General features: G+C 35.2%; 1 protein-coding gene across 1 annotated transcript; it reads left to right on the plus strand.

Moving 5' to 3' along the window:
• The first annotated feature begins 47,226 nt into the window (after positions 1-47,226).
• LOC103500163 (transcription factor TCP1) lies at positions 47,227-48,366 on the plus strand. The gene has a single exon (XM_008463377.2). It carries the CDS (start codon positions 47,227-47,229, stop codon positions 48,364-48,366), a length of 1,140 nt encoding a protein of 379 aa, XP_008461599.2.
• Positions 48,367-60,948: the final 12,582 nt, after the last annotated feature.

The raw sequence follows: 60,948 nt of genomic DNA on the forward strand, positions 1-60,948 counted from the left end.
GGACACACATAAAAAAATCAATTAATTTGAATAGATCTTATTCAACTCTCTATTACTGCCGTATATACCAATTCTTTAGAAAAAATCATAACACCATCTCCATCTTTGAAAGAGAGAAAATTAAATTACTCTTCATTGGCTATAGTCACTGATTTGAATGTCTCAAATATATGTACTAGTTTCCTTCAGCTTAGAGTTACAAATCTTTTTAACTCATCAGGTTAAAAATTACTTTTCGTCCGTATAAACTTCAATAAAACTAACGATTTAGTTCATGAATTTTGATTTATAACGATTTTGTCTTTGTATTTTCAACTTTTTGTCAATTTAATTCATTAATTTTTTTACCTAACGACTTAGTTCTTATACTTTCAGATTTGTAACAATTTAGTCTCCAACGTAAACAAAATTTATCAAAATTTGATTTCAATTTTAGTATTTTATGATACAGCTAGATGTTGTATATATTTTATATAAAATTGCTGTGTCTAGCTCTAAGTAGCCTATTGATTTATTTATTCAAAAAATCTTATTGAATTTTCACACATAGTTCTATAGTAAGGATTAATTGTTACAAGGTAAAATATAGAAAGTAAATTGAAAGTTCAAGACTAAACAGTTACAAACTAAAGTTGATGAAATAAATAGTTATTTTCATATAAAAAAAGAAGAATTAGGGATTAAAGTTTTCATGTATAAAATAGCCATTAGATCAATTTAACTTATTATTTGAACATTTTATTTTATTTTTAGCTTTATGGTTTTGAACATTATGCTCCTATCTAAACTGTATATATTAGTATGTTTTCACTTTTTTAAAAGGTTGAAATCCTAACTAAATTAAATTCTATAAACAAAACCTATATATATTTTTTTAATTTCCAAAATTTTGACTTAATAAATTAGCTAACAAAAATGAAGAAAGTCATAAGTGAGTAATACTTATATAATTTCAAATACAAGAATTCCAATTATTATCAAATGGATGAGATTATCAAATAAATTTTAAAAATAAGAGAAGATAAGAAAAAAAAAAAAATCACACGCAAATGTAGAAGTTGGTGTAAAATCATGAATTTAGTTGAGAGAACTTTTGTAACGACCCAACTCTTTATACTAAGCTGAGGTCATTACTAAAAAGAAAAAATAACAAGAGACACTTTTTTTTAAAGGAGGGAAACTATATTTTCATTTTTTTTTAAGAGATACGACGTAAGTTGGAGATTTAGAACTTCCAATAGAAGCCTAAGACCGAACAAAGCGCTAAAATATTATTGATAGCAGGGGCTAGAGAAAAGTTCGAGAAAAGCTAATTACAAATAGCGTTAAGATTTAAGGCTATAATTGCAGTCGAATAATTTTTAAAATAAGGATCTCTACTGCACCAACAACCTATGAAATTTCTACACTCTTCCCACATGCTTAACTGAGATTTTTGATAGAGGAAACTACCAAAAATTCTATTGTTTCTCTCAATCCAAATGCTCTAGAGGATTGCAACAATACCAGAAAGAATAACCTTATGTTTGGTGATGAAGCTCTTTAAAGAGAAGATGAAGAAAAAGAGGGAATCCAAGTTGTCCGGTGCGAAGGAAAAAGTAAGCTCCTGTTGAAGAAAATTCCAGAGGGTCATCGCAGTGCTGCAGAGAAGGAATATGTGAGGGCCATTTTCATTGTTTTGGTTGCAAAAAGCACACCAATTTGGCTGAAAGAGAAAATTCGGAAGCCTTCGTTGGAGGACCTCCATTGTATTAACCCCTCTATGAATTAGGGATCCCAGGAAGAACTTGATCTTCATTGGGATGCTAGTTTTCCAAATAGTGAGCAGAAGTTTGGCATATGGATCTATAGGAACTTGTCCGTGATGATTCGAAATGACCCTTTTTGCAGAGGCGAAGGAGAAGAGCTTATTGGTGTCTGGAACCCAGATAGGCTTGCTAGAACCTCTATTCTCTCTAGGAATGGGAAGATTCTCAGTAATTTTTTGACCAAATGATGGTCTCTCTCTCAATCAACGGTCTTCTGAAATTAATAAACCACGATCTCTTAATTGTGTTCCAAGCTTCCTTAACTGAAATATCTTTATCAAGGGTGAGAGCAAATAGTGTAGGAAAACCGATAGAGAGACAACCTTCTTGGCTCCAATTTGAATGCTAAAAGGAAATTTGGTCTCCATTATTTATTTCTCATTTTTATTATTTTTGAACCACCTGAGATTTTTGATAATGGATCTCCATGGAGCTTTGGGAGAGCTAAAAATTCCACTTGAAGGAATGTCTCCAATGTGCTTTCCTTTGTATTTTGATAGAATTAATTTCCTCTAAAGAGCAGAAGGTTCCATATAGAATCTCCAAAACCATTTTGTAAGGAAGGCTTGATTAGTCTCATGAAGCTTTGGAATACCCAGACCTCTTTCGTCTTTCGGCTTAGTCACTTTTGACCAATTTACTAAGTGAGATTCTTTTTTTCCGTTATTGTCTTTCCAGAGGAATTTTCTCCAAAACTTTTCTATATTGTTGCACGTAGTAGAGGGAGCTTGAAATTCAGAGAGCTGATAAATGGGCAAACTACTGAGGATTGATTTGATAAGGGTGAGTTTGCCTCCTTTCGAAATGTGCGCATATTTCCAATTATTGAGTTTCTTTTGAATCTTGTCTTCAATATTTCTCCAAAAAGGCTTAAAGTTAGGAATGCCACCAAGGGGCACTCTAAGATAGGAGAGAGGAATAGTTTGACAAGAAATGTCTGGATCTATAGCAATTTCTTTGGCTCTATTCAGGTGGACATTTACGGGACAAAGGATTGATTTAGCTAGATTGATCCTTAGCCTTGAAGCTTTTTCAAAGAGGGATAAGGTCATTTGAAGGTTTTTGATATAGCAGTCTTTGTCTTCAACAAAGAGAAGTATGTCGTCTGCAAATAGGATGTGAGATAGACTGCAAGTAGAGGGAAACTATATTTTCATTAAAAACGGAATACTAAAACACTGATACATATACACAGAAGCAAAATTGAGTCCCCATATGGCATGTTACTGATCCTTCTCTGCCGCTTGCCAGCTTTCCTCTATATTTACCTTCGCCTGAAATATTAAACATAGAAAGAGTGAGTAAAAACATATACTCAGTAAGGGACCCACTGCTAGTCCCGCTAGGTGTCTGTTAACATCCCATTAGAGTCCTATAGAGTGGTACCCCTAAACTGGCACGTACCCGAACACACGCAATCTGAAATCTCGTAGAAACATCTGTAGCCTTCGGTGAATCCAAAGGAATACCTAGGACAAACTGGTCTTTAGTGGACCCGAAGGAAACACTAAGACAAACGGGCTGTGAGTGACCCCGTCGAGTCACTCATAAACATATCATCTCATACTAGACTGGTGCTTCCGTTGGACTATGCAGTCATAAAAAAGTGGTGATCTGGAGGGACACCCATGTAGGTACAACTCTAATAGGCAAAGTTAACAGAGGGTAGCATGCAACGCATCATAACATCATAAACATGGCATGAGTATTAATCTTAACATCCTTAATCATGTGATTAATATATCATCATCAACGTAAATCAGTCATCATCATCCATATAATATTAGTCATAAACATAATATTAGTCATCATCATCAATCATCAATATCAACACATTATGCATCTTAGCTACATCAATATATAATGAAAAATTACATGCAAGCTCTTAACTTCAGTTCGAATGTCTAGTAGGAGAATCTCTTATCTGGAGATTTTAACCAAACAAAGTACTCCCTAGCTGACAGTAAAAAATCCTCCAATTAACTTGATCTTAATCATAAAAGAAAGATTCAGTATCTTAATTAATAAAATTAGCAATTAGCTATCATCCAAAAGTTCTCCCAAATTAATTAACTCCCAAAAAATGGGGTTGAAATCAATTCAACCTTGATCCTGATAGAGATTAAACAAGTGGGGTGGAAGAAAGACCGAAAGATTACTCTAATTGTAATTAATTAACAAAAAAAAACTCTAAACCGAAAAAAGATTAAAAATAGGATTTTCAAGAAAAACTTACATTCGAAGCTCCGACTATTGCTCGAACCACCACTAGGGCTGACCTACTATCCTCCGACTTAGAATCGAGTTGTGGGACCCATTGGATAAAGGAAACTAGAAGAGAGAAAAAATGGAAAATAAATATGGAAACAAAATTGGGTTTAATGTCTAACATATAAACTGAATCCCTCTCGGACCAATGAGAGGGTGGGGCCCCTTTGTTCAAGACTTGGATTCAGTCATGAAGGGAACAACCTATGTACTAACCCTAAAGCGGGTAGAAGTGAATTTTGTCTTGCACCTTATGTTCCCATCTATCCACTGGATCTTACCCCAGTTGAAATGGGAGGCTTATTGGGCCAACGCTAATGAGTTGTCCTCACCTATGCAGATCTAAGGATAATCTCATGTGAACAGGAGTTCACAGTTCACTCAAGATCAAGATTAAGTTACCTAGGTTATCAATAATCGAGATAATCAGTTTTGAACAGTAAACGACGTTATAACGTAGAAGTGACTATTTCATGGTTCTATCTTATGTAAACTCATTACATAGGATGTCTCTACTTTCATGTCTCTACATGAACGATTTAGGATTACCTTGTTTGTACTAACTACAAAGCCGACCATATCTATAGTATCTCTAAATAAGGCGTCCAACCTTTATTCATATAGTATAGACTATTTGGGCTATTTACTCGAACTTAATCCATTTTTATGTCTCTACATAAAGTTCAAGTTTACTCAAAATAACCTTGGGATCGTAGTTTATTGGATTTAAGAATATAATATTTAATTTCTCAATAACGACTTTATTGAATAGAATATGATTGCAAACTACGAGTTTTAGGACATAAATTCCAACAGATCCAAGATCTAAATCTTAAAAAATTAGCCAATTGAACTTTTAAAGAAACCCCAATTAGATCCAAAATTAAATTAACAAATTATTAATTTAATTACTTTAGCTTATCAAACTTAACCAAATGGAGGTTGAAAAATTCTCCTATCCTTGATGGAAAAATTCATCACTTTGAATCTTCAAACTTTGTCAAAGAGGCCAATCACAACTAAAAATAGTAAAGCAACGGCAACAAAGGGTTATCTTAATGAATAACACAAAGATTTTTTTTCTTTTTCTTATTCTTTTCAATTTAAGCATTCTAATGCTATTTATAGACTCAAATAATAACAATAATATTTATTATTATTATTATATTATTTCCTTTTCTTTTTATGATACATATAAACCAAAATATACATACATCTTTATTCTCATTATCTTTCCTCAATAAATTCTTTAAATGCACAAAATCTTAGGCATTTATAACCATTAATAATAATAATAATAATACTTCTTTATTATTATTATTAAACCATCATTCTCTTTTCTAAATAAATATATATTTTGTCGTTCAATCAAATCAATCATCTCCCTCCTCATGGATTATTTTTTTTTCAAATAATTAGATTATATTCCGTCATATAATTAACTTTACTTTTCCATATTAATTATTTACACAAAACCAAATAATTAATATCATATTTCACACAAAATCCAAATTATTAATGAAATATATATATATACTCAATTAAATCCAATTCCACCAAAACCAACTTTCACCTCCAAAATCTCAAATTAACATAAATATACAATTCTTCTAATCAATCAAATCTTTTCCAATAAACCACTCATAAAATTCCAACATGAATTATCTTAACCCAACCATTAAATTTTAGCTCAAATTCTTAATATAACACCCAAATAATTTAACATAATTAATAAAAACTCCTTAAAGATTTGGAATTTTACATTCCTTTTCCCAATGATTATCAATTTTTCTTTTAAATAAATCTAATTCGTTCTATTTACTTATTTACCCAATCATAACAACTTCTCTCTCCATAACCAACATATCTTTATTCAAAATAATTAATTATCTTCCACAATAATTAATTATTATTTATCTTTATCCAAAATAATTAATTATCTTCTACAATAATTAATTATTATTTATCTTTCTCCAAAATAATTATCATTTTACAAATAATTATACTTTCTCGAAATATAATCATTGTCTTTTTTCTCCCTTAATAAATATTCTTTTTCCAAAATACAATTATCTTTTTTTTAAATAATTATATTTCAACAAATATAATTATCTTTTCCTTTCACATAATAATTATATATATATATTTCCACATATACATATAATTATTAAATCTCAAACAAGTTTTCCACTCTGCAATTTAATTAAATAACATCCATAATTATTTAATTTAATTCAACTTCAATAACACTAAAATCCACAACTTTACTTAATCCTCTTAACCTACTATTTAATTAAAATTTCAACAAACACCACATGCCAAAACCTCTAATTAACTAAATATTTATCCAACAAATATTTAATTAATTTTAATTTCTACAAAATCAAATAATTTTCATTAAATGAATTTAAAATAACGTTCAATAAATTAAATCTAATTAAAAAAATTAAGATAGTTAACTCTAAAATTATCTTTAATTTTTGGAGTGTTACAACTTTTTTATTTAAAATTACCTAAAACTATGATTCCTCGATTAAAAGAAAAAGGAGTAAAAAGCAATGATTTGAAGGGAGTAAAATTTGGCATTTATATAAAGCAATGTTGTAGTTCGGGAGGAAATCTTAGATCGAATTTGTTTCCACGTATAAAAGGGGGGGAAAATAATTGTCCATATAGTATAGAATAGAAGTTTGGGATATAAACATAGGGCATTTACAAAAATAATAAAATATTATGATAATATGGATCATAAAATTTATAATAATATGGTCCATAAAAAAGATAATGTATCTGATATAATGTCTTATATTGAATTTGAAGATATAAAAAATAAATGGTCAGAAGAAAAAAAAAAAAAAAAAAAAAGAAGAAGAAAAGCATTAAAAGAAAGTTTGAAGTATGAACACTCTCGCACGTGCAATGAGTACGCAATAATTGGCAATCCATCTCTGTCCTACAGCGTCCGTGGACCTTCCCATTTCCTCTTTTACCCTTCAAAATAAAAATTAAAAGTTAAAAAATTATGATTTTAACTTGTTACGTGTCTCAATTTTCTACCCAAACATTACCTTTTATTTTTTTTTTCTTTTACTTTTAATTTGTCTTCCCCTAATTAAATTTGCAAACTTATTTTAATGATGAAACTAAAAAATTTTCTCTAAACTTATTAATTTTAATGAAATTTCGAAAACTAAACTCCTTAAAGGCACAAAATCGAGTATTAAAATAAATATCCAACTATTCACCTATTTTTTAAGATAATTTACATAAATATAACAAAAAAACAAAAAATATTTACGGTTTGTGTAACAAAAAACAAAAAATATTTTTATAATTTCCAAAATTTCTCTTGAATATTGCAAACGATTCGTCAATTCTCTTTCTTCATCTTTACGATTTATTCATTTTCTCTTCTACATTTCTTTATCTTTTATTTCAAATTTTCATTCTTGTATTTTTAAACGATTTATTTTCTGTTAAATCTCCTATTTTATTTTCACCATTTTCGGCAAGATTTTTTGAAGCTACTTTGTCTTTCCTCATATTCGAGAATATGAAGATCGTTTAAATGTCATTTTAACATGAGCATCTAAACAATCATTTGCCATGACAACCACAGTCGTTTAAATTTGAAGTCTTTTTTTCATCGTTTAAAACAAACTATAAGATCACGTTGACATTGTTGGAACTTATGTTCTAAACCTTGTAGTTTGTAGTTAAATTATATTCTATTCAATAGAGTGGTTATTGAAAACTTATTAATGAAATTAAAATACTATAATCTTGAATTCAATAAACTAAGGTCCAGAAGCTATCTAGTGTAAATTTGAACTTTATGTAGAGGCATAAACATGTATCAAGTTATAAACATGTCTCAAGTTCAAGTATATAGCCTAAACGGTCTATAGTGTATGAATAAGGTTGGGCGTCTTATTCTAGGAACACTATGGATGTGACTCACTTTATAGTTAGTACAAACGAGGTGATCCTAAATCGTTCGTGTAGAGACATGGAAGTGGGGGCATTATATATAAAGAGTTTACATAAGACTAGAACCATGAAATAGTCACTTTTAAGTTATAACACCGTTGACTCTATAAAACTGATTATTTCGATTATGATGACTTAGATAATTTAATCTTAATCTTGAACTAACTATGAATTTCTGTTCATACAGAATTATTCTTAGATCTGCATAGGTGAGGGCAGCTCAACGACGATGGCGCAATAAGCCTCCCATTTCAAGGGTAAGACCGGATGGATAGCTAGGGACATAGGGTGCAAGATGGAATTAACTCATACCCACTTTGAGGTTAGAAAAAAGGTTGTTCCTTTAAGAACTGAATCCAAGTCTTGAACAAAGGGCCCCACCTTCTCATTGGCCCGAGAGAGATTCGATTTATAAGTTGGACCTTAAACCAATTGTTGAATAGTGGATCAGTGAGACTTAAGGAACAATATATAATCTCAAGAGTAAAACGGTATTTTGACCCAACCAAGATTACGAACAACCTGTGAATGATTAACTTATTGATCATGGTTATATCAGATGGACAGAAATACATCTATAGTGAGGGGAGTGCAACTACGAGACTTTAGTAGAATGACCCATCAGTTAACGAATGTTGATTAGCTTGGTCTAAAAGGGTTTAGCTAGTTAATCTCGGATCGTTGGAGTCCATGATCTATAGGTCTATTAGGTTCCTCTGCTAGCTTGTAAGGAATTAACTTAGAACAACATGTTGGAATGATTCGAATTGTTCGAATTAGGTAAAGAGAGATAAACGACGAATATATGTTATATAGCCATCGGATATCAGTTTTAGATAGATGTTTAAATGTGATTGGAATATTAAGAATATGAATACAAATTCATATTCGAAAGCTCGAAATTGATGGAAATAATCAAAGTTGTAAAAAGACAAAATGTTGACTTTTTACCTTTAAAAGTCAAACTTTGACTAGATTCATGCTCGGAAGGTCAAAATTTGTCAAGTCGAACAAAATGGTAAAAATTCAAAATGTTGACTTTGACTTCGGTTTTAAAGGTCAAATGATCAAAATGTCATTGGACTAAGTTAGTGGGAAAATCTAACATTTTGTTGGATAATACCATTAACACTTGGTGGGATAAGTGGCTACATGAGATGTTGAGATTTAATAAGTTAATATTTGGATAATCCCACTAGCCCACTAAGCTCCACTAATGGTTAGTGGATCATTAGGTGTTGAGATTTAATAAACTAATATTGCATGTAATTAGTCTAATTAAAGGGCTATTTTCAAATTTTGAAGATTGTTTTTGTAACGACCCAACTTTCCGGACTAAGCTAAGGTCACTATTCAGTGCTAAGACTCGACCCCAAAACACAAAATTCAAAACGGACCAGTTACGATTCATTAAAAACGTTAGAAACATTACAAAAAAAAAAACAGTTTCGGGCCCTATTTTAAATCACAGTCACAAAAGTTTCAAATAAAAACTCAAGTCATCAGTTCAAAATCACAAACCAAATATTCTAACAAAATACATAGCGGAAGCAATAAGAAAACCAGACGCGTCCATATGGCCTTCACGCGTCCTTCCTGCCTCTCGTCGGTCTGCCCATCGCTGTGCCCTTACCTGAAAAGTTTAAGAAGAGAAAAGGGGTGAGTATAAACATACCCAGTAAGGGACCCACTACTGGGCCCGTTAGGGAACAACAGTTAACTTCCTATTCAGGGGTACCCTACATAACAGTCTAGTGGTTCCATAGAACGCACACATCAGTCTCGTGATCCCGAAGGATACACCTATCAGTCTAGTGATCCCGAAGGATGCACATATCAGTCTAGTGCTCCCGAAGGATGCACATATCAGTCTAGTGCTCCCGAAGGATGCACATATCAGTCTAGTGCTCCCGCAGGATGCACATATCCGTAAGGTACACTACCCCATAGATGAAGCTAACCGTCACCCCTCAGTCCATACTAAACCGTCTACCACAGTCATACCCCATCAACACTCATATTACAATTTCGCCATAGGCTTTGCCAGTCAGATAGTATAGGTTTAAACAACTACACCCTCAGTTGCTATACGCGTTTCCAATTCGCACACCATTATGGTAACCCTTAGACCCAATCAACTAATCAATCAGAATCGGACTCACTGTCCTTCCCCGTCCAAACTCCATGATCAATGTCCAGACCAATGACTACCACGTACCTAACCGTAACTTCAAGGTCCATCGACATACAATTCCAATCTACAACGTAGCCCATTAACATAACCACACTATACCGAACATCCAGCATCGGGGTCTACTAGCAAGTAACTCCTTATACCCGATAGCACACAAGCTACAACTAGCGGTCGCGATACCTTTACATCAGACAAGAGTATAATAACAATGCTTAAAAGTCAAACACACATATATTTATTCGGTACAGTTACTAACGTGTAATCCCCTGTGGACTACTACGTTTCCAGCCTCGCTCCGAGGTCCAGTAGTAGAAAAACCCTTACCTGATTCTCGGTTATGCCCCTCGATCGAGTCCACGCTCAACGGATCCACCTAAACGAAAACACGAAGGTTTTAATCGATGATACTAGTAGGAGTCATTTTAAATGGTCCTAAGCAACATCCGTTGACTTACCCAAGGAAGGGAGAGCTATCTCCGAACAAGCCTGCCGCGGAATCCGAGAACTTAAACGTTAACTCCTTAATACCTTCAAGGGATGGAAGATAGGACCAAAGCTTATTCCAATATTCAACTCGAATCGGATATAGCAACATTATGGAAAATCATCAAAACAATCCTTACCGAAAACTCACCGTGACCCGGAGTGGAGGAAGGAAGGCTTAGGTGGCTCGGTGAACAGGGAGCTCGACTTGGCTTGGAGGCGTTCGGCTCGGCTCGACTCGGCTCACCCTCGGCTCGGCTCGGCTTGGCCTCGGCTCACAGCTCGGCTTGGCCTCGGCTCACAGCTCGGCTCGGCTTGGCCTCGGCTTACAGCTCGGCTCGACTCACCCTTGGCTCAGCTCGGCTTGGCCTCGGCTCACAGCTCGGCTTGTGGCTCGGCTCAACTCGGCTCGCGGCTCGGCTCACCCTTGGCTCGGCTCGGCTTGGCCTGGGCTCACAGCTCGGCTTGTGGCTCGGCTCAACTCGGCTCGCGGCTCAGCTCAACTCGGCTCGCGGCTCGGCTCAACTCGGCTTGCGGCTCGCAGCTTGAAACACGGGTCGGACTGGAAATGGGTTCTCGGGTCGGGTCGACTTGAAATCGGGCAACCACAACGATAAACCTTCGGGCGTTCGACGACGGAGATGCGTCGCGGCTGGGTGGAGTCCGACGACTGGCTCTGCTTCAACGCGGCGGAGGGCGACGGTTTGACGGCGGACACGGTCGGACGAAGGTCGCACAGCGGCGTCCGAGTGTTTGAAACAGAGAGGATACCCGAAATGGTAGGAAGCCGCGGCAGACGAACACGATGAAGTTGACGACGTTGCCGACGCTGGAGACGGAAATGGAGACGGAACGTGACGGAGGAGATGGGGACGGAGGCGACGGCGTGTGCGGAAGAGATGGTGGGCGGCGGCGCTGAAACGAAAAGGAAAGGATAATAGGCTGCGACGACGCGAGGGAGAGAAAACGAAAACGGACGAGGGGGGGGTGTGCCACGCGCGCTTAGGGTTTTTTAAAAAAAATTATTTTTATATATATATATACATATATATATATTAACTTATAATTTTTTTTTTATAAATAATAATAATAATAATAAAACTAATAATAATAATAAGAAAAACTAATATTAATATTAAATTATATATAAAGATTAAAATAAATAATAATAATAATAATATTAATATAATTAATATTATATTATTATTATATAAATTTACAAATATTAATTTAGGAATTTCAGAAATTACTCAAAAATTTAAAATTTCTGAAAAAAATTTACGCAAAACGATAAAAGTTTACCTCGAAAATTCGGGGCGTTACAGTTTTTGACAAAATTAGTCCTAAATTTTATTTTTTCAATATATCTCAACCCTAAATTTTACGTCCATTTTTTCATCACTCTCTCTTTATTTCCTTCATTGAACGGATTATACAACCCGGTTCTAAGTCCGAAGAATAGCGGATCAACACTAGTGGTTGTCCCAACTCGAGTTTGGAGGAGATTGCAAGGATCGGGAGGCTCCGAATGTAAGTTTTTTCTTCAACCCTAATTTAGTTTAATTATGGTAATTGCAATGCATGTTAATCACTAAATTTAGTTTAGTTGCAATTAGGGTAAAAATCTAATCTTAATTTCCTTGCTCATACTCGTTTTCCATCAAACATGATCTAAATAATTGCTTACCATAGTTAACACGATTATTTGATTTGAAATTTTTAACGATAATTTACATTGGACTATATGATCGCTTACGATAATCAACACAATTGTTTTCCAGGATCAACACACAATCGTTTAAATTTGAAGCCTTTTTTTCCATCATTAAAAAGAACTACATGATCGTATATCATGACCTAAACAATAGTAAAAAGAACTACACGATCGTGTAGCCAATTAATCGCTGTTGATTAGGGCATTTTTGGTATTTTTCATTGTGGGCCTCTGAGATTTTTTTGTTTCCAGAATTATTCTATACAGTGTAAATATTTTACTGGTTGTTATATTTTTTAAAAAATTGCAATTTTTGAATTATTTTTCTCTTTTATTTTTGGTACATTTTTTTAAATCCAAACCATTTTCTAATTTAAAATTTTATTAGAAGTTATGCTTTTTTTTCAAAGAAAAAATGTTAAATTATATATTTTAGTTCTTATTAAATTCTACCACATCATTGCAACGAAGATTAAGGCCATTGTGAAAAATTATAATTTGAAAAGATTTGGATAAATAAAATTTAGGATTTTAACTACTATAGCCTAAATAGGGTGCCTTATTACAAGTTGACCCAATATTGCCAATTTTTTTATAAATGTCCTAATGGACTTCAATTTTACACAAATATAGAGCACAAATGACTAAACTACTCACATTTATTATCACTCAGTCTTTTGATGATTTATTTAAAGTTCTCTCTATTCTTTCTTTCTGCCCACTTGCATTTTTATCCCTTTTAGTTTCCTTATTTTATTTATTTTCTTCTTTTCTTGTTCTATCTTCATTCAGCCTCTTTCTTTTCCTCGATACTTACATTTTAATATAGATTTGTACTTTCACATAATGCAAAAATTGTTATAAAATTTAAATATAATGTAAAATATGCATATATACATTGTTATCTAATATTATGTTAAATATATAGGGATATATAATAATCTATTTAAATCGAAAACTATTTCAGTCACGGTAAGACTTTACAAATTAACTTCCAGTATATGAAAATCAATGCAAAATTGATGAAATATAATAAGTATATCTTATAATATTCTACATATGAAATAGTATATATTGTCGACGACACATTTAAGAAAGAAAATTAATAACATGAAAAAAAATACTGAAACATGAAAAAATTATTTGAAGAAGATGATCGGAATATGCATTCACTATACATTTTGTTCACAAGGCAATTCAAATGAAAATTAAAGATGAATTATATATAGGAAAATTTACATAAATAAGGAGAAAGAAATATGAACGAAAAAAATTCTACACTTATTGGATATACTTGAAGGAGATGGAAAATTGGAATAATAAGATCGGAAAGACCAAACAGCAAAACTGATCGATGGAAAGGTGTAAAATATTTTGATTTTCTGTTGCGTATAAAATTGAATAAAATCAATTTTTAAAAATCATTTAATATACTATTACCATATTAGATTCAACTTTATATTACATTAAATTAAATCTCAAATAAATAAAATACTACTATTAAATGTAAATATAAATTTGGATTATTCATTACATTAATTTGGTAAGTTATAAGGAAAAATTCTATAAATATAATAAATCAATAAACTATTTACGGCTTGTGTAGCCCATGAAGTTAGCTATTTTTTAAATATTCCAGGCTTGCCCTTCCGTTTTTCTTCTCTTTTTTGCTGCGATTTCTTTCTATCATCTTTCTTCTTTTCCACTATTTTTTTGCCACAATTTCTTTCTATCATATTTCTTTTTTTTCTCTTTCTTTTTTTACGTCTTTTCCTCTTCTGTTTTTACATCGGTACCAAATCTAAACGATCATGTACAAAAAAACAGTCAAATATAAAGAATTGTCTATAAAGAATCTTAAAAAAAATCGTTTAGATTGAGGTAGTCAAATCTAAACGATCCTGTACTAAAAGAATTAAAAAAATCGTTCAGCCAAATCTAAACGATCATATAACAAAGAATCTTGAAAAAAAAACGATCGTGTAAACAAATCTAAACAACTGTGTACCAAAGAATCTTGAAAATTTGTGTTTAGCCAAATCTAAACGACCGTTTACCAAATTTTGAAAAAAAATCATTTAAATTTGGCTAGCAAAATCCAAACGATCGTGTAACCAAATCAAATGATCGTATAACCAGATTAAACGATAGAATTGAAAAAATAAATCGTTTAGATTTGATTATCCAAATCTAAATGATCGTGTACCAAATATATTATTCGCGTTGTTGACAAGGCACTTTTGGTATTTTCCATTGTGGGCCTATAGGTTTTTTTCGTATCTGAAATTGTTCTATACAATGTAAATATTTTGCTGCTTTGTTATATTTTTGAAAAGACCCCAAGTTATAAAATATATAATTATGGTAATATATTTTATATACGTAATATATTTTATATACTTTTGAAAATCAATTTTAATTATAATTAATGTGAAGGTTAAAATGGTCCTAAAAAACACGAAATCTTAATTAAGATAATAAATGAAAATTTGAGACACTTGTGTAAAATTATCTCTAAAGTAGGTGATTTCTCTCTAAATATTTCTTAAAATTTTCACATTCTATCCAATTCAATCCCTTGATAGAAATTTGGGTCAAAGAAGATATTGGGTCCATTGTCACCTAAACCCCATGAAAATTCTTTAGAAAGAGAGGTCTTGTCCTTTCATCTGGAGGAGAAGAATTGAGAACAAAGAAAATGAAGCTTTGGAGATTTGAAGATTCAACCTCTTATGCTTTCAAGATGCTAAAGTTCTTATCAATCTTGAGATTATCTTGTGAAAATTTGAAAACTTGGAAGATCAAACATTCTTTGAATTTCAAAAAATTAAAATTCAAACTGAGATCTTAAATCCTTAAATTTGTGAAGATTGAAGAGTTAAAAGTTTTAAGTTTTACCTTACATTCGAGAAAATGTATCAAATGATTGGATATTAGAGATTGTATCTAATCCACTATACTAAATTGAAATCAATACAAAAATTCTACAAATTAAATAATTTTTTTTGGAAATCTCATGTGAGCATATTGAGAAGCTCAATGGAATTATCTCTACCTTTCATATCTTTTGCTCTTTTGTAGGAAATATCTAAAAAGGTCATGACATCTAAAGGTAACACTCTCAAAGCTCCAAACAACATTAGCAAGAGACCAAATACTCATAGTCGCTTAAAGAAAACTCAATCATCTAAAGAGATGTCGTTCTTTTGAGGTCGTGAAGAGAAAATGGGAACAATTGTCAAACCCACCAAAAGGAGAATTGTATTAAAGGAAAATCTTATACTCAGACGAATATATTTCATCTTCTACGATCAAGTGAGGAGACACCTCACCGAAATATAATGTCAAACATGATGGTTGACGTTAAGACAAGATACAATACTACAAATTTGGCCTTTGTTGATGAGCGATAAACATAAAAATTGTCTACATTGATGGCTAAAAAACATCAAGTAGACAGACATCAAGAAAGCATGTCCAACAAGAAAAACAAGCCAAAACATCACTCTTTTTTGATGTTTTAGCCATCAAGAAAGAAAACTTTGACGTTTTTTGCTCATCAAGTATATGAAAAGGCCCATAAAAAAAAACTCTTTCTTGAAACGCGTTGAACATTAGAGTAAGTTAATATTGATGTATTTTGATCATCAACCATATGAAAAAGATTATCAAGACAAACCATTTTTTGATACTTTTCAGATGTCAATGTAAGGTAATATTGACACTTTTTGTTTATTAACTATTCTCTTAAAAATGTCAAAAAATCTCTTTATATTGACGTTTTTGTTGTCCGTCAACTATTATTTTTTTGTTGATGCTTTCTGAATGTCAACTAAACTCTTTTGTTGACAATTTTTATCCATTAACTATACCAATTTTTTTTTTTTAAAAATCTGGGTCATCACAACCCTCATAATTATGCAACCTATAATAAATTTAAAACAAGCTTTTAATCTAAAATTTGTATTTACACTAGGAAGTAACTCATATACCTATCTTGTGCTTTATACACATACACAAAGGACAAAATGTATAGAATCACATACATACGACTACAAACCAACTTCAACACAAGTCTTGCAAACTATCCACGATTATAAAACCTACACAACTCCACCACTCCAAATTTCCAACAACACAAAAATTTCAACATCTCATATTTTAAATTAATACCATCAGATCATATAATTGGAATACAAATAACATAATTTATAAACTTACTGTATATCAAGCGAATGAACCAAGTAACTTTTGTGGATCAAATATAAAACCATGTTTCTATTATGAGTGTAAATGGGTTGGGTTGGGGAGATTTTTTGGACCAACCCAAACTTTCGGGTTGGTTAAACAGACAACCCAAATAATCTAAATAAGACCTTTAACCCAACCCGCCCCAACCCAAATTTAGGTTGGGTTGGGTTTTGGGCGTTGTCAAGTCGTTATTTATTTATTTTTATTTTTTAGTATATTATTTATTAACTTAAAATACTTAAATTGGTCTACAACACATTTTAATAACTAAAATTTCATAAAACTCAAACGTTAAATACTAAGGGGTCGTTTGAGGGATGGGTTGGATTATGGGGGTTAGGGTTATGTAATCCAACCCCCGTTTGGGGGAAGGGTTATGTAACCCTAGTTTTAACTCCTTAACCTTTCCTCAACCCTTCTTCAACACTTCTTAACCCTTCTTCAACTTTTCCTCAATCCTTCTTCACAACATTATCATAACACTTCCTTCATAACCCTTCCCCCAAACACATCTTATCATAACATTTCCTCCATAACCCTTCCCCCAAACACATCTTATTATAATCCTAGGTTTATCTTAATACTAGGTTTATCATAACCCTAACCCCCCTAACCCAACCCTTCCCCCAAACGGCCCCTAAAATTCAACGTATCTATTACAAACTTGAAAAAAACTTTATAATAATATGTATAAATTATAATATTTATAAGTTGTAATATATATTTTAATAATCTTAAAAATTTAGATCTGGTTGGTCAACCTAAATTTTAAAAAATGTAACCCAAACCCAATATGCTCTATATGTGAATTGATTTTATTTTTCTTTCATTCAAACCTTTTTATTTATTTACGCTGCTAGTTATTATTAATTATAATTATTAGTATTACTTATTTTGTTTTAAAGAACATTATATGTCGTTGCTAATTATTAAAAGAAGGATAAATGTGTGAACTTTAAAGATGACAATTTTTTTGTTGGAGAATTTTCTATACTAACAAGCTATATTAAATTAATTTAGTAGACAATAAATGTTTATTTTTTGTTTTTAATGTTTTTTAAATAATTTTCAAATACAGCAAGGTAAACTACTTGCTAAAATATAGTAAAATTTTAAAATTTATATGCACTTCTATCAAAGTTTATCATTATCACTAAAGCTTAACGTATTTATTCTTAAAACTTTCTAGTGAAGTAAAAAAAGAATAGAATTCAAGATCTTCCAATAGGCCAACAATAATCTGAGATGGGTTTATTTTCCGAATAGACAAAACCTTTTCTCTGAAAACATTAGACATGGGCCTTTGTTATATTGCTGCATGACATGTGTCCATCGGAGAGAGTATGACATAGGGGCATAAGAGAGAAGAGCAGAAACTTTAGTGTTGTTAGAGCGAGAGAATTGAAGTTTTTGCATAATGTTTAAGAAAGTGACGTGAAGTGAAGTTTAAGCTTAAGGCAGGTAAGGATGCTTCATGTTGTACATGCAAGTCTCCTAGGAGCTTTCTTGTCATCATATTAAAGCAAAGCCCACACCATGTTGTTGCCTAACACAATAAACCTCTAGTCCATATCTTAATTTAAGCCTCTTTTGGATTCAATTTGGATTCATATTATAAATTCTTAATAATTTGATTTCATCTTGTGATACTCATATAAATTATATACACCAGCACCACAATTTTAATTTTGTTTCTATAATCATGTTATTATGTTCAACATGTTGGTATATTTTCACTAATTCAACGTCGAAAATATAGTGAAAAGTGTTAGAAAATAATTTCATGACACTTCTTTCACCCAACAAAATAAAAAATGTTTTACTATTATTGTGTTTTGTTTTCAACCTTAGCTTTAGTTTTCATGTGTTCTCCCTCTATTTTGATATATTAGGTAAGTATTGAGATTCTCTTTCCATTTTGATATATTTTATAAGTAATAATTGTTCAACGTAGGAAAAAGTACCTCAACAATAGCAGATTTGACTACTATTCTTTTTTTTGTGACATTGGGTAGATATAATATAAACATATGGAAATGAGATTTTACTGGTATTTTCAATTAAGTTCAAGGATACAGATACGACATGATACAAAAGACACCTCGGTTTTTTAAAATCTAGGACATTAATGACACCTCAATGGTAGGTTTATTTAGAATATAATATATTTACATTCTTAAAGAATATAAATCATGTTGGAATGCGTTAAATAATCTATTATCTAGAGATTCAAATGACCATCTCCTTATTATGTTATTTACAATTTTGACTCTAGGGTTTATGAGAGTGAACTATATATAAACTCTTTGACCCTAAAAGCGTCATTGTAATATGAAATTTGATATTTCTATGTAATAATATAAACTTTCTATTAGAGAACCCTGTAAATATTTGTATTAATTTTTTTATTTTTTTTTATTATCAATTTCACAAAAAAGTCATTTTTATAAAAAAGGAAAAAAAGAAAAAGAAAATTCAATGTTAACGAGTTTATGAATTTATTAGTTTAAACAATTAGCTCGAAGTCATTCCTCTCAAAATATTGTAATTACCATTTTTTTTCATTTTTTTATATATGTGTCTATTTAGTATACTTGGAAAGTATGTTTTATACCTGTCAAACAAATATCGAACCTTCTTTAACTTAATTAGTTCAACTAGGATAACACTTATGACTACACTAACAAGTGTCAATATGTTCAAATGTTGTCTGAAATATGTCAGACATAAACACGTTAGCCAAAAGAAGACAAAAGATAAGAGAAGGATGAAAGGACTAATGGAAAAAACTTCTCCCCTTCTTCCTTAAGTTGTTTAATAGTCATAATTGACATTGTCTTACTCTTATCGTGAATTGAACAAGAAAAACAGTCAGCTTATAATATATATTAAACCAAAGGTCTCTCTTAGAGAAATAATTGTAACAACCTTGGAAGTTGTGATATAGCCTTCTCCTATCGTCTGTAAATGGCTAACCAAATATTTAAATCGAATTACACTCCAGGAACTAGTCTTAGTAGTAAGTCTATGTCACATCCACATCTGCAACGTCACCTTCTAGCATTACAGATGCAAATACGACTTGGACAGTCCTAGCACCTCTAAGTGAAACGCCAGGAAGCCTGGATCTTAAAACTTAAACTAAACTTGGGTTTAACTTAAGAGCATGCGAGGCGATAAACTTCGTTAAAACTTGAGGAAACTTAACAACTTTTATTCAATCCTTAAGCATAACTTAATATAAATAGAAGCTTATACTTAAACAAATACTAAATCTAAAACTTCAAGCTCTCAACGTCTAACATAGCTCTTAACGCCTGCTTGAACACCTCATCGTCTGACAACCTGCCTTAATAATCTTTACAACCTAGCCCCAACGCCTCGTTAATTACTTGGGAAAGGAGAAACATAAATCATAAATTGAATGTTAAGAGAGTGAAAATTTTAGAAAAAAACCTTTGGGGGACACAAGATCATGCATAAACTCATTTTATAAGAATGTTTCACAACAACTCATCTCGCGCCAAAACATTAAGTACATATGGGTCTACTTATTCCTTTCGCCAGCACATTAAATCTTTCTCATGCATAGACTACTGTGATGACCCGTATCATCACTTGGAGATTCATAGGTTTAATTCCTGTTGATCAGGCAATTAGCTCGACAATGCATTCGGCCACTTTCTCATCGCCATGTGGTCCTTTCACCACATGGTTGCCTTTGACTCTTATGTATGCACATAATAGCTAGCTCATGATAGGGATAAAACTAATAGTTTACTCGCATACAAGCATGTCATACAAGCAACATAAAATGAACTACTTAATTTGAAAATTTTCAACATGCATGGAAATCTTTCATCAAATTGTCATGCTTTTCATATAAACCATAAGATTACAATATGTAACACATTTTTTTATAACATAACACAACATGACTTGACTTGGAAGAAACTTAGAAAAACTTTTCTTTTTCTTTTACAAAAGTCACTCATGAAGCCTAACTTACTTTACTCTTTCCTCTTTCTTAACACCTTGATTCATGAACTTTTCTTATCGCCTGATACTCTTTCGGCAGAGCGTTGCTTCAGTACTTAGAGCTTCCTTAACATTTCCTCTAAAACTCTAAGTATTATTATATTGTTTCTAAACTGGATTAGTAATCTTTAAATTGTCCTTAGCTTGCTAGCTCTTACCTAATACTTTACACTTGTAGGTTTAATATTTCTTTTAATTAAGTTAACTTTGACCTAACATGTAAGAAGTTGATCAATCAGGATTAATGCTTCAACACCTTTTCCTTGCCTAGTTTTTCTCGTGTGGCTTAAAACAATTCTTCTCATGTCATTCTGACTTGACATAGCACTTAGTTTTACTTTGTGTACTTTTGCTTCCTCGTGTCGTGTCACCACAACACATGCTTACCTCAAAACACGAAACTCTTAAGGGAGTGTTTAGGGGAAGGGTTGATTTACGAAATGGTTAGTGTTATGATAATCCTAGCATTATAGTAGTCCTACTACTATGATGGTATGTGTTTGGGAGAAGGATTATGATTGGTAGTGTTATGATAGTATGCTTTTTGGGGAAAGATTATGATAGTAGTGTTATGATATAGTATGTATTCGGCGGGGGGGGGGGGGGGGGGCGGGGATTGGGGAAAGAGTGAGAAGGATTGGGGAAGGAGTGGAATAGTGAAAAAGAGAGAAAGGAAGGATTATAGAAAACCTATAATCCTTCCTCCAAACGTGGCGTGGGTTAACATAACCCACTCTACTCCCCATAATCCTAGGGCAAAACGCCCCCTAAAATTTCTTCAAAATGCCTAAGCTTTAAACTTAACATCTACAGCTAACTCAACCCTTCTACTTAGAACATGGGTTTCATAGTCTATGTCCGAACACAAGAAGCACATGAAATTTCTCTAGTAAAGAATTTCCAACTTGAGGTAACTGATAGGGGATTAAGATTGTAATCAATTTTGGTTACAAATAAAGTAAAATTGCACGGATAGTAAAATGTGGACGAATTCAATAATTAAAAGATCATAGTTTGGTCTAACAAGGTTCAATCTATTCAAAGCAATTGCTCATGGAATTTTCATCATCAGTAAAAGAAATCCATTGCTTACACCCAATCGATTTTATTAGAAAAGCTAACTAAATCTCGTCCTAAGAATCAAACTAGCCCAATTCGAACGGATGAAAATTAAAGCATGTCAACTCGACTCAACCCAATTGCATAAGATTTAGGGTAAGCTAGGTTGAAAAATTAACTTCCATGCGTCTAGCTAATTGTTTAGTGTAACGCCCCAAATTTTCGAGGTAAACTTCTACCGCCTTATTTAATTTTTAGGGAATTTTAAATTTTGGATTAATTTCTGAAATTTTGGAAGTTTATAGTTGTAAATTTATATGATAATAATATAATAGTAACTATATTATTATTATTATTGTTATTATAATCTTTATATATATAAATTAATATTAATATTATCTTTTATTTATTTTATTAATCTTATTATTATTATTAATTAATTAGATAAAAGTTAATACATATATATATATATATATATATATAATATTTTGTATATTATTATTATTAATTAGAATTATTAAAAGTTAATATATATATATACATTTAATAATATTTTATTTATTATTATTATTATTTTAAAATGTTATTATTATTATTAAATTCTTAATTTAATATGCATATATATATATATATATATATTTAAAAAAAAAAAAAAAGGAGAAGGAAACCCTACTGCCGCGCGCCTACCCGCCCCCTCGGCTTCTTCTTCTTCTTCTTCTTCTTCTCCGTTCCCAGCCTTCACGCCGCCGCTGTTCCCTTTTCTTTTTTTTCTTTCCGTTCGCGCGCGTCCCCATCCTTTCCGTCTCCGTCCTCTGTCCCTATCTCCATCTCCGTCGGCGTTCGTAGCTTCACCGGTCGTTCGCCGCAGCCACCATCCGCACGTCGCGACCGCCTCCATCTCTGATCTCCCTTCGGTCTTAAGCAACTACGGATCTGCCGGCCGTCTCTGTCTCTACTACAAGCAACATCTCCTCCTCCGTGTGCCGTCTGGTGCAACCCATAAGGTCCAGGGTAAACCGAAGACCGTCGCCGCCATCGCCGTGTTAATTTTGTCCGTCGTCGCGCGCAGCCAAGGTAGTCGTGAAGCCGTACTCGAGCCGCGAGCCGTACCCGAGCCGCGAGCCGTACCCGAGCCGCGAGCCGTACCTGAGCCGAGCCGTACCTGAGCCGAGCCGAAAAACCGAGCCGAGCCGAGGACCAAGCCGAGCCGAACCGAGTTGAGCCGAGCCGAGCCGAGCCGAGGACCAAGCCGAGCCGAACCGAGTTGAGCCGAGCCGAGCCGAGTTAAGCCGCGCTGTGAGCCGAGGACCAAGCCGAGCCGAGCCGAGAGTGAGCCGAGCCGTGAGCCGAGGTCCAGCCGAGCCGAGCCGAGAGTGAGCCAAGCCGGGCCGAGCCACCTAAGCCTTCCTTCCTCCACTCCGGGTCACGGTGAGTTGTTCGGTGAGGATTATTTTGATGAACTTCCTAATGTTGCTACGTCCGATTCAAATTTGAATATTGGAATAAGATTTGGTCCCACCTTTTCTCCCTTGAAGGTATTAAGGAATTGACGTTTAAGTTCTCGGGTTCTTGCGGTAGGCTTGTTTGGAGATAGCTTCCTTCTTTCCTCGGGTAAGTCAACGGATGTGCTTCAGACCTTCTAAAACGACTTCTACTAAAGTCATCAACTAAAACCTTCGTGTTTTCGTTTTAGGTTGAGCTGTTGAGCGTGGATTCGATCGAGGGGCATAACCGAGTATCAGGTAAGGGTTCTCCTACTACTGGACCTCAGGTCGAGGCCGGAAACGTAGTAATCCACAGGGGATTATACGTTAGTGACTATACTGAATAAGTGTATCTGTGTTGACTGTTAAGTACTGTTATTATGTTTCTGTCTGATGTAACTGAACTGCAACCGCTAATTGTAGATTGAAATTTTAGATTGATGGACGATGATCATGGGATTAGACGGGGAAGGACAGTGAGTTCAGTTGGTTATTTAGCTGTTTGAGTCTTGGGGCTCTTCCATAATGGTATACGAATAGTTGGCGCGTATAGCAACAGAGGGTGTAACGATTTAAGCTTATACTACCTGGCCAGTAAAGCCTTTAGAGAATTTGTAAAATGATGGATGATTGTGATATGACTGTGGTAGACGATTTAGTATAGACCGAGGGGTAACGGTTAGCTTCATCTATGGGGTAGTGTGCCTTACGGATATGTGCATCCTTCGAGAGCACTAGACTGATATGTGTAACCTTCGGGAGCACTAGACTGATATGTGCATCCTTCGGGAGCACTAGACTGATAGGTGCATCCTTCGGGAGCACTAGACTGATGTGTGCATCCTTCGGGAGCACTAGACTGATATGTGCATCCTTCGGGAGCACTAGATTGATAGGTGCATCCTCCGGGAGTACTAGACTGATATGTGCATCCTTCGGGAGCACTGGACTGATATGTGCGTTCTACGGAACCACTAGACTGTTATGTAGGGCACCCCCGAATAGGAAGTTAACTGTTGTCCCCTAACGGGCCCAGTAGTGGGTCCCTTACTGGGTATGTTTATACTCACCCTTTTCTCTTCCTTAACTTTTCAGGTAAGGGCACAGCGAGGGGCAGACCGACGAGAGGCAGGAAGGACGCGTGAAGGCCATATGGACGCGTCTGGTTTTCTTATCGCTTCCGCTATGTATTTTGTCAGAATATTTGACTTGTGCTTTTGGAACTGATGACTTGAGTTTTTGTTTGAGACTTTTTATGATTGAATTTAAAATAGGGCCCGAAACTGTCTTTTTGTAATGTTTCTAATGCTTTTAATGAATCGTAACTGGTCCGTTTTAAATTTTATGTTGAATGGTCGAGTTTTGGTATTTGGTAGTGACCTCAGCTTAGTCCGGAAAGTTGGGTCGTTACATTTAGATAGTTCAATTCAAAGTTGATTAGAACATCGCACATGTAAATTGCTAGCAAGCTAATCTAACTCATTGTTTTACATCTTGCAATTGTCATGCAACCAATAAGAAAACCACACAACGAAGAAAGCAAACATCATATAGTCTACAAGTGTCCACAATATGAATTAATGTCATTAAAAATAGAATTGAATCTTGATGATACAATGAATTAGTTTAAATTCTCACAAATGCTATAAAATATAATGAAACCCACGGAACTCAAGCTAGAAATTGTACCTTAGCTTCTCATCCACATGTCAAATGATGCTGAGGAGTTAGAGGATTTAAACTCATAAAAACATAGAAAATTGAGAGAAAGTGAGTTATAGTTGTGTTGGAAATTGAAGAGAGGTCAAATGAAGGAAAATATTGACCATTTTGTCTTATAGTGCTGCGCACAGCGTCATGGTGATGCGAGGCATATGCATAATCTAATTTGTCCTCGTTTCTCCACGGCTCGACCTGGTTGATGTGGCCTTATGATTTCGCTTTTGCTTAATTAAGCTCTCACTACAAGAAATCGAAGTTCTCCTGACGCAAGGAAAGGCGCCAGTAGAAAATTTGTCGGGAATGACACAATATCTTGACACACACTTTCACACGTTGGGATAAACAACTTTTCCTGATGCTGTGACATAGACGTCGGAAACAACGTAAAAAACTAACATGTTATCCCGACGCGGAATGTATGCGTCGGGAAGGAATCGTCAGAAATTAGATAACATTAATTTTGTCAAACATATATTCCCAATGCATGCTACATGGCGTCGGGAGTAAGACTCTCTACTGACGCTATTATGTTGCATCGAAAATGGTGTTGAGAGTACTGAAAATTCTCCGATGCCATTAATTATTTGTCGAAAATGGCATCGGGAGAAAAGGGATCTCTCGATGTTTTTGTGCTGCGTTGGAAGTTTCCCTATAAATTTGATGTTTCAGTTATGTGAAACACAGAATCAAAACGAAGGAAAAAAAGAGCCGGCGATCGAAGAAGAAGAAAAGCGCTCGCCGTTGAATTGAAATTTTGAGGGGGTGGTTGAATGGAAAATTTGAAGTAAGGGGTTGGTTGAATTTAAATTTTGAAGTGGGTGGAGGATGAATTGAAAATTTGAAGTGGGGGTTGAATTTAAATTGTGAATGGGGGTTTAGGGTTGAATTGAAAATTTGAAGTGGGGAGGGGGTTGAATTTAAATTTTGAAGGGAGGGTCTAGGTTTGAATTTAAAATTTGAAGTGGGTGAAGGATGAATTGAAAATATGAAGTAGGGGGTTGATTGAAATTTTGAAGTGTGTGGAGGGATGAATTGAAAATTTGAAATGGAGGAGGGTTGAATTGAAATTTTGAAGGGGGTGGGGAGTTTGAATTGAAAATTTGAGGGGGGCAATGAAATTTGTTTGTGTTAAAAATTCTGTAATATGTGTTAAGATATGTTTTTGTTATCCTGCTGTTTTGGTAGCCTGTTTGTGTTGAATAACTTTTCGTTGTTGATTTGGGATGGCTATCCTGCACTTATGGTAGTCTTTTTTGTTTTGAATTTGTTTGTATTTGTGAGGGTTTGAAGGGGATGGTAGTAGGATAGCTTGTAAGGTAGCGTTAGACAAGGGTTGGATGAAACTTAGGAATAAGATTTCACTTGAGTATAGAAAGGGAGCGACCCAATTTTTAGAATTTACCAAGTTTTACGTTGACGTCTACGGACGATTAAGGTGTCCATGCAAGAGATGTATGAATTTAAAATGGAACTCACTAGAGGGTGTGGAACGACATCTACTAACTATTGGAATATCTCCCTAGTACACAGAATGGGTGTATCATGGAGAGTCATTAAGCTTTTGAGGTATAAAAAACTTTGAGGAAGGAACGAGTAATAATCCTTTTGATGAAGGAACTAGTAGTAGGTAATTTAATGAAGAAGATGATATGTTTGGTATGCTGAATGATTTAAAAGCCCCGATTGAAAAAGAAGAGAAAACAGAGGAACGTTGTTTGGAAGATGAAATGTTGTGGAATATTGAGGTAGATATAGATGAAGGTAGAACAAACATATTTAAGGACTTATTGAATAAAACATGTAACGAGTTGTACCCCGGTTGTTTTGAATTTTTGTCTTTGAATTTTTTGGTTAAGTTGATGCATGCGAAGGTTCTAAATGGTTGGAGTAACAAGTCGTTCGACATATTGTTAGAACTCTTAAGAGCAGCGTTTCCATGTGTAGTAGTACTATCCCTAGTTCATTTTATGAAGCAAAACGAAAACTTCGTGACTTGGGCTTGAGATGCCAGACTATTCACACGTGCAAGTATGACTGAGTATTGTATTAGAAAAAGCTTGTTGATTTGCAACGTTGTCCCACATGAGACGAGGCTCGATACAAAGTTAATCATAATAGATGGAAAAAAATTCCACATAAGGTATTGCGACACTTTCCTTTTATACCGAGATTACAATGCTTGTTTCTATCGCAGGAAAGGTTTGCTAACATGAGATGGCATAGGGATAAACGTTTTGAAACAGACGATGTGTTGAGATATCCAGCTGATGCAGAGGGATTGAAGCACTTTGATTCTGAATTTATTGACTTTGCTTCTAATCCATGAAATGTGCGTTTGGGCTTGGCTTTAGATAGGTTTAACCTATTTGGTCAAATGAGTACCTCGTACAGTATATGACTTGTTGTGTTATTTCCTTACAATTTGCCACCATAAAAATGCATGAAAGAGATAAATTTCTTCATGTCACTTCTCATACCCGGTCCTAGATCTCCTGGTATTGAGGAACTGAAAGAGTTAGGGATTTTTGGGGTGCGTACGTATGACTCTCTTACAGGTCTGTTCTTTCAGCTACATGCAACATTGTTGTGGACGATTAATGACTTTTCGACGTATGGTGACCTATCAGGGTGGAGTACAAAGGGGTATCGGGCATGTCTTATATGCATGAGTGATAGATCAACGTTCGGGATACGAGATACAATATATTTCATGGGACATAGACGCTTTCTTCAAGAGAACCATGTGTGGCGTAGAAGTAGGCTATACGATGGAAAGATAGAGTGTAGGGTTCATCTAGTGGTGATGAATGGGCAGGAAATCTTTGAACAGCTAGATAAGTTGGAGTTTCCAGTTATGAGTAAACATCCTTCAATAAAGGATGAGAAAAGAAAGAGAGCTCTTAACTGGATGAAGAGTTGAGTTTTTCAAGTTTTCTGAAATCAGTTAAGTTTCCCGATGGATTTGTTTCCAATATATCAAGATGTGTGCATGAAAAAGAAGAGAAAATACCAGGACTTAAAACGTACAATTGTCATGTTTTATTACATCGACTGCTACCTATTGGTATTCGAGCATTCTTACCAAAAAACATGTACAATGCTATTACCGAATTATGTAATTTTTTTTGTGACTTGTGTGCTAGAACGATAAGAGTAAGTGATTTGGACAGATTGCAAGCAGACATCATAATTATACTTTATAAGTTGGAAAGAATATTTCCACCTGCCTTCTTTAGCGTTATGGTACATGTAGTCGTTCACTTGCCATATGAAACAAAGGTTACTGGTCTAGTTTCTTACAGTCAGATGTATCCTATTGAAAGAAGTGTACGCACTTTAAAACAATATGTTAGAAACAAAGCATGTCCTGCGAGGTCAATTGTAGAAGCGTATGTGATGAATGAATTGAGCACCTTTTGTTTGCGTTACTTAAGTGGTATAGAGACTCGATTAACAAGTGATGAGCAAAATGATGGTACCATTGTAGAGGACGAGGTAATTGGTGACTTTGAAATTTTTAAGCAGAAAGTATGACCCTTAGGTGCGTCAAGTGTTCGTACTATATCAAGGTAAAAGAAACGCCTCTTCTGTTGGTACATACTGAACAATGTAGACGAAATATCGGAGTATCACAAGTAAGCATTCCTCATCTTCGTAATTCTTAGGTATAGTTGTTGATTAGTATTTGTTATACATTGTTTTTTACATAAATTAAACTCATCCTCATCCCCGTCAGGAAACATTTGAGGCTAATACATCGACATGCTCAAAATGCTATGGATTTGTATAAAAGACATGAACGGGCATTTCCTGAATGGTTTTGGCAATTTTTAGTGTGACATGTCTGCACTAACGTATTTAAGCACATGAAATGTCTATAATCATTGTCACATTGATTTTAGGTGTTAGAATTACGTGAGTCTAAAAATCTATCTCACGATTTCTTCTCACTTGCAATGGGACCATCATTTGACGTTCGTTGTTACAATGGATGCATCGTGGGTGGGCTGAGATTTCACACATCTCAACTTGATTCCCGACGCACTACACAAAACAGTGGACTGATGGTCATTGGTGAAAGCGATGCAAGTGGAAGTGGCGACAATAATTTTTACGGTGTTGTGGACGAAGTGTTATATGTTCAATATCCGTTGAAAGAAATGTATGGCTATTTAAGTGTTAGTGGTATGATACAGACGTAAACAAAAGTCAAATAACACACGTTAAACTAGGGTACAAATCTCTAAACACGTCTCATTTTTGGAACGTGGAGGAACTTGTAATTCTTGCGACTCAAGCACGTCAAGTTTTTTACCTAGATGACCCAAAAAATGGTAGCAATTGGAAAGTTGTGTAAGTCATCCAGAATAAGTGTATATGAAACGTGCCAGAAGTTGACGATGTTGAGAATGAGCACCTTAATGTACTAGAAATCGTTGTGAGCCATCGAGTGGATAACCACATCGAGGATGACACTCTGTGCAGGACTAGCGTTGATCCCACAATTGTTGAAAGATCGGTTGTGCGTCATGTCACAGACGACTTCATCGACGATGTGGATGAACACTTGTTACATGCAAGCAACGACGACGAGTTATAGTGACGAACCACGTACCCACATCTTTATGTAATTTATATATTTTTAATTTAGCTATGTGTTCGTATTTGCTTGTTGAATATTTTTTTTCTATGTTCATAGGTATTATGTCGTCGTTATACCCATGAATATATAATTTCCTCGAGACAGACGTTATGTTCCTCGAGTTTGTAGACGATTTAGATAACCTTACAGGAGGATTATCGTCGGTGGGTGACGATTCATGTGAGTCTAATAATGGTATACATTTTAACATATGATTATTTAATGTCTTTTTTAACATTATATGTTTTTATAATTTATTGAGCAGAGTCGTTTTCTCAACCACCTGCGACTTCGACTCCTATGAGACGTGCACAATCTCGACTTTTAGAGTTGCAGCACTACTGTAATAACCCAACTCCTTATACTGAGCCGAAATTATTACTAAAGGTAAAACACATGATTTAAGCCATAAAGTTTAGTTAAAACGAATAAAACTTCAGAATTTTATTTATGAAAATCAAATCAGGATAATATGGAAAATGTAATTAAATATTAAAATCCTACTCGGGCCCTATCTACTTTTAAAGAAATGAAATAGTAAATAATGAAGAAAATAAAACTCAAGTACTAAATGTCTAAAACGAGGTGTAAGCGGAAGAAGAAATCTCTATGGCTCGCCACGGTCACTTCGGGTCGCTTGCCAGCTTGCCTTTGCCCCTACCTCGGCCTCTACCTGAAAAACATGACAAGGAGAGAGTGAGTATAAAATACTTAGTAAGGGACCCACTACTAGTCCCACTAGGTGCCTGTTAGCTTCCTATTAGAGTCCTGTAAATGGTACCCAATCTCTGGCACGTTCCCGAACACGTGCAACATGCGCTCTCGTAGGAACGAAAATCAGGTCTTCGGTGTCCCGGGGGAGCACCTAGGACATGCTGGTCTGTAGTGAACCTGAGGGTAACACTAAGACAATCGGGATGCGAGGACCCCGTCGAATCACTCGAACCATAGCTATATCCATGCTAGACTGGCGTCCCGTCGGACCACACAGTCCTAAATAGGTGGTGATCCCGAAGGACACCCATGCAGATACGACTCTAATACACTAAACTAACAAGTACCCTAACCATAACATACATGCACATAGCATCATCATGTAATCAAACCAGTCTAATTGCCATTTCACAAACCATCACAATATCCAACATACAATTACAACAAGTCACATCATTACAATAACATACCATCATGTAACCACATCATCAATCACATCATGCTCTCATTAATTACATGTGTTATGCAGTCTAGTCCTTAACATGCATAACTGGAGGTGTAAGCGGTCTCATGGTTCTAATCACAGAGCTAGTAGTAGAAATCTCTTACCTGGAGATTTGCTCGACGAGTCCTAACAGTGACAACACGCATTCCCAAGCGGCGCAAGTCCCACGGTCGAGATTGCAATGCTTGAGCCCCTACTGATGAGCTCCAACACTCCCAGGTCACTCGGTCCAAGACGTTCCTTACGCGATAATTTAATTTAGTCCAAATAAAATTATTTAGATTAAAGTTTCAAATCTAGGCTGGGTGTGAGAAACACTTTTGACTCACCAAAGTAGGTGAAAAGGAACCGAAGCAGACTGGCGGCTCAAGGGTAGGCGGATCGGCTCGGCTAGAGAAATAGGAACCGACTCGGCCTGAAGACTGGGATCGGCTCGGACACGGTGCAGACAGGCACGGCGTAGAGGGAAGCGGCTCGACTACGATGCAGACGCGGCTCGGCTTCGGCGTAGGTGCTGTGCGCGTGCAGACGCGGGTTGCTCGGGTTACGGGGCGGAGGCTCGACCAGGTCGGGTTTACGCGTGAATGGGGTGCGGCTCGGCTACGCGGAGCGGTTGCGTGGGTCGGATTCCAGGTCGAAGGCACGCGTCTCTTGTTCGGGTCGGAAACATGGGACAACTGCAGCTGGCGGCGCGACTCGGGTCGTGAAGGGGGCGCGTGGGCGGCGAATGGGCAGACGCGGCAAAGTAACGCAGCTGCGGGTCGGCTCCAGCGGATTGGACGACCTACGACGGAGACACTGCGACTGCGACCGACGATTGCTTCACGCGAGAAGGCTGGCGCGATGGCTAGGCTTTGGCAGATTGACGATGGCTTGCAGATGGGGTTTCGGCTTGAGCTTGCGCTGGGCTCTCGAGCGTTTTGGCTTGAAACCGGCGGCGAAGGCGACGGTGCGGCGAGGTTGAGGTTGGCGGCTAGGATTTCAAAAATAATTCTTTAGTTGCTCTCTCTTTTCTTTTCCAAAAAAAAACTTTCTACTTTTTGGTACACGGGTCCCAATACTTATTTAAACCCATTTACTCTACCTTCTCTCTCTTTCCCTAAATCTCACCAAAATTCCCTTTTCTTCTCCTCTTTTTTTTTTTTTTTTGAAAAAATTCTTTCCTTCTTTTCCTCAATTAGGTCCTCACATCTCTCCCTTGACCAACCAACCTTTATTTAACAACAAAACTTCACCAATTTATTTCCAATGAAAACATCACCTTAGCTTAACTCAATTATTTCATCCTTAACAACAACTTTACCAATTTAATTATCCAATCAAAATACTGATGCCTCTAAACCTTGATTAATCACTAATCAAATTGATAGAGTTCCTCAAATAAATTCGAATTTTCCATAACCACACTTAAATAGTAATAAAAGGAAATTAAATTTGTCGGGGCGTTACATTCTTCCCCCTTCGAAAACTTTCGTCCTCGAAAGTTCTAATCCTCGAACAGCTCGGGGTACTGGGTTCGCATGTCCTCTTCTCTCTCCCACGTGGCCTCTTCAACTCCATCGTTCCGCCAAAGAACATTGACCAGTGAAATTTCTTGATTACGGAGCTTCTTGACTTCCCTTGCCAAGATCTCGACAGGTTGCTCCTCGTAGCTCAAGTTCTCACTGATTTGCAGTGGCTCAAAGTCCACTACATGCATCGGGTCTGCGACATACCTCCTCAGCATGGAAACATGGAATATATCATGCACTGCAGAAAAAGATGGGGGAACGCCAAGCGATAAGCCACGGGGCCAATCCGCTCCAGTATCTCAAATGGCCCTACGAAGCATGGACTTAGCTTCCCCTTCTTCTCGAATCTCAGAACACCCTTCATAGGTGCTACCTTCAGAAAGACCATGTATCCCAACTCAAACTTGAGATCCTTACGTCGTACATCAGCATAACTCTTCTGTCTGCTCTGTGCTATCAGCATACGAGCTCGGATCTTCTGTATGGCTGCATTGGTGGTCTGAACTAACTCGGGACCTAGCATCCTCTGCTCACCAACCTCGCCCCGGCAGACAGGGGATCTACAACACTTACCATACAGAGCCTCAAATGGTGCCATGCCGATGGTAGCTTGGTAGCTGTTATTATAGGCGAACTCCATCAGATGCAAATGGGAGTCCCAACTCCCTGAAAACTCTAGCACGCAGGCTCGCAGCATGACTTCCAAAACTTGGTTCAATCTCTTTGTCTGACCATCAGCTTGAGGGTGGAAGGCCGTGCTGAAGTCTAACCTCGTGCCTAATGCAAGTTGAAGTCCTTTCCAGAACTTCGATGTGAAACGAGCATCTCTATCTGAAATGATGGATACGGGTACTCCATGTAGTGTCACAATCTCTGTCATGTACAACTGCCCCCACTTACTTGCAGTGTAAGTGGATTTCCCTGGCACAAAGTGGGGCCGACTTCGTGAGTCTGTCGACAACAACCCAGATCATAATATAGCCCTTTAGGGTCTCGGGCAGTCCCGTAATGAAGTCCATCAACACACTCTCCCATTTCCATCCTGGCACACTCAAGGGTTGTAACAACCCAGCTGGTCGCTGTCTAGGTGCCTTCATCTGCTGGCACACCAAGCACCTACTGACAAAATCTGCCACCTCTCTCTTCATGTTCCTCCACCAATAGACATTCCTTAAGTCCTGGTACATCTTCGTACTTCCAGGGTGCATGGTAAATGGAGAACTGTGAGCCTCAGTCAACAGCTCTGTCTTGACTGCACTGTCTTCCGGCACACACAAGCATCCCTCAAACGTAAGGCCATCGTCAGAGGATATGAAGAAGTCATCACCTTGCCCTGTCTCTACCAAACGACGCTTCTCAACCAAATAAGGATCATTTGACTGAGCGACAATAACCCTCTCTCTCAGGGTTGGCTGTACTGACAACTGAGCCAACTGTAAGGTAACCTCTCCTACTGAGACTGCAATCTCAGCTCTCTAAAAATCTCTGAGTAAGGGGGCTTGCTTGGTGATCAGTGCTGCTGAATGTGCAACCTTCCTACTCACCGCGTCAGCTACTACATTTGCCTTACCTGGGTGGTACAGAATTTCGCAGTCATAGTCTTTCACCAACTCAAGCCATCTCCTCTGCCTCATGTTCAGCTCCTTCTGGGTGAAGAAATACTTCAAGCTCTTATGGTCAGTGAAAATCTGTATCTTCTCACCGTACAGGTAGTGCCTCCATATCTTCAGTGCGAAAACCACTGTTGCCAACTCCAAGTCGTGGGTAGGGTAGTTCTGCTCATGACTCTTCAACTAACGGAAGGCATAAGCAACTACCCTGCCCTGCTGCATCAGCACGCAACCCAGTCCCTTCTTCGAGGCATCACTATAGATCACAAAGCTTCTCGACCCATCTGGCACTGTCAGAACTGGTGCAGTCACTAGCTTCTGCTTAAGCTCCTGGAAGCTACTCTCGCAAGCTGGGCTCCAGACAAAAGGGGTTCCCTTTCTAGTCAACTAGGGCAGGGGACTGGCTATACGTGAGAAGTCTTACACGAACTTCCTGTAGTAACCTGCCAAGCCCAGGAAACTATGAATCTCGCTAACAGCAGACAGTCGAGGCCAATTGCTCACCGCTTCGATCTTTGCTGGATCCACAGAAACTCCCTCGCTGGACACCACATGTCCAAGGAAAGATACCTTCTTCAGCCAGAATTCGCACTTGGAGAACTTGGCATACAGTCTATTGGCTCGAAGAGTCTCCAAAACTTGGCGTAAATGCTCCTCATGCTCAGCCTCAGTCTTGGAGTAAATTAAGATGTCATCAATGAAAACTATGACGAACGAGTCTAGGAAGTCCTTAAACACCCTGTTCATCAAATCCATGAACACCGCAGGGGCATTAGTCAAACCAAAAGACATCACAATGAACTCGTAATGTCCGTATCTCGAATGAAAAGCCGTCTTAGGAATATCACTGTCCCTGATCCTCAGTTGGTGATAGCCTGATCGCAGGTCGATCTTAGAAAAGACGGTGGCTCCCTGCAACTGGTCGAATAAGTCATCAATCCTGGGCAAGGGATAGCAATTCTTAACTGTCACCTTGTTCAGCTCTCTGTAGTCAATGCAAAGGCGCATCGACCCTTGTCCGGATGAAACCCTTGTCCAGTAACTCCTGCAGCTGGACCTTCAGCTTCTTTAGCTCGGCTGGAAGCATTCTGTAAGGGGCCCTCGAGATAGGAGCAGTGCCCGGCTCTAACTCGATGGCAAAATCTATCTCCCTAGAGGCGGAAGTCCTGAAAGCTCATCGGGAAAAACATCAGGGTACTCTCTTACTACTGGTTCGGAGGACAAGGAAACTTCTGACTCTCTGGTGTCTACTACGCTTGTCAAGATGCCCCAAGTACCCTGGCTGAGTAGTTTACTAGCCTTCATGGCTGAGATGACCTTGGGTATACATACAATGCCTGCCCCCCTAAATTTGAAACTAGGCCCAGAGGGAGGGTTAAAGATGACTTCCTTACCAAAACAGTCTATGCTTGCATGGTTAGCTGACAGCCAATCCATTCCTAAAATCACATCAAAATCCGGCATGTCTAACACATTAAGGGTCACGTCTAACACATGATTCGCTATCTCTACCCGACATGCCTTTATTTTTTTTTTAGACAACAGGACCTCCCCAGATGGAGTAGAAACAGACAAAACACTACCCAACGGTTCTACCTCTAAACCCACATGCTGAACAAAAACAGAGGATATGAACGAGTGGGACGACCCAGAGTTAAACAGTACAAAAGCATAATGCCCCAAGATTGGGAGCGTACCTGTCACCACTGTACCAGCTCGCTCAGCCTCCTGACGGGTAGTGGCAAAAACTCTTCCCTGCTGGGAAGCAGAAGGCTACTGTGGTGTCGTCTCAAAGGGTTTCCGAGGACACGCGTCAGCGGTGTGCCCCGGTTATCTGCATCTGAAGCAAACCCTGCTCCCTAACAAGCAACGACCTCCATGCTCTCTCCCACACCTCCCATAAGGAGGTAGCTCCCTCAACGTCCTCCCTGCAGCAGCTAGCTCCTGACGATGCTGCTGGAAGACGCCTCCTGACCTCAAGTCTCGCTGCGGTGCCAGGGCAGGTTGCGACTCCGCCTTCCTCTTCTGACCAAGGCTCACCCTCTGCCGGCAGCCTTAGATGAATCAGCTCTCTCATGCAGGCTCAAATCCAGTGCTATGCGTAGTGCATCAGCATGAGTGGCTGGTCGGAGGGCACGAACGATGCCCTGAAGGTCTAGTCTGAGACCTCTAACGAATTTCTCAGTCCTGGCAGCCTCATCCCTTACCACATCAGGAGCGAAACGGGATAGCATGTCAAACTCGGCGTCGTACTGCTCTACGGTCATGTCGCCTTGCTCCAAGTTTAGGAATTCTTGTAGCTTGGCGTGCTTCACGTTGGCAGAGAAGAACTTAGCGTAGAACTGCTCCGAGGTTATCTTGCTGACGTTGCCCCCTAGCATCCTCTCAACAGTCTCCCACCAGGCGGTGCCCCTATCTTCCAGGAAGAAAACTGCACACTGCACCTTCTGGTCTTCTGGGCACTTCATGTACCGAAAGATAGTCTCTATGGACGTCAACCACATTTGGGCCTTTGTGGGGTTGTCCATGGATCCGTCAAAAGTCTTAGGATTATACTTCCTAAAGTCTCTCAAGTGCTTGGCCTCAGCCGACAGTTGAACTGGCACGGGCTGAGCTTCCACCGGGGCTGGAGGAATGACGGTCTGGTCCAGAATAGGGGCGGCCTGGTTCTGCTGGGCAGCGAGGAAAGGTGCTAGAGCAGCTTGCAGCATGTCCTGATAATGCTGCTCCATTGCGGCGAGGTCCGCCTGGGTGACCGGTGCATTAGGGTCGACCGCCGGCACAGCGGGTTGCTCCTCCGGCTGGCCACGACCGGCTCCTCTGCCTCCCTTACCACCTCCTCGGCATGCACCTCTACGTGGCGGCATTATCCCTAAATTTTACCAACAAAAACTTTTCACCACAAGAACATAACACTCAGATTTCTATGTCTAGTTTATTCAGGCAAGATTAAAATCTTAACATTAGCAAGACTTTGAGACATACCTGGCGAGTGACGAAGGACCGTACAGCCATAGGGTTAAAATAAGATCAAAATAAAACAAAGACTTACATCATAAGTCAGTTTACAGAACCTAAAACACTAGGCTCTGATACCAACTGTAACAACCCAACTCCTTATACTGAGCCGAAGTTATTACTAAAGGTAAAACACATGATTTAAGCCATAAAGTTTAGTTAAAACTAATAAAACTTCATAATATTATTTATGAAAATCAAATCAGGATAATATGGAAAATGTAATTAAATATTAAAATCCTACTCGGGCCCATCTACTTTTAAAGAAATGAAATAGTAAATAATGAAGAAAATAAAACTCAAGTACTAAATGTCTAAAACGAGGTGTAAGCGGAAGCAGAAATCCCTATGGCTCGCCACGGTCACTTCGGGTCGCTCGCCAGCTTGCCTTTGCCCCTACCTCGGCCTCTACCTGAAAAACATGACAAGGAGAGAGTGAGTATAAAATACTCAGTAAGGGACCCACTACTAGTCCCACTAGGTGTCTGTTAGCTTCCTATTAGAGTCCTGTAAATGGTACACAATCTCTGACACGTTCCCGAACACGTGCAACATGCGCTCCCGAACAATAAGTGGTGATCCCAAAGGACACCCATGCAGGTACGACTCTAATAGGCTAAGCTAACAAGTACCCTAACCATAACATATATGTATATAGCATCATCATGTAATCAAACCAGTCTAATCGCCATTTCACAAACCATCACAATATCCAACATACAATTACAACAAGTCACATCATTACAATATCATACCATCATGTAACCACATCATCAATCACATCATGGTCTCATTAATTACATGTGTTATGCAGTCTAGTCCTTAACATGCATAACTGGAGGTGTAAGCGGTCTCATGGTTCTAATCACAGAGCTAGTAGTAGAAATCTCTTACCTGGAGATTTGCTCGACGAGTCCTAACAGTGACAACACGCTTTCCCAAGCGGCGCAAGTCCCACGGTCGAGATTGCAATGCTTGAGCCCCTACTGAAGAGTTCCAACACTCCAAGGTCACTCGATCCAAGACGTTCCTTAAGCGATTAATTTAATTTAGTCCAAATAAAATTATTTAGATTAAAGTTTCAAATCTAGGCCGGGTGTGAGAAACACTTTTGACTCACCAAAGTAGGTGAAAAGGAACTGGAGCAGACTGGCGGCTCAAGGGCAGGCGGATCCGCTCGGCTAGAGAAACAGGAACCAGCTCGACTTGGAGACTGGGATCGGCTCGGAGACGTTGTAGACAGGCGCGACGCGGAGGGAAGCGGCTCGGCTACGACGCAGACGCGACTCGACTTCGGTGCAGATGCTGTGCGCGTGCGGACGCGGGTTGCTCGGGTCGCGGGGCGGAGGCTCGGTCGGGTCGGGTTTACGCGTGAACGGGGCGCGGCTCGACTACGCGGAGCGGCTGCGCGGGTCGGATTCTGGGTCGAAGGCGCGCGTCTCTTGTTCAAGTCGAAAACGTGGGACGACAGCGGCTGGCGGCGCGGCTCGGGTCTCGAAGAGGGCGCGCGGGCGGCGAACGGGCAGATGCGGCAAAGTGACGCAGCTGCGGGTCGGCTTCGGCGGATTGGACGGCCTACGGCGGAGACGCTGCGACTGCGGCCGATGACTGCTTCACGCGAGAGGGCTAGCGCGACGGCTAGGCTTTGGCGGATCGGCGATGGCTTGCAAATTTGGTTTCGGCTTGAGCTTGCAGCTGGGCTCTCGAGCGTTTTGGCTTGAAACCGGCAGCGAAGGCGGCGGCGCGGCGAGGCTGAGGTCGACAGCTAGGGTTTCAAAAATAATTCTTTAGTTGCTCTCTCTTTTCTTTTCCAAAAAAAAACTTTCTACTTTTTGGTACACGGGTCCCAATACTTATTTAAACCCATTTACTCTACCTTCTCTCTCTTTCCCTAAATCTCACCAAAATTCCCTTTTCTTCTCCTTTTTTTTTTTTTGAAAAATTTGTTTCCTTCTTTTCCTCAATTAGGTCCTCACATCTCTCCCTTGACCAACCAACCTTTATTTAACGACAAAACTTCACCAATTTATTTCCAATTAAAACATCACCTTAGCTTAACTCAATTATTTCATCCTCAACAACAACTTTACCAATTTAACTATCCAATCAAAATACTGATGCCTCTAAACCTTGATTAATCACAAATCAAATTGATAGAGTTCCTCAAATAAATTTGAATTTTCCATAACCACACTTAAATAGTAATAAAAGGAAATTAAATTTGTCAGGGCGTTACAGCTACGTTGCAGCCAATGGGCGCATTCAGATGATGATCGCCCCTGGCGTGGATAATTTTTATTAAGTCCACTACACAATTAGGATTTAATTTGAAACATATATAAGTTAACCAAGCTAATATGTTATTTTGGTAATATGTATCAGTTTTTTGTGCTTGATTTCAATGATCAAGCAATGAATAGGTTCGTTGAGCATCGTATGCTCATCACCTTTAAAGAGCTCTGGGACGACTGTCACTGGCACTTCAAAAAGTACAGTGACCTCGATGAGACTTGTGCCAACCCACCCAACCTATTGGTGGGATGTGATGAGGATTGACACTTTCTCTATGCTACTACATGAGTCGTGCATTCCAGGTGAACAATTGAACCATTTGTCATGGTTAAGTATGATTTCAACTTTTAATATTTATAAGAAATAAATAACATAATTATTTTCATGCAGGAGCAATCATGGACGAACAAGGCTACTAAACAGAAGCAGCCTTACAATCATAGCAGCGGGTCAAAGTCAGTTCTTCAACGACAGCACGAGCTCGTTGAGCAAAGAGGGGAATCGATCGACCGTATGGAGTTGTTCTGGGAAACATACGTTCGATCTAGGACATTTGTGTGGCAGGCCGCAGAGGATACACATGTAAGTTATCGAAACAGCACTTATGCCCTTATTAATTGTCCTCTTTGATAATATATTTTCGACTTACTAACTTAGTTTTAAAAATTGTTGTAGAACCAAATGCTAGAACTTTAGTCCCAGCCTACCCTAGAGGGTAGGTGTTGGGTAGACGACCAGACTGCTCAAAAGGCCTTGGTTGGGGACCCAAGCCGAAATCCCACAAGACGACAAGTGCAAGCAGTTCCTTGACGTCATGTTTGCAGTTCACAGAAAGAGAGATTCAATTACAAGTTAAGCTTGATGAAGCTTTGGAATGGATTGAACACATTGAAGAGAAGACAAGAAATCACCAAACATTAGCTTCAGAAGTGGAACAAATGCGAAAGCTGATACAAGACATGACTCGGCCACAACAAGAACCACCACATGATCCCTAGCTTTGCGGTACATATATATGTTTCCATTATTCTTAAGTTTTTGAAATAACAATGATGATATGGATATATATGTACTAAACTTAGCCACTTTTGTATCATTGTAGAACCCACTGTGTAGAATGGTGTACGAGGCTCGTTAGAAGACGTACGACTTTCTTTGCGTTTTTCTATTATGAATATTATATTTTTTGTATTATGAACGCTATTATATTTTTTTGAACTTCTTTGTATTATCTCAATTATCAATATTTCATAATTTACTGATTTATTTTGAATTTCCTTTAATTTTATCCAAAACGAATGTGAATATTTCACAAAATAGAAACTTGATTCATTATAGTTTATTTTAGGAAAAAAATAAAAAAATACATATTATTTTAAAAAAAATACATATAAAAGGAATTCCCGACTCAACAAACATCAGGAATACGTTGCACATAATACGTCGGGGATAGTGTTTTTTCTGATGCACTAGTGACGTTGGATATCATGACGTCGGGAGTAGGTATTTCCGACGCACAGGTGAGGACGTCAGGAATTACGTATTGCCGACGCATCGGTGGCGTCAAAAAAGTATACGTTGGGAGAAGGTTATTCCCGACGTCTTGTTCATGACGCGTTAGTAATTGTTCTCCCGATGCATTTCTTCCAATGACGTTCCCGACATCGTCTTCTACGTTGGAAAATCGTATCCCAACATTTTTAGCACTTTTGCTGACATTTTTGTGTATCGAGAGTCCCCCAATTCTTGTAGTATCTAGTTTGACATCAACGTCAAATTCTACTCTTGATTAACTCATAACCTACAAAATAGCAAAATAGAAACATAAAATTCATAGAACTATCTGAATTAATAGATAGCACAGTTTTTATGCTATCAAATTGCCAAATTTGTTGATTAAAGAAGATAATAACAATGTGTGATACTTCAACCTAAAGATTATAGTATCCAGGTCGATATAAATATTGAAATTTCATTTTTATGATATATTATATTGTTACAGGTTTTTATATATTTGGACTAAATTATTATACATTAATGTCGAAGAATTCAATCGTGTTGCTTCTATATCAAAGTTTAAGGATATTTCCATCAATGGAATTAAATTATTTAAATGAATAATTAAATTATTTTTATTTGAAAATTAATTATGTTCTAGATCTTTTTTAATGTATATATTTTTCATATTATATTTAACAAGTGTTTCCATGTATTAATGGGTGTTAATGTTTGAATCAGATAGATAAACAGGTCCCGACAACATTAAATTAGTATCTAAGAGAAGAAGATACTAATGCGGTACTAATGTGATACTAATGGGGTGTGGGCAAGCAAAACTTTGATGCTTAAATAACTAGGTCTAGAGTTAAAAAGGTTGGTTATGGAAATTTTAGTGGAAAGTCGACTTATCCTTTTATCATATTCTTTTTTTGTTTACACGGTTAGATGATATAACTTGTCTTTCATTAGGTTACTTCGTTTGGACTGTTACCTCTCTTTGTAGGATATATCACATGAGAAACATGGGATTCGATGATCGGGGCCAAGTAAGCTAACTTGACTTTGACTGACCATGCCAACCTTCCAAATTAGATCATTGGTTTTGCCTTTTGGATCGTTGAATCATGTATGGGATGTATGATTTAGTGAGTTCAGCCTTGGCCTTGGCCAAAGCTAACCGGGCTAACATGACTTTGGACCAAGTAAACCCTTCTTCCTAGGCCATTTTGGACTACTGATTACTTCTTTCAGTCAATTTTACTTTTTAATTGGTCTAAAATTACCTCATAACATAATAATCATTATTAATAAAAGATATTGGAGACATAAATTAATCCTTAATATTGACATTGAATTCTTTAATACACAGATATATCGATGTGTCGATGGATATTTTAGACATTTATTACTTCAAACTAGGGTACCTTAGATAATTAGATTACAAGACCTTGAGAAATTTCTTTTACTTTTTAATGCAACTAGAAAAAGTTATGCAGAGTAACCCTAGTATATAATAGGCATTGTCACTAATTTATAGGCCTAGGCCAATCTGACCTATAGTCCTATAAATTCAAAAGGATTTTACATACTAAGAATGACATAATGGTTGCTCATCAAAACAGGCCTAAGACTCAATAGCTATTAAACTATACTAAATGAAAGTATTGAAATGATTTTTCCAACTTATTTTATAAGCTAAATTTACAAAGAATAATAACCCTAACGTAGATGGTTGGGTGGTTTCATTTACGTGCTTTACACCAAAGTGGTGGATAATGGACCTAGAGGTCTTTCAAATTTCTCTCAAACCAACCATTAGTGCTATTTTCCTAAATTCTTAACGAAAATTAATGTGTTCAAAGTAGAATCGAAAATAATGAAAATCAAGGAAATCAGAATTAAAATCAACTCACCAACTTGTTGCATAGCTCAATATAAGTGTATCATATGTCAAAAGGAGCTTAGTACTCGAACAAAAATCGACATCATTTTTCATTTCTTTCTAGAGGTGTGGAAGGTTTGATCTTCATTTACCATGTAATTGTTATACTAAAAATAAATAATATATTGATTATCGTATATGTCATCGAAGAATAATGATTTTAATTAATGAAGGATTGTGTTGACCTAGACCAATGAAATAAGAACAATGAGGTCAAGATAATGATTCTACCTAGATTGATGTCATTGGTCTCAATCCTATTAAGTTTAATAAGCATTTTAAGGAAAATTTGAATGAACGTACACCAAGTATTATCATTTTCTTCACAAAAGTGCTTAAGGTTTTTTTCTTTTAGAAATTCGCAAAAAAAAAAAAAAAAAGAAAAAGAAAAAGAAAAAGAAAAAGAAAAAAACTAGTTTACAAATTAGTTTAGGTTTTCTTCTCTCTTTTATTTTTAGTCTGACAATCTATCGAGTGTTAACCTAGAGTACAAATCATTGACAATTAAATGTTTTATGGCAGATACATACATGTTTCAATTGGTTGAGCTACGCTAAATATTGTAGATTTAGGAAGGATATTGAAATAATTAATTGCGTATATATGGAAAACATTTTTTATAATATAACTTAGAAGGTAAATCATTATAATAATTTCATTTATTTTCTATTTTCTATGTATAGAAACCAAATGTGGTTGAACTTAAAAAATCTAATGTGGTTGATTTAAATGTGTTGTCGAACATGTTAAGTTTCATCAAAGTATTATAGCACAACACTAGAATAAAATATGTATCCTGACCAAATTCCTCCACTCCAAAATATGTATCATGACCAAGTTCCTCCACTCCACGTTAAACTAAGAATACCTGCTTTTCACTTTTACTTTATTTCAAAGTAACATACAAAACTAAATATAAACTTAAGATGACAATATAAATCCAAGATATATAGATTATTAGGAATATATATATCTAGAATACTTATTCAAAGCTATAGCCAAATGACAATCACAGTTTCAACGATCACTAGTACAAAAACATGTTTACATGACTCCAAAAAAATGTCATTACCATCTTTTGCGACTCTGTTTTAGTCACATATAGTCATTAACAGATTGTTGGACATTTCGTCCAAAACTTTTAAGAGATTATAATCCATCATTCATCTTCCTTAACTTTGTTGTTTCATGTAGCTTGTTTTAGAATATTCTTGAAGATGATGAGGGTGTTAAAGTTAAGAAAAATATTTTGATGCATAGACCTTAAATATTTGAGTAATGACGTAGATCTTTTCTAAAAAAAAGAAAAATGAAAGAAAAGAATAAATATTTGAAATATTAAGCGGAACATGATATTTAGACCTTAAAAACAACATAGTAACAATGCTATATGTATATGAAGTTCAGCATTAAAGCAAATAGGCAACAATAATAATTATTTATTTATTCCTTTTTTATAACTACTTTTATGTGTTTTAAAGGGGCATGGCATCTATACATATATGATTGAAAATATTAAGTAGAGAGATCAGCCTATAAATCCCTATTGACATTCATCACTTTCTCCTTTTACCCATACTTCCTCTCGATCTCTTTTTCTCTGTGAGTTTCATTTACTTCCTCTATCTCTCTTTAAACAAAAAACATTAATATTTCCTTTTCAGGCATATAAATAAATTTTTTTTTTAAAAAAAGAAAAACATCAATAATATTAGTACTACCACCAATCTCTTTAGACCTAAATTAAAATTAAGATCCCCCATATGAATCTCTCCAACCCTTCTTTTTGTCGAAAATTACCCCTAAAAAAAACTATTACATCATGAAATATAATTAAGTTGACTATGTCCACTGATTAAAAAAGTGTCAATGTCCATGTGATCTTTGATATTCCAATATATTTATGTAGATTAAAAAAATAATAAAAAGTATAATTTGTTTTTAACCAAAAGAAAAAAAAACACACGAGGTGGAATCAGAAGGTGTATCAAAACATTTTAATCAAGTTAACATATCAAAATTATCATCATACCCCAAATTTAAAATCTAAAAGCGATGCATTTAATTAGCAGAGTTACGTACAAGTAGGGCAAGGGAAAAACAAAATATAAAAGAGAGACAATAGTTGTTAGAGAAAATCTTTCTAATTTAGTGTAACGATGGATGTATCGTATTATTAACTTTGAAAGAGAGACCATTTTTGTGGTAAGGTAGCTAAGGCAATGATTCAATTTTCATTGAAAATTGAAAGTTATAAAAGTAATAATCAAGTTATTTTTACTTCAATACTAAATCATAGATTTTGTTTGCAGTGTATATGTTATATTGGGATTCATATAATATTTTTTTAAAATTCTTTTTTATGTTTATAGGTACTTATAAAAAATATCCTAGATATTAATTAATAATAATTAATATTGATGTCAAACATTCTCATTTAAATATAGAGTTCTTTTCAAAAATATAAAAAAACGGCAAAATATTTACAAACTATAGAACAATTCTAAAAATGGAAAAAGCTCAAAGGTACACTATTTAAAATATCAAAAATACCCCGTTAACCATGCCGTCAACAACACGTGCCTAATATATTTGCGATCATTTAGATTTGATTATTGTTTGATACACGATCGTTTAGATATGACCACAATTTATACACGATCGTTTAGATATGATTACAATTTATACGCGATCGTTTAGATATAGGTACAATTTTATCTTTTCAATTCCATCGTTTAATTTTTTTACATGATCGTTTAGATTTTTTTAGACGATCGTTTATTTTCATGATCGTTTACATTTGGCTACTCCAATCAAATGATTTTTTTCAAAGATTTTTTATACACTATCTTTTCTTTTTTTTACGATCGTTTATGTTTTTTAAATGATCGTTTACATTTGGCTACTCCAATTAAATGATTTTTTTCAAAGATTTTTTATACACTATCTTTTCTTTTTTTTTTTTACGATCGTTTATGTTTTTTAAACGATCGTTTACATTTGGCTACTCCAATCTAAAATTTTTTTTTCAAGATTCTTTATGCACAATCTTTTATTTTTTTTGCATGATCGTTTACTCTTTTACACATCGTTTACATTTGTCTACTCCAATCTAAATGATTTTTTTTTTCAAGATTCTTATACACAATTGTTTACATTTGACTACTCTAATCTAAATATTTTTTTTTCAAGATTCTTTATACACAATCATTTAGATTTTGCTATTTTTTTGTATACAGTCGTTTAGATTTGGTTACCCAAATGTAAACGACGTAAAAAAAAAAGAAGAAAGACGATGGAAATAAATCGCAAGAAGAAGAAGAAAAGTAGAAAGACGATGGAAAGAAATCGAAGCGAAAAAAAGGAGTAAAAAGAAGAAAAACGATGGAAAGATTAAACGACGTAAATAAAGAATTGAAAAATAAGAAAGATGATAGAAAGAAATCGCAGAAAAAAAAATGAAAGAAATCGCAGGGGAAGACGGAGAAGACGAAAAATGGTAGGAGGAAGACGAATCACGAGGAAGAAAAGAAAGATGGAAGGGAAAACCTAGAATATTTAAAAAATGGTTAATTTTATGGACTTTGTTACACAGGCCGTAAATACTTTGGGTTTCGTTACATTTACCCACGTTTCCCTTAAATATATTTTAATACTTGTTTGTTTACATAATTTGAATAATATATCTAAAAAGGCCTTATGTCATTAGAGAAATGAAAAATGGAAAGTCTTAATACTTTTAATAGTGTAATTTTAAAATTGTTAAAATAACTTTGACCATTGGAAAAACTATTATTTAAATATGACTTTAATTACTCAAATATAATTAAACATTTCATATATGAATAATTATTAAATACATGAAAATGATGACTCCCAAACATGTCATATATATGATAGGTCTATGCCTATATAAGAATTTTCAAATTATATCTCTTTCTTGTTTGTTTGGTTTTGTTTTTAGGATTAATATCATAACTAAACCCTAGTAATTTAGAGGGAAAATAAAAGGTTAATATGAATGTTTAGTTGAAGAATCTTCCTTAAATTTGTAGCCATGGTAAGTGACAATCTCCCACGTTTAAGGGCCCCATTCTCTTTTTACTCTCACACCCATAGCCACCCACTTTTTTCCTTTCTCTCTCTCTCTCTCTCTCTCTCTCTCTTCTTCCCTTTCTCTTTCTCAAACATCTCAACTATCTTTAAAAGATCAACATACAAGAAAATAAAAATAGAGAAGAAGGAGACGAAATACTAACCCTTATCGCCCTTAGATCTTCCAATACTGCATGACCTTCAACCTCTCTCACATTCCATCTTCATATCTCTCCCTTTTCAATATGAACCCGTAAACCTAAAAGATTGATCACAATTCTCAAACCAAAGAAGATGGAAAATAATTAAAGATCTTTAATGGGTAGCAGAGTTCTTTGAGAGTTTCATTTCACATTTCCAAAATCCTAAAAGAAATAAGAAAAAAAATGGGATCTTCAAGCTATAATCCCAACCCTTTTCCTTGTTTTCCTTCTTCTAGCTCTTCCACTACTAATTCCTACAATCTCCCTCTCTCCATTCCTTCACTTCTCAACTTTGACCCTTCGTCCAACAACACTTCGACTGTCAACTTCCATCACCAACCCCATCAAGATCCACTCTCATTTCTAGCTCCCTACTTTCCCATTGCCCATTTCTCCACGTTGACACCTCCCGAGACGGCCGTGATCAATTTTGCCGTAGCGGGGAACAACATTCAAGCTCTTGGTGATATGGTTGTCCCGAGCGCTCCTGGAGCAGGGACAACGGGGATGGGGAAGAAGGATCGGCATAGCAAGATTTATACGGCTCAGGGTTTGCGCGATCGGAGAGTGAGATTGTCCATTGATATAGCTCGAAAGTTCTTTGATTTGCAAGACATGTTAGGGTACGATAAAGCAAGCAAAACCCTAGAGTGGCTGTTTAGCAAATCCAGAAAAGCAATTAAAGAGCTTTCAAGGACCAAGAATGTTGGGTTTCATGGAGGGGCTAAAAAATTGTCTTTGGCAGCTGCTTCTTCAGATGTTGAAGAAGAATATGATGATGATAAAGGATGGGAGCTGAAGATGAAATCAATGTTGAGGATTGATGAACAAGAGAAAGTAAGTAAAGAAAAAGTTGAAATTTTTAATCTTGTTGCTAAAGAATCAAGAGCTAAAGCAAGAGCAAGAGCAAGAGAGAGAACGATGGAGAAGAAGCAAGTTGACGACAGCAAAGTTTACGGTCATCAGAAGGGCGGCGCCCAAGAAGTTTCGGATCATTGGAGTAAGCATTTGAATCATAGCACTGAAACATCAAATCTGTCAATGGAGGAATCCTCCTTCATGAACAAGAGAAAGATTTATGCTAAGAAGTTCATCAACCACGACAACTACACTACTGTGAAATCTTGTCGGGACGACGAGAATGCCGAAACCTCTCATTGGAAGCTTTTGGATCAGATGAAGGCTTCAAAGAGGAAATGGAAACCTTCCATTATTTCTGGTTCTTCTCAAAGAAATCTTCTCATTTCCATTGATGATATTCCCATTAACTTACCTCGAAATTTGGATACCAATAACAGCGCCGGTTATCGTTTTGCAAAGTAAAATTTTATTAACAGGTAATTTCAACCATCAAAGGCTTTAGATTTTTTTTTTTTCACCTAAAAAATTGATGAAATTTTTGTTTTTGTTTTGTTTTGTTTTTTTTTTTTTTTTTTGGCAGTTTTACAAATCAAGGGTGTGGAATGCAGCCAACAATGTCGAAACATGGCCTGTTTTAGATTGGTTTTTCTTAACTACTACTTGAAGGTTCTTTTAGATTTATGATATTATAACAATTAAAGACTGGTGATGATGTTTTTTCTTGCTTTGCTACAATCACTAAATCATGTTTGATCTATTATATTATTTTTCTTTAGTTTATCCAAATATATATTGTGTTTTTGTCTCATGCATTTCTTTAAATAGCATTAATTTATAGTTTTGGCTGCCAAGGGGGGAGTTATGGATTTTCTGTGAATATCGATGCTACATTGCGATTGGCCATTGATATTTGATATACATGTGAGTGTTAGGCATGTATGATATATATTGATTTTGGAAGGTCTAAAATCACTCTGCTAAAACATGATTTCATAGCATTAAAATGTTATTTTACGTGTAAAACCAAATAGTAAATTATTTCGGAATGATATTGTTTCAGAATGATTTTACTCATTTCAATCCTTTTAAAATTATTTCCAAACCTACCTCTTTAAGATCCTTTCATAGATTTGTTTCAGGATTGAGTTTACAGGCTATATGTAATAGTTTAAGGTGTCTATGGTGATTTAAATGATATTATATGTATTATGAGGAGAGATCTCTAATCACCGACTAGCTTTTCTAGGAAGATATTATCTATTTGGTGGCCTCTTAACGTATTAGATCTACATCTTTTTGTAATTATGATATTGCTATCATCGTCTTGGAAGGCTTTTTTTCTAATTTGTCGTCTGTTTTGTTCTTCATTGTTCGTTATAGTATGTACTCTCTTATATTTTTCTTTGGTACATGATAATATATCTCTTCTTTGTCGATCGAAGATATAATAAAGATGTTACGAAAGTATCAATCTAGTTGAGATGTTCTGATACCGTTTAACTATTGAATCTCTCCTATCCTTTAGTGACATGTTAAAAATAGGATGGGAGGTCTCTAAGTTCTAATCCTCGTTTTTTTCTGTCTTTCCATTCATCTTGATATCTTATGAGTCAAACTTTAATTATTTCAACAATAGCTAGCTAAATAATAATGATTTATTCATTAATTGTTTCTAGAATTTTGTGCTATATTGCTTTAGAGTATTGATTTTCTACTTTAATTACTTTTTTTCCAAATACTGTCATTTTCTAATCTATATGATGGAAGCTCTCTTCTAATTATAACTCATTCATTGTCGCTCTTTACATGATTACAGAATTACCTTTCTACCTACGTAATAAAGTATTTATTTTCTAAAAAGTTAGGATAATGGTACATGACTCAAAATAGGCATTTTAGAATACATAGAATACAAGTAGATTAAAGACAATTGAAGGAGATAGTAGTTTATTATAAGAAATTAATTATAAAAGTTGGTTGATCATCATGGAGAGTACAAAGTAAAATAAGAAAAGCTTTCTCAAAAAGCCTTTGTAAAGGTTTGAAAATGAAAGTAAAAGTGAACATAACTGATTCTGTGGGAATCAAAATATGATTGACATGAAGCATTAGCAACCCTAGCCATCCCCCTTTATTTGTTTGTAGTTTTACAATATTTATGCCTAAAAGTTTGTTTAGTTTTTACACCCAAAAAATATTTATATTGGATTAATAGTATGTTAAATATGATATGTTATGCAATACAAAAGAATATACGGTGGTTTAAACTATTTACATATGCACAATTAGAAATGAGGTTCAATTTGGCAATTTTTTAGAATTTATTTTGATTTCAAGACATGAAACTGAGTCGCTTTTCCAAACTACATAGCTCAAATGGTATATACCTAAATTAAAGTAGTTGACCTAGCTCGAGCTAGTACTTGGTAAAATTGATAGACTCGAAATTTGAACAAAAGACAAGTATGGATTTGAACTTTTAACCACTTGATTGAGAACGTAAACATTAACCATATTTCAACATGTTGAAAAGAATTGTGATCAAACACTTTCACATGTGTTATTAGAAACCATAATTAAGTCAATCATTTTGTGTATCTTTTGTACAGTAAAAGAGAGTATACCAAATCTAGGTTAAAAGTATAATCTAGACTCTATCTACTTTTAAGTTTTATTTTACTTTAAAGCATAACATTCAAATTTTTAATCTACTTTCAAATAAACGAGTCCTTCTAAATTAATATTTTTTTAAATCTAACATGTAATTTTAATATAAGGAAAATGACACAATGGAAACATGTTTTTTCAAAATTTAAAAAGAAAATGATAATAAAATATTTTTTTGTTAAAAAATTAACAAAATCGATAATAAGAAACTATTTTAAATATGATCAGAAGAATAGTGGGTACGAATTCGTTAGAGGACTATAAATATATGTGTTCAATCTAATATATACACACACACACACACATATATATATATATATATATATATATATATATATATATATATATATTATAACCAAATATTATTAGTTTAGACTAATTGTCTCAAAAAATAATTTGAAGGGAGTGTAAGTTGGAAAGAATATCTCGCCTATATCACATTAATAAATAAATTATGATATTTAAAACTGCATTAGTACAATAAAAATAAATCTGAAAGTATAGGATAGAAGTAGTAATAATTGTGAGAGAGAAAGATTAATGGTAGAAAATATGATTAGTAGATAATAACTGTATGATGATTAATAGATTAATGATGATGTTTGTTAAGTGAGAAATAGAGAGAAGATCTTCATACAATTTGAATGGATTAGAGAGAGGTAGGAGGAGGGGTATAGTGAGGGGTATAGGGAGGGGAATAGAGGTAATATGGCCATTCAAATTTAATTTCCGTATTCGTCCTCTCAACCCACACCCACAGGTCCATTTTAAATGAAATATATAATATATTCCCACATGCCATTCAACTCTATCAACTCCCTTCCAAATTTGCAATTCAACCCCACACAACTTTTCAGTTGAATTCTAGCACAATTCAACTTAAGTAAATATGTATTACCAATTTTTATATTCATTTTCTCTTCCTACATTTTATCAAGAGAATAAAAAAAAAAAAAAAAACATATTTTTTAAAACAATGAACGATATTAGCATTAGTCATCGATTTAATTTTGTGAGAAACTTCAATTCTCATTCTACTCCATATTCTAATTTTATTGACTCACATATTAAACTTAGGGTTGAGTACTGGTTGGAAGATTAGGTTTTATAATATCATGCAGAGAAAATTATTTTTATTATTGATTTCATATTATAAGACTCAATCCCAACAACCCTAAATTAAACTTTTAGATTTCTACTTGCTTTATCCATAAAGAGGTTATATGAAAATGATTTTAAATGTTAGATTGCATTTTTAAATAGATAAAAAAGTTAAGTGTGTGTTTGAGGCTGTTAAGAAAGTGCTTTAGGATTGAAACATGCTCATGTGTGTTTATCTTTGTTAAGTTAATTTAGTCCAAGTTTGTTCCTATTTCTTAGGAATTAGTCATTCATGATTTGTAATCATGGAGAAAGTCTAGGGTCATGTTGATTAGTGGAGAAAGTTTAGGGTCATGATGTTAGTGGAGAAAGTTTAGGGTCATGATGTTAGTGGGTAGTTATTTTTAAGACTTTAAATACTGTATTTTTCTTTGAATGTAATTGAAATGAATTTGTCTTCAATTTTCCATTGCAATATTTATTTTTACTCTAGAAAATAACAATTGGTATCAGAGCTCTCTTCTTAAGGGATCTGTGAGTGTGAGTTGTTGTGTCATGGACGCCATAACAAGTTCTAGTTTCACTTCAATTTCTCCATTGATATTTGATGGAGACAACTACCAAGTTTGGGCAGTTCGTATGGAAGCTTATATGGAAGCTTTGGACATTTGGGAAGCAGTGGAAGAGGATTATGAAATTCCTGCTCTTCCAGACAATCCTACCATGGCACAAATCAAAGCGCAAAAGGAGAAGAAGACAAAGAAATCCAAGGCAAAGGCATGTCTGTTTGCTGCAGTCTCATCTACTATCTTCACTAGAATTATGACTCTGAGATCAGCATATGAGATATGGAATTATCTCAAGTCAGAATATGAGGGAGATGAAAGAATCAAAGGAATGCGTGTGCTAAACTTGATTCGAGAATTCGAGTTGCAGAAGATGAAGGAAACAGAATCAATTAAAGAGTATTCTGTTAGGTTATTGGACATTGCAAACCAAATCAGATTACTTGGTTCTGTGTTCAAGGACTCAAGAATTGTAGAAAAAATTCTTGTATCAGTGCCTGAAAAATTTGAGGCATCTATTTCTGCCTTAGAAAATACCAAAGATTTGACTCAAATCACTCTTGCAGAGATACTCAATGCTTTGCAAGCGCAGGAACAAAGAAGAGCCATGAGGCAAGAAGGTGCTGTTGAAGGAGCCTTGCCAGCGAAGCATCATGAGAACGTTAGGAACAATAAGAAGAAGAAGTTTTTCAAGAAGAATCAAATTTCTACTAGAGAATCTTCAACTTACAACAAAGCAGGAGTCAAGAAGGGATCCTATCCTCCCTGTTCACATTGCAATAAACAGGGTCATCCTCCTTTTAAATGCTGGAGGAGACCAAACGCCAAGTGCACCAAATGTAACCAAATGGGGCATGAAGCTGTAATTTGCAGGAACAATAATCAACAACAAGGTGTAGAGGCCAAAATTGCTTATCAGGAGGAGGAGGAGGAGGATCAATTGTTTGTGGCAACATGCTTCGTGGGTGGTGAGTCAAATGAAAGCTGGCTGATTGACAGTGGATGTACCAACCATATGACTCATGACAAGGAGTTGTTTAAAGATCTGAAGCCAACAAATATCACCAAAGTCAGAATTGGCAATGGAGACTACATCTCAGTCAAAGGAAAGGGGACTATTGCGATTGCCAGTTGTAAAGGTACAAAGCATATACAAGATGTTCTTTTTGTACCTGACATTAACCAAAATTTGTTGAGTGTGGGTCAACTTATTGAAAAAGGTTTTAAAGTTACTTTTGAAAATGAATATTGCTTGATTAAGGATGCAGCAAATCAAGATATTTTCAAAGTAAAAATGAAAGGAAAAAGTTTTTCACTTAATCCTTTAGAGGAGAAGCAATCTGTTTTTGCTCTCAAAGAAGATGAAACACAGCTTTGGCACAAAAGAGTCGGTCACTATCATCATCAAGGGCTGCTACAACTAACGGAGTTGGCACTTGATTTTCCCAAGCTTAGTGAAGAAATCTCAAGCTGCAAAGCGTGTCATTTTGGAAAGCAAAATAGGAAGTCATTTCCCAAGTCATCTTGGAGAGCCACTAAAAAATTGCAGCTCATTCACACAGATGTTGCAGGTCCTCAGAGAACACCTTCTTTAAAAGGTAGTCTCTATTATATTGCTTTTATTGATGACTTCACCAGAATGTGCTGGATTTTTTTCTTGAAGTTTAAATCAGAGGTTGCTCATGTCTTTTGGAAGTTCAAGGCAAGAGTTGAAAATGAAAGTGGTTGCAAAATTCAAATGGTAAGGTCTGACAATGGGAAGGAGTATGTTTCGGCAGAATTTGACAAGTTTTGTGAAGATTCAGGCATAAAACATCAACTTACAGCTCCTTACACTCCTCAACAAAATGGAGTTAGTGAGAGGAGAAATAGATACATCATGGAGATGACAAGATGCATGCTGCATGAAAAGAGTTTGCCAAAGAAGTTTTGGGCAGAGGCAGCAAATACAGCTGTATTTCTTCAAAATAGGCTTCCCACAAAAGCATTGAAGGAAAAGACACCATTTGAGGCATGGTATGGGTACAAACCATCATTGAAATTTCTCAAAGTATTTGGTTGTTTGTGTTTCACTCATGTTCCACAGAGCAAGCGTGACAAACTTGATAGGAGAGCTTCACCGGGTGTCTTTATAGGCTATAGTTCTATCAGCAAAGCCTATAAAATTTTCCAACCACAAACTGGAAAGATTGTCGTGAGCAGGGATGTTCACTTCGAGGAAGATGAAGAGTGGAACTTTGATGATGCAGAGAAGAAAGGTCAGACCTTGGAAAAGATGAAATTCAAGTTTTTTGATTCAAGCATTGAAGAGGAAGATGACAGGCAGAATGAAATAGTAGATGATGCTTCCGTGAGAGGAACAAGGTTGCTTTCTGATATTTATGAAAGGTGCAATGTTGCTGTGTGTGAACCTGCAAACTATGCAGAAGCAAAGAAAGATCAAAGGTGGATAGCTGCAATGGAGGAGGAGTTGTCAATGATAGAGAAGAACAAAACTTGGATCCTTGTTGACAGACCTCAAGATAGGAAGGTAATTGGAGTTAAATGGGTGTTTAGAACCAAGCTTAATGCTGATGGCTCGATTAACAAGCACAAAGCCAGGCTTGTGGTTAAAGGGTATGCTCAAATCTTTGGTGTTGATTACTCTGATACTTTTGCTCCTGTTGCTAGAATGGACACAATCAGGTTACTATTTGCAATAGCTGCACAAAAGGGGTGGAAATTGTATCAGTTGGATGTCAAATCAGCTTTTTTGAATGGTGTCTTACAAGAAGAAATTTATGTTGAGCAGCCCGAAGGATGTGAGAAGCAAGGTGAAAGAAATAAAGTCTATCTTCTCAAGAAGGCTCTTTATGGTTTAAAACAAGCTCCAAGAGCTTGGTATAGCAAAATTGATGAACATTTACTGAGCTTGGGATTTTTGAAAAGTCTATCAGAATCAACCTTATATGTTAAGCACAATGGTACTAACATTCTTATTGTTTCACTGTATGTTGATGACCTACTGGTTACAGGAAACAATGCAGATCATATTCAAAATTTCAAATGGGAGATGATGAAGATGTTTGAAATGACAGATCTCGGGCTCATGTCCTACTTTCTTGGCATAGAGATCAAGCAAGGGCAAGGTGAAGTTTTCATTTGCCAGAAAAAATATGCAAAGGAAATACTAAAGAAGTTTAAGATGGATGAGTGTAAGGCTGTAAGCACTCCAATGAATCAAAAAGAGAAGTTGTGCAAAGAAGATGGTGCTGACAAAGTTGATGAAGGATATTTTAGGAGTTTAATTGGTTGCTTGATGTATCTCACAGCAACAAGACCTGATATTTTGAATGCTGTGAGTATTTTGTCTCGTTTCATGCATTGTGCAAGTGAATTACATCTTAAGGCAGCAAAAAGAGTGATACGATATGTCAAAGGCACAAGTGATTTTGGTGTTAAGTTCACTAGGGGCAAGGAGTTCAAACTGATTGGTTTTTCTGATAGTGATTGGGGAGGTTCCATTGATGATATGAGAAGCACTTTAGGTTACTGTTTTACTCTTAGCTCTGGTGTTTTCTCTTGGAGCTCGAAAAAGCAAGAGATTGTAGCCCAGTCCACTGCTGAAGCAGAATTTATTGCTGCAACAGCTACTGCCAATCAAGCTTTATGGCTGAGGAAAATTTTACTTGACCTTGATCTGGAGCAGAAGAAAAGCACGGAGATTCTTGTTGATAACAAAGCGGCTATTGCTATTTCTCATAATCCTGTGTTTTATAAGAAGACTAAACATTTTAACATCAAGTTATTTTTTTTAAGGGAAGTGCAGAAAAGTGGAGAGGTGATTCTTGTCTACTGCAAAACAGAAGATCAAGTTGCAGACATATTAACTAAACCGTTGCCTACTTGCAAGTTCGAGTTTCTAAGGTCAAAACTTGGTGTTTGCAACTCCTAAAGCAAGGAGGAGTGTTAAGAAAGTGCTTTAGGATTGAAACATGCTCATGTGTGTTTATCTTTGTTAAGTTAATTTAGTCCAAGTTTGTTCCTATTTCTTAGGAATTAGTCATTCATGATTTGTAATCATGGAGAAAGTCTAGGGTCATGTTGATTAGTGGAGAAAGTTTAGGGTCATGATGTTAGTGGAGAAAGTTTAGGGTCATGATGTTAGTGGGTAGTTATTTTTAAGACTTTAAATACTGTATTTTTCTTTGAATGTAATTGAAATGAATTTGTCTTCAATTTTCCATTGCAATATTTATTTTTACTCTAGAAAATAACAGAGGCTTTAACTTGAAATGGATTGAGTAGACTATAATAGCCTCTTCAAGCTTTTGGAGAGTATGTTATGAAAATGGAAAAAGCATTATTTTGAATCGTTTTAATAAGATTTGGGGTTGTGATGGTCAATCTTGTCTGGTTTGATTTTCTTTCGCTGCCATGCTTTGCTATACACGGTTTGTTTTGCCTTATGAAGTAATCAAAGGAGGAGCTTGTTACTACAGTTTGATAAACTCATTTTATTAGAAGCAAAATTTGTATAAAGTTTATTGGATTACATTGTTATGTGATAGGCAGTAGATTTTGTACGATATTTTTTTCCTTAATTTGTTAGCGTGACTTTGCAATTTTCATGGTTTGCCTTTGGGGTTTCAAGCTTAGGGATTATTGTTTAAGCCTCATCCTTCTTTTTTGTAATAAGACCTTTTTGTTTTTTCCTTGTAAAATTGTTCCTATGGCGATAAATTAAACATATGGTTGGATTTTGTGAGAAGCAAATCCCATTGAAAACTTGGGATGAGTTTTTGATGTTGTATTGAGGAGAGTTTGATCAAAAACCTTGAAAAAATTTACTTATGGAAGTGATGTGATCCTCACACTTGAGGAAGCATAAGGAGATTTCATATAATGCTTGGAGAAGCGATAATTATAGAAATAAGGGGAGCTCAAACTTTTAGAAAAAACCTAAATTAAAACTAGAAGAGTAAATCATATATAAGTCATCGAAAAATAACTATATCAATTAAGTGTTTTCTAGTTGCTAACTTTTTGTATATAGTAAAGTTTCTTTCCATTTGGGTACATAATCTCTCGCATGAAAGTCATATTGCAACACAATTTGGTTACCAATTTTTATCGTACTATTTTTAGTGTTATTCTATGACATTACCCTATTTGTACCGTAGTTGTCTGGTTAAGAACATCAAATTTTATCTACTTTATTTACTCCAAACAATCTACTAAAAAGTTACTACCAACAACAAATTAGGAACAATAAACACTAATCTTATATGGAATATCCCAAACAAAATGGAGTGAACAGATGCCCAATTATGAATTATTTGGATTCTAACCGTAATTGTTTAAAAAGAAAAACATATATATAACAAAATAAAATAGAACTGAGAAAAACAAGAAAAAGAAAAAAAAGCAAATCCACCGATTGTATTTTCTTTCGCGGATTCCCAGGAAACAAACAGAAAATTGGAGCAGTGGGAATCAGACAATGGTCATATCTATTCCTTGTTGTAATTATACCTTTTCATATGTTGTCTTATTCTCTCAAATTCCATTTATATTCATACTCCAAACCCCCTTACCCTGAAAACAAATATAATTAAAGACTTTTAAAAAACATATAAAAAAAAAATGAAACTAATACTATGGTTCAATCAAACCATGCAGACATGAAAAGGTAACATAATGTCCCCTATCTAAATATTTCCATATATCAGCTTTCATATATATATATATAAATTATAATTTTGATTCTTTTAAGCAAGAACTGTACACTCTAAACACCCATTGTTTTGTGTAAGAGTCTCGTTAAGAATGAGAGGAAGATGTTATATGAAAAACACCTTTTTGAATAATCAAAGAATGACTTAAGGAAGATGTCAAAGATGCAATATAGTATGTATCATTTTATTCTCAAAGGTTGTGATAAAAATATATACAAATAAAAAACTTTTTAAGAACAAAAAAAATATCAGAATCAATCAAGATATCAATATTAGGGTTAGGTCGTTGTTATCTAGTTGCTAATTTTTCTAGTTCGAAAATTTTGAAACGAGTCCATGTATCGATGAGATGCATGTTTCTAAATATTAAAATCATTTTACTTTTAAGTGAGATGAGTTTGATAATGAGAATTTTTTACTTCTAAATTAATTATAGCAGGCAATTTTGTAAATTAAAACAAACATAGAGAATTGAACATAAAAATGTAAGCAAAATTAAGTTTGTCCAATTAATATTAAAACAAAATTGAAATAATGAGGGTCTGACACAAAACATCATTTTCTTTATCTTTCTTTCAATTCAGAGAGACTTTATCTTTCTCTCCATTAAATGTAAGTCAAAGTGCAGAAGCTATGTATATAGTGTAGTGATTAAAAATAGGAAATAGAATATATATATAAGTGTTTTATTAATTCTCAGGGTTTTCATTTTATATATAGGGAAATGGGGCACGGTTTACTTTTAGGGATATGGAGCAGAGTTTTTCCTTTTATTATTATTATTTTTTAAAAAAATGGTTTCTTATATATCTATGTTCTCCAGGTATGGTCATGAAATACATCAGCGAAATTTAAAATCGTAATAGTACGACCTTCACGTATTTAATTTATTAGGTTTTGGACATAGATACTCTTATCATTCATATATATATATATATATGAAGAGAGTGGTCATTTAAAAAATATAATAAAATGGCAAAATATTTATGGAACAATATCAAATGTCGTTAATAATGTGGGTAATATATTTGGCAACAACATGCATAATATATTTGTTATACGATCGTTTATATCTAGTTGTTTAGATTTTGATAATCAAATCTAAACGATTTATTTTTTTTTTTCAATTTTATCGTTTAATTTGGTTAGATTGTTTAGATTTGGACATATGATCCTTTAGATTTGATCCTTTAGATTTGGCCATTTAGATTTGGCTATCTCAAATCGAAACGACTTTTTTTCAAAATTCCGTACACCATCGTTTAAATTTGATCTAAACGAATTTTTTCAATATTTTTTTGGTACACGGTCGTTTAGATTTGTTTCTAGGATCGTTTATTTTTTCAAGATTCTTTAGTATACGATCGTTTAAATTTGTCTAAATGATTTTTTTTAATTCTTTTGGTACACAATCGTTTAGATTTGTTTACATAATCATTTAGATTTAACTACTATAATTTAAATAATTTTTTTTCAAGATTATACACGATCTTTTAGATTTGATTACCAAATCTAAACGACGTAAAAAAATGATGGAAAGAAATTGCAGCGAAAAAAAAAAAGAGGAAAGACGATAGAAAGAAGTCGCAAAGAAGAGGAGAAAAAAAACGAAATGACAAATCTAGAATATTTAAAAAATTATTAACTTTGTTATATGGCCGTAAATATTTTAGTAGTTTGTTATATTTATAAAAATTTTCCATATATACATACTAAATATATGTGTTGTTTTAGCCTAAATTACAAAAAAAAAAAAAAAATCATCCTTAAACTTTGTATTTTGTATTAAAAATAAAATACTCCAAAACTTTCAAAATTTTCAAAAATGTCCTTAAATTTAAAAAAAAAATTAAAAATACTCTTATAGTTAGCTTTTGACGGAGATCGATGAAGTTTTGTTTAAAAAATACTCCTAAACTATTGAAAAGTTTGATAAACAACCGTAAACTTAAAAAAAAAATTAAAAAAAAATTCATTGTTTCAAATTTTAAACAAATTTTCTTACCGATCAAAGTAAAAATCAAAATTTACGTTAAATCATAGTTTTAAATTTATTTAGTTATTAACAGACAATATAACGATATTTCACAAACACAATCAATCTCAATAGTTATTGTTGTAATTATAATTTAGCTAATTGTCAAATAAAATGATGGACTATTAATACACAATGATATTTTGATAGATCTATTGGTATGAGATATTTTTATTTGGCTAGTTATTGTTTTAGTATGTTTGAAGAATACTTTTTTAAAACTTCGAGAGACTTTGTAAATTTTATGTTTTAATCAAGTTTTAAAATATTGATGTTGATGAATATATAGAAACAAAAAATTCAAAAAAATAAATTAGTAAATAAATAATTTATTATTTTCAAATAAGTAAACATATCTATTATTATTAATATATTATTATTTATATTGTACTTGCACTACGATAATTTTTGGCAATTCCGACATTTTTTATCCTAACGCGGCATTTTACGTGGGCAAAAACATGTTTATCCCGACGAAGTTCTAATTCGTCGGCAAAGTTTTAGAAATCCATACACATTTTATACATATTTATGCCGATGCAAGATTTGTACATATGACAACGCAAACAACGTCGTCCACAGTTTTACAAAAGAAAAACCGATACATTTTTATACATATTTATGCCGACACAAGAATTATACATATGACGACACAAAAAATATCGGCATATGTTTTAAAAATGAGAAACTCATACATTTTTTTACATAATTATGTCAACGCAAATTTTTATATATGGCGACTCAAAAAAACGTCGGCGTAAATTTTAAAAACAAAAAATCCATAATTTTCTTACATAATTATGCCAACAAAATAATTATACATATCTCGACACAAAAGACGTTGACATAATTTTTTTATTAAAATAATAAAATTAATATCAATTAACATATATTTCTTTTTAAAAAAACCTTATTTTTAATTACCTAATTCCCGTCCCCCTAGTCCCACAATTTCCCT

Source organism: Cucumis melo, chromosome 6 (assembly GCF_025177605.1).
Source record: "Cucumis melo cultivar AY chromosome 6, USDA_Cmelo_AY_1.0, whole genome shotgun sequence".
Taxonomy (NCBI): domain Eukaryota; kingdom Viridiplantae; phylum Streptophyta; class Magnoliopsida; order Cucurbitales; family Cucurbitaceae; genus Cucumis; species Cucumis melo.

Bases quoted from the DNA above. Each gene is read 5' to 3' on its own strand.
- LOC103500163 (XM_008463377.2), top strand. From the start codon at position 47,227: ATGGGATCTTCAAGCTATAATCCCAACCCTTTTCCTTGTTTTCCTTCT.